The 60,948-nt window shown below is 41.9% G+C and overlaps 3 protein-coding genes across 15 annotated transcripts; 2 read left to right on the plus strand and 1 right to left on the minus strand.

Moving 5' to 3' along the window:
- Positions 1-6,378: 6,378 nt before the first annotated feature.
- On the plus strand, positions 6,379-37,006 carry NFE2L3 (NFE2 like bZIP transcription factor 3). The gene is made up of 4 exons (XM_059171391.1): positions 6,379-7,290; positions 26,318-26,497; positions 30,331-30,414; positions 31,024-37,006. The coding sequence occupies exons 1-4, from the start codon at positions 6,706-6,708 to the stop codon at positions 32,230-32,232; spliced, it is 2,058 nt and encodes a 685-aa protein (XP_059027374.1). The 5' UTR covers positions 6,379-6,705; the 3' UTR covers positions 32,233-37,006.
- On the minus strand, positions 36,537-47,141 carry HNRNPA2B1 (heterogeneous nuclear ribonucleoprotein A2/B1). 8 transcript variants are annotated; one of them, XR_009352895.1, is made up of 14 exons: positions 46,910-47,141; positions 43,900-43,935; positions 43,692-43,802; positions 43,364-43,510; positions 42,854-43,064; positions 42,611-42,712; positions 42,449-42,529; positions 41,661-41,723; positions 40,243-40,362; positions 39,861-39,983; positions 39,159-39,241; positions 38,079-38,308; positions 37,642-37,779; positions 36,537-37,094 (listed from the first exon to the last, which is right to left on the minus strand). XR_009352895.1 is itself a non-coding variant. In XM_059171394.1 (12 exons), exons 1-11 carry the CDS (start codon positions 46,913-46,915, stop codon positions 39,180-39,182), a joined length of 1,062 nt encoding a protein of 353 aa, XP_059027377.1. In that variant the 5' UTR covers positions 46,916-47,141; the 3' UTR covers positions 36,537-37,094; positions 39,159-39,179. The 8 variants fall into 8 exon arrangements, 5 of the variants coding, with proteins under 5 accessions (XP_059027377.1, XP_059027376.1, XP_059027375.1 ...); XR_009352894.1 differs by lacking the exon at positions 38,079-38,308; XR_009352893.1 differs by having other exon boundaries at positions 37,642-38,308.
- A 670-nt stretch (positions 47,142-47,811) lies between these two features.
- CBX3 (chromobox 3) lies at positions 47,812-59,365 on the plus strand. 6 transcript variants are annotated; one of them, XM_059171399.1, is made up of 6 exons: positions 47,813-47,950; positions 49,412-49,463; positions 52,332-52,474; positions 55,367-55,529; positions 57,612-57,706; positions 58,070-59,365. In XM_059171399.1, the coding sequence occupies exons 2-6, from the start codon at positions 49,440-49,442 to the stop codon at positions 58,194-58,196; spliced, it is 552 nt and encodes a 183-aa protein (XP_059027382.1). In that variant the 5' UTR covers positions 47,813-47,950; positions 49,412-49,439; the 3' UTR covers positions 58,197-59,365. The 6 variants fall into 6 exon arrangements, with proteins under 6 accessions (XP_059027385.1, XP_059027382.1, XP_059027380.1 ...); XM_059171397.1 differs by lacking the exon at positions 47,813-47,950 and adding an exon at positions 48,094-48,241; XM_059171398.1 differs by lacking the exon at positions 47,813-47,950 and adding an exon at positions 48,101-48,385.
- Positions 59,366-60,948: the final 1,583 nt, after the last annotated feature.

A 60,948-nucleotide genomic window follows, 5' to 3' on the forward strand; every position in this document is an offset into this window, starting at 1 on the left:
TCCTCATTCACGGCCAAGACTTTCAGATACATTGAAGGCCAGATGGGAACTTAGAAACCTGTCCAGTTCAAGTTCTCTCTGTGCAGGTAAGAGGTCCGAGGTCTAGATACATAGGCACCCCTTCCAAGATGACTTGCTTGGGCTAAACTAGGATTAGAACCAGGAATCCCAAGCACTGTTCATGATATGCTTTGAACATTCTCACCAGGCAGCCTTCCTTAAACACCTAGACTGTCAGAGTAAAGTGCTACTCTGCTTTGAATAAGTCACTCTGGGTTTGCATAAGTGTATCGAGTCACTGTGAGGGGCTAAAATAGTATCTTCAATCAAAAAGAGCTAGATACCAAGTAAGTGCTGAATGAGTGGTTTCTAAATGAAAAGAATTCAGAATAAGACCAAGGGACAGAGGCTGCCCAAGACTAGTATCCATGGTTTCCTCTTGGTCTTGGTCTTGGGAATACCACGAGGCCCACCCTCCAGCTTTCTGGCTTTTAAGCATGGTCATGAGGCTGAGTTCTGGCCAATGGAATGTGAGTGGAGTCACGGGGGTCACTTCCTGGCCTGGCCCACAGGTTCCTCCCATGCTTGGTCTTCACTCTCTTTCTCCATCACCAGCTGAACGAAGAAGATGCTGAGGACCTGGAAGAAGATGGAGCCACTGTAAGGATAGGGCCTGTGTCCTCAAATGACCTGGAAAAGTACAGGTACTCCTTATCCCAAACACTTTTTTGATCAGCAAAATAAGAAAGAAGTAAGCTTGCACTGGGCCAAGCCACTGAGATTTGGGGGTTATTTATTATAGTGATTAGCCGCTCCGATCAGGTTTGTGTGGGCAGTTAACCAGAACCAGGGCCCAGAATAGTTTAGGAGCTAGACACTTTGGTTGTGATGGACAGGACCAAGATTGGCAATGCAAACTCCCTTTGCTCCCAACTGTGTTTGCTGCAAACCTGCAGATTTCTCCTTCCCTGCTGATCAGCCTCACTCTGTCCCCTCGACCTCCCTTCCTGATTCCCTTTACATGCTCTGCAGGCCCCTTACACACGTGCCCGTGTGCGTGCCTGCACACACACATGTGCACACAGCAACTTCAAACTCTTAAAGCTTAACCGGAATGTAAAAATTCTAATTCGCACTATAGAGGTGAGATGGGAGGCATCAAAGCTCCTTCGCTTGGGAGTTCCCTGACATAGGCCTGGCCTCAAACAAATTGATTCACACAGGAGGAGTCTTAGGTTCCCAGATCCGTGGTGTGCACTTCATCCTGTGAGCACGGAACTCAAAACTGTGCCCTAAATCCAGGAGTGGTTATTTTTTTGCAGGAGATCAAAAAGGAAGAGCATCCTAGGAGGGACAAACCAATACGTTATTTTCCCTGAAACGTTGCCAAGAAGATTTTAGCAGGTTTGACACTTTCACAAGCCATGGGAAGCATGTATTGACTGAAGAATGACATTTCCTCTTGCTGGAGGAGGAGGGTGAGTGATGAAGAAACCAGCCAAACAGCCCAGAGGAGGTGTGGATTGCAGTGAAAAGTGGAGAGATTGTGGGTTTGCATTCTGAGTATGGTATCGCACATGGGAAGGTCTTAGTACACAGTGGGGATCAGCACCTTGCAGCTTCTACTATGAATGCTGTGTGCGAGTGCATCGAGGTCTATCATCATCATCACAACATTCAAAACAGCTTCATAGTCAACCTTTCAGAAAATTCTGGACTAACGAGAGAAAGAAGACAAACTCTTCCTCTTGATTAGGCATCAGCTGATTCATCATCACGAAGGTGGGTACTAGACAGCAAATGAGGCCATTTATAAATCTATTTCACAGAAGCCTGTGGCAAAATGTCTTAACAACTGCAGAGTCATTTAAATTCTAGTGATTATGCCTAGTTGGAAACTAGCTATGCTGAATTCTTCCTTCTAGATAAAATGACTTCTATCTCAATTCATATCTTGGACTTTGAATAGGCTCTTTTGCTCAATCCTGGAATTCCTACTACAGATTCAAAATTTCCTGTGGCTAACATTAGCAGAAACTTTCAAAAGAAGGATGCCAAAGTTCTAACCTGTTTTCTTCTTTGCTGGTTTTGGATCGATACTTATAAGAAATTGATGCAGAAGGTGGCACTGGTGCTCAATTCACAGCAGCTGTTGATGGCTGTGTTTTGTGGTAACTATCTTTCACGCCAAGCTACAATCTTACATTTTAAATTGGGGTAAACTAGATTATTGTGTCTCAGGACCAACATGTACTACTGCAATGTTACTTCGTAGTTATTAATTATTCATTAACTATCTCCTTAACCCACAGGATGTGTTAGTTATGGAGGCTGTGTAACAAGTTACCCCAAGACTTAGTGGCTTGAAAGAATATTTATTTTCGTTAAAGATTTTACGTATTTATTTGAGAGAGAGAGAAAGCAAGAGAGATTACAGAGGGAGAGGGAGAAGCAGACTCATTGCTGCGTGGAGAGCCTGATGCAGGGCTTGATCCTAGGATCCTGAGATCATGACCGGAGCTGAAGGCAGACACTTAACCACCTGAGCCACCCAGATGCCTCTTGAAAGAACATTATATTCAAGTTCTTTTTGGGTCAGGTATCCATGTGCCATTTAATTTTGTCCTGTGGTTTGAGGGTCTGTCACAAGGTACGATGGAGTCGCCAGAGAGGGCTACAGTCATCTCAGATCTTAAGCAGGGAAAAATCTGCTTCAGAGCTGACTTGAGTGGCATTGGAAGGCCTCAGGTTCTCACTTGGCTGAAGATGCTAGTGTCTCACCACCTGAGCTTCTACTCAAGATTACGTACAACATGTTCTTCTCCAAGAAGAACAGAGTAAGAGATGGAGAGAGGAGGAAAGAACTGTGGTTGGATTTTTTGTGTGCCCCCAAAATTCATGTGTTGAAATCGAACCTCCAAGATGATATTATTAGTTAGGGCCTCTCCGGGAGGTGGTTGGGTCATGAGGGTGGAACTATCATGAATGAAATTAGTGCCCTTATAAAAGCCACTGGGCAAGCTCCCTTGTCCCTTCCACCATGTGGGGATACAACAAGAAGTGAGCAGCCTGCAACCTGGAAGAGGGTTCTCTCCAAAACCTGCCCAGGCTGGCACCTTGATCTTGAATTTCCAGCCTCCAAAACAACAGATTCCTGCTGTTTATGAGCCACACAGTCCTATGGCATTTTGTTATAGCCACCAGAACAGACCAAGCAAGCAAGAAGCCACTGAGTCATTTTGTAACCGAACCTTGAGGATGGCATCCCATCACTTTTGCCATATTCTATTTGTTGGAAGTAAATCACTAGGTTTGGCCCACACTCAGGGGTTGGGAAGCACTGGGAGTCATCTTAGAACCTGACTATCTCACAGGAATGCTACTGAAGGCAATGCTAATTGCCGGTGAAGGACCAGCTTTCTTTTTTCTCCCAGTCTGTCGTAGGTCAGTGCTTTTGTAAAATAAAAATTCATTTCTAAAGACAAGGGCATAAAAAGGGAAACCCACTGATCATGTGTTGGATGTCACACAATGTCAAATTGCTGTAAAAATCTCTAAACTCTCCCAAGTCTATTACCAACCTCATCTGAGCCAGAAAGTCTGTGGACCAGCACCAGTCTTGGACCATCCCTTGACTAACACTGATTTAAGGACTTTAACAAACATAGGTGACTTTTCAAGGCTTTTACAAGATAATGGTTTGCACTTTTCATTTGGCTATTCCTGGATGGAGGGATTTTAGAAATTTTAAAAAACTGAAGTAGAAGTCATTCCTCTAATCACACTACTCTCTGCAAATCTAAAATTGGGACCTCTTGTGATTAAAGTCAAGAGTGTGTGGGATTGATTCTGAGTCTCCTGTTTAAGATTTTACTGCAGGGTCCTTTATGTGTTCCCCTTTTCACCAGTCTGTAAGCTAGAATTAAGACACTTTTGAATTAAGCATTCTGATAAATATGATTATCTAAGCACATTTTTAAAGATGAGAGGAGAGGGGTGCCTGGGTGGCTCAGTGGGTTAAAGTCTCTGCCTTTGGCTCAGATCATGATGCCATGGACCTGGGATCGAGCCCCGCATCAGGCTCTCTGCTCAGCAGGGAGCCTGCCCCCCCCCACCGCCGCCTGCCTCTCTGCCTACTTGTGATCTGTCTGTCAAATAAATAAATCTTAAAAAAAAAACAAAAACAAAAACAAAAAAAGATGAGGGGGTCAGCCCCCTTCCCAATGAACGTTACACAGGAAGTTTGAATGCCTTTCCCGATGCTACGCTATTATTCAGATCCCTCAAAACACTTCTCCAATCTAAATTCCTCAATTCAACTGAAAAAATATATATTTTGAGCACCAAATCTGTGTGTAAGATTCTGGAAGCTCTGACCCTGAAGAAAACACCATCCCTGTTCTCACCTTGTTTATAGCACTTCCTTTATTGTCATGTACATGTCAATATTTTGGCACATAAGTACATTCTTTCTCTAGTTTCTGATTGTTTCAAACACCTCTATCTAATCTCCATAATGAAATCATAAACCTGCTAAGAATTTCATGTTCTTCAGTCTTCAGCACAGCGGCCGGTGGTGTAGTAGACATTCAGTTAAAAACCTGAGTTCAGTGGACATGAGCTGAATCCAGAACATGAATCCCATGTCCAGAGACCAAGTGCCGTGAACAAGGCTTCATTCCCAAACCTCACTAGCCTAGCAAGCATCTCTCCTCTAGCCTTTTTGCCACCCCCTAACCCATCCTTCAGGGCTTAAAGAGAAGCAGCTTTAAGAAGTCTGCTTCTGTCCCCCTAGCTCCCAGTGGGAAAAATGAAATCTAGTGTGAACTTTTCATACTTAGACCCAGAAGAGAGAGCCAGGTAGAGAAAGGGACCTTTAAAAACAAGTCTTTATTGGGGCACCTGGGTGGCTCAGTGGGTTAAGCCTCCGCCTTCAGCTCAGGTCATGATCTCAGGGTCCTGGAATCGAGCCCCACATCGGGCTCTCTGCTTCCCCGTGCCCCACCCCACTGCTACTTGTGATCTCTTTCTCTGTCAAATAAATAAATAAAATTTCTAAAAAATATATTAAACAAACAAACAAGTCTTTCTTGCTCAACTCCTTACACAACTGCTAACCCTCAGTTGCTCATCTCCTCTTTCTCCCTCCCCCATCTGAGGAAGGGAGTGAGGGTTAGTAAAAGCTACATTTGCAAGGCCAAGGGCTGAGTACCGTGTGGGCAAAGAAGTGAGCCGACAGGTTTGTTTTTGTTTTTGCTTTTTGTCCTCAAGAATTTACAATGGGCAAATGAAACCAATATTCAGCTATAACACAAAGTGCAATGTGCCAAGTGTTGTAATGTTGGCGTATGGAGAAAACACTGTGGGAGAACATATGGGGGAAGAGATTAATTCCAAATGGTGTAAACTCAGAGGATGTATCTTTGGGGCTAAGCCTTGGAGGATGGGTAACATAAATAATGAGCAATACTCAAAAAGGACTTCCTATACCAAGTGCTGTGGTTGGTGGTTTAGATGCATCTCATTTAGGGTTCATTAGGCCTGCTGGGGAATGTGTATTATAAGTCCCTCTTTATAGTGAGGAAACTGAGGCAAAAAGTAATTTATCCAAGGTCCGGGCTAGTAAGAGGGGGAGTGGAGGATTTGAACTCATACGGGCTAACTCTATGGTGCTCTTAGCCCTTAACAGGCAAAGAAGACCAGAAGGGAAGATCTAGCCGTGTGCAGGGAGGGCTCAGGGGACAGTGAGGGGTTGTGACGCTGGGGCACAGGACTTGGAGAGGTGAGGTGGGAGGTGTGGGGGTGTGGGTGAGAACTAGGGTTTAGGTGGAGTGCTGTTTGATCTCAAAGGCAGCTGTGGAATCTGTATGTCAAACTCTGGGCTTTACATAGAATATTTCATCTAACTTAACCTCATCCCTACTGGACAGGTACTATTATCCCCATTTTAAAGATAAGAGAACGGAGGTACAGAGAAGTTAAGTAACCTACTCAAGGTCACACGATTGGCTGATCGGGGCTGGGATATGAAACCAAGGGTTGGGCTCCTGAGCGTACTGCGCCAGCCCGTGTTCTCACGTGAGTGGTAGCCCTTTACATGCCACCCAGTGTCTCTACTTTTCCCCCAGTCTACACATTCTGTCCCTTCCCAACCACCTTTGCTCCTGACCCCCTATTCCACCCGGCACATTCAGCGACAGCCGCCCGGCCCGCAAGCACTAAATTTGCACCATCTCGGGGCCGAACACTCACTTCTACCAGAAAGCTTTGTGTTTTCCCGAATAAAGAGCTCTTTAGCTGGGAAGCTCCGCCCCCTGCGGGCCCCTCCTACAGGCGCCAGCCCGGGGCGGCTGTGGGCGTGTCCCCGGCGGCTGCGCCCGCGGCTCGGGGCGGGGCCTAGCTGGGAGGCGGAGCTTGGTCGCGTCGCTCGGCGGCCGGGCGGCCGGGGAGGCAGAGTGTTATTGCAGGTGTTTTCTCTCCCGCCTCTCGTGACCCCCCCCACCCCCACAGCGCCGTGCGGGCTGCCGAGGGAGCGCCTTTGTGCCCGGCCCCGAGAGCCCGCGACGGCTGCTACGCACTCGGGTCCATTGTTTCGCTTCTCTCTCTTCCGGGCAGGTGCCCGCAGCGCGCGCACGTGCCAAAGCGGCGGCAGGAGAGCAGGGACCCGCGGGCGCCGGCGGGGGCGTCCCGGGCGCGCGGCGGGAGATGAAGTACCTGAAGCCTTGGTGGTCGGACGGCGGCGGCCTCCTGCACCTCACCATCCTGCTGAGCTTGGCGGGGCTCCGCCTGGACCTGGACTTGGACCTGGACCTCTACCTGCTGCTCCCGCCGCCCACCCTGCTCTGGGATGAGCTGCTGCTGGCCGGAGGCCGGACGAGCTCCGCCTACGCGCTCAGCCCCTTCCCAGCCTGGGGAGGGTGGGGGCGCGCGGAGCAGCTGCACCCCAAAGGCCGGGAGCCGGACCCAGCGGCGGATCCCGAGGGCCGGCTGCTTCGGGAGGTGCGCGCGCTGGGGGTCCCTTTCATCCCCCGCACCCGAGTGGATGCGTGGCTAGTGCACAGCGTAGTGGCGGGGGACGCCGACGGGGCCCACGGGCTGCTCGGCGCCCCCGCCGCCGCGTCTTCCGCGGGAGGAGTCGGCTCCAGCTTGGAAGACAGCAGCCAGGCTGCACCCGGGGATGGCGGGGACCCCCGAGCGGCTGCAAGTAGCCCCTCGGCCGCCGGGGAAGAGGAGAAGGCGCCAGCAGAATCGACGGCTCAGGTGCTGGAGGCCGGCGGCCGCGCGAACCAGGTAACCGGAGAAGGGGACGCGAGCGCGGTGCTGGGGTAGCTGGCCAGGAGCCCTGCAGGCTTGTGACGGACCCACGGAGTGACCACAGCCTCTCTGCTTCCACCGTCCTCCCCTGGGTGGTTGCAGTTTGGAGACCACCCTTTCCTCCCCTTTTTGTGAATCCAAACGAAAGCTGTTAGTGCGGTCGCTACGGCTTTTAGGTGTTTGAGAAAAAGTAGGCGAGACCATCCGTTTGGTTGTAGAGGACACCTTTCCTGTGTTCGGTGGCCGTCAGGAGTAGTTCGGGGCTGCGGAGGGGAGAAGGCATGCTGGTCATTTTCTTGCCTACGGTCTTCGTTCAGTACCTCGTGTACACGGAGATGTCTTTTTCTGGAACCAGCGGATCCAAAAGGGGCCTTTGCCACCGGAAGGACGCGTTTCTCTTAAAAATCCATGCTCCCGGTCTAACGTGATGGCCCCTGCCCAGATTTTAACCCAGTTGCATTTCCTTTTCGCTATTTACCCTTGATTAAGGAACCGTGGCCAGCTGGCAGACAGTGCTGCTGTGACCTAACCATCCCCGGCGCCTAACGATCCTCCTCTCTTCTGGACCATGTGTAACTTTTTTTTTTTTTTTTTTTTTGAGAGAAAGAGAGAGAGAGAGAGCACGAGCAGGAAGGAGGGGGCAGAGGGATAGGGAGAGAGACAAGCACTGCTGAGAACAGAGCCCGACCCTGGCAGGGTCCCAGGTCCCCAACACCATGACCTGAGCCGAAGTCAGTCATTTAACCAACTGAACCATTCAGGCACCCCACGTGTAACTTCTTAGGAGCATGAAGAAAGCAGGTACCCTGACGGTCACCTAGTGGCTTAACAAGTGCCCTTTGGTTTTTGGTTTCAAATCCTTCTGTTTAACATCCTTCTGAAACAAAGTTCACTACGATGGACTGATGGGAGTGTCTGTGATGCTCCCATGGGCTCTTGGAGTCTAAAGACACTTATTACCAATTACCCAGGGTGCCTTCAACGGGGCCTTTTTTTTTTAAAAAAAAAATTTTATTTATTTATTTATTTGACAGACAGAGATCGCAAGCAGGCCGAGAGGCAGTGAGAGAGAGATGGGGAAGCAGGCTCCCTGGCGAGCAGAGAGCCCTATGCGGGGCTCGATCCCAGGCCCGGAGATCATGACCCAAGCCGAACAGAGGCTTTAACCCACTGAACACCGAGGCGCCCCCAATAGGGCCTTTTTAATTATCTCATGGCCCAAACCTTAGTGTTAGCAGTCGGTATCGATCAACAGGTGTTCCTTGGATGTTGTTTTCGCGGAGTGCGATCTTACTCAAAGTGGGAACTAGAGCTAGACAGGTTTGTTTGCCACTCTTCAGAATTGCCCTGTTAGTGTAGGCGGTTGCCAGACGAGCTTCTCCACCCTCTCCCGGAGGGGTCATTGTGCTGAAGTGCCTGTGATTCACTGTTATGCAGATCCGATTCCTTCCTCTTCCTGAGGCAGGAACTAATGGGGTGGGGGCTGGGGTGGGGACTGAGTCTTGGTGGGCTTCTGTCCAAAACAAAAAGTAGAAGGTTCTTCTTGCTCTCTCACCGGGTGTCGACCTTCACCTGAATCCTCTGCGTCCTAAGGAGTGGTGCATGCTGCACTCCAGACGTTCGTGATTTTGTAACTGGTGTGTGTGTGTGCGTGAGAAACCCAGTGCCCTGTGCTGTGGCAGATGCCACCCACTTTGCAAAGCATACCAGGGCCTGCAGGGAGGTGAAGCTGTTCACTCTGGGAGGACTTCCTTCCCCTTATCAGCATTACTACCTATTTGGGCTGGCAAATCTGCTTAGGGGGAAGCTCTGGGGCCAAGGACTGGCCACATCTCCATGGAGGGTTGGGCCCCACTGAAATTTATACAGGCCAATCTCCTGGCATTGCCTTCCACAGCCGGCATGCGTGGACCTGCCGGATCGTGGTAGCTGCTGGGGTGCCCTGGTTAGGTTCGTCCTGGCCATGATCCGCTGTGGAACATCTTATAGTTTTTACCTTTATTGGTTATGCTTTTTAAAAACAGAAGCAAAAAAAAAAAAAAAAAAACAACAACCCAAGGCGCTTCTATCTGGTAGTAGGTCTGTATAGATTGGTAACAGAACCTGAGCTTCCTGACTCCCGTGTTAGCACATTAATTAAGCACCTGTGCTGTACCCAGGGTCTGCAAAACAACATGCAGCTGTGTGGGGTGATCCCCCCTCTCCCCGCCCCGGGCCTCAGCACCACTGCTCTCTGATGCTGGACTGACTTTTACAAGCCAATTGCACCATCCATCAGTTCCGAGTTTACAATCTGAAACCTTGATTGGGGGGACAACGACACCAGGGTTTGCAGTTAGCAGACCGGGGTTTAGGGCTATCACTTACTACTGTCAGGTGATGCTTATTTTAAGGTTCGTGCGAATTAAATGAGAAAAGCATACATGAAGTGCCAGCCCAGTGCCTGGAATGTGATTGTTTCGCCTCCGATCTCCCGCTGCCCTCCTTAACCTGCCCCCACTCACTCTGCGTGCCTTTGTCTTGTTGATGAGTCTGCCCAGGTTTTTTGCTGGCTCAGCGGGTGTGGTGTGTTGCAGCCTGGTTTTGAATTTCAGCTCTACTCCTTACTGCTGTGTGACCTTGGGCCAGTTGCCTCACCTGTCTGCTTCAGTTTCCTGACCGGCGCAGTGAGAATCATGAAGGTACTCGCAGCGAGGTACCTCCCCCACCCAGGACATCGTGAGCCTTCATTCATTCCACATCAGAGGCTCAGACATTTGCAGGGTCCCATCTTAAGCACTTGATAAAAGTTAGCTACTGGTATCTTTGAAAAGAGGGAGAGCTTTGTCCTGTGGGAAAATCAGGGGTTTATGGTGTTTGTTTTTAAACAGATAATTCCAGTGGCTTATATTTGAGTTGTACGAGATTCTGGTTGTATAGGATAATTTTCCATAATTTTTGTCCATTTGCAAAAATGTGTTGGATTGGGGGGTTTTCCAGGTATCAAAAGAGGTGCCACTTTGGTTTCACTTTTTAGTGGGGGCGATCATTATCTGAAAACAGTATCCGGAATTCCCCGGGGCCGACCTGCTTCCCTTCAAAACTATTCTCTCAACCTTCTCTCAACAACCGATGTAGCACATGTTTTCAAAGTAGTGCCTGGGTTAAACTGGGACTTGAATGGTTCTTGCAGATTTGAATGTGTGAGCATATTTGAAGACAAGTGACTGCCTGGAGCCAGCCCCAGTATTTGAGAGAGCTTGTCTCCATGTTGAAAAGGAGAAGCTTGTAGTCCTCTTTTTTTTTTTTTTTTTTTTTTTTTTTAAGATTTTATTTATTTGACAAAGGGAGAGCAGCAGGGAGAGGGAGAAGCAGGCTCGCTGAGCAGGGAGCCAGGTGTGGGTCTCAATCCCTGGACTCTGGAATCATGACCTGAGTCCAAGGCAGACTCTTAACCCACTGAGCCACTCAGGCATCCCACTTGCAGTCCTTTTGATAATGGTTTAAGCCTCAGAACCAGGACCGTGCACTGGGTGAGACCCCGGCAGGACCTTGTGGCCTGGACGGGGTATCTTCAGGTCACTGGAAGAATCTGATACAACAATCAGTACTCCCTTCTAAGAGTAAAGAAGATGAGGAAGCTCCTTGATTGTTAGAATAAAATTTGTTCTTAATTTCAAAAGCAGAGTTAATTCCTGGTGTCTGGGCAATTGGAGATAGACGAAGTTTCAAACACTTGTTTTTAACTCATAACTGTGATACAGATAGAGTCTTAGACCTTCGTACAACCCAGTATAACAAAATTTCAGAGAAGGCTCTTTGCTGAAAGACTTGGTTCGGTAAAAATTCACCTGTGGTCTTAAGGGGAAGGTTGGCATAGGTCACATATGAGTGTCCCGGGGCTGCAGTAACTGGGTGGCTTGAACAGCAGAACCTTACTGTCTCCCGTTCTGGAGGTGAAAAGTTGGAAATCAAGGTGTGGTTCCTTCTGAGGCAGTCCAGGCCTCTCTCCTAACTTCTGGTAGTTTGCTGGCAATCTTTGGCAACCCTTGGTCCCTCCTTCATTCCCTCCCCTATTTTAGTTTTAAGTAATCCCTACACCTGTGGGCCTTGAACTCACAGCCCCAAGATCAAGAGGCGACCCTTGGTTTCCACTGTGTCACCCCAGTCTCTGCCTTTTTCACAAGACATTCTCCCTATGTGCTCATCTGTATCCAGGATTAGGGCCCGCCCTACTCATCTTAATTACATCTGCAGTGACCCAATTTCCAAATAAAATCACATTCAATCAGTTCTACTGAGGGTTATGGCTTCAACATGTGAATTTTGAGGGACACATGTTAATCCATTACACACTCATGCCCCTTTTCCTGGCAACTCTTGGGGTGTTCAGCTCACTTAGCAAGTAGGCTGCAACTGTTTCTGGAAGCAGTTGATCTTAGTGGAGGATCATTGGCCGCAGGATTTGGTGTATGCTCTTGAGCGAACCTGAGTTGGTTGGTTTGTTTTGCTGACTTCATTTGCAGCTAACCCCAAGGAACCTTACTTCAAACTTTTTCCAGTCAATCCTTCACCTCAGTTTGTGGTTTACAGAACTGTCTGCTCTTCGGTATCCCTTGTATCCTTTGGCTACTCTCCATTCTCCCTGCTTCTCAGCTCAGAAATCCAAGTATAGGGCCCAGGGCAGGCTAGGCTGGTGGGCAAATGTGCTGGGCTCTGGGGTCAGACCAGCTGCTGCAGATCTCTGCCCCACGGCTGCCTGGCCATGTGATCTGGGGTGCACTCCTGAACCTCTCTGTGCCTTCATTCCCTTCTCTGTGAAGTGGGATGGTAAGAGTACCTTAGGGAGTCATGGTGAGCATTAAATGAGATCATACACGTTAACGGTGTTGGTACATAGCACGCCCTCAGTAATGTCAACAACTGCTGTTCGTTCAGCTGGGGCTGTCATGCCCCTTCTCCGATTTATTCCCATTCGTTCTCTTGCCAGGTACAGGTTTCCAGAGCTCACCTTTTCTCTTCACTGTCATCTGGGGAGCCTCCATCAGCTCACTACCTACCTGCTGATTTGATATTTTGTCATTCGAGGCTCGGCGTTTGGCTCGTGTGACCGAACTCCCAGCTCCCCTGGCCGAGCTCACCTCCCACTACCCGTGGCCTACTTTCCACCTCACACTTTCTCCCTTCCTTTTCCCCAGACAGCCCCGCAGCACCTCACTCTGTTACCTTTGCCCGAATGCATCCTTTCATTCCTTCCAAGTCTTCTATTGTTAAGATCTCAGACTCATCTCAACTATCGTCACCTCATCGACAGGCATTTCCTGTTCTTCCTCCGAGCCCTGTCGCACTGTGTACCATTTCGTCTACGGGCCTTGGTGTGCTCTACTTGGAACTGCTGTGTCTTGAGCCTGGAAACTGGGTCTTCATTTAACCTGGAGGTAGCAGCAGAGACAGGGTGAAGAACAGACACCTGCCCTGCCAGCCTCTCCCGAGAACTGCTCATCTATCCCCCTCACGGGCCTTCTAGAACTTCAGGGTCCCGTGAGTTTGAATGTGTCTTGGGTCATTCAAGGCTAGAAAGTAGGTCAGATCTGAAGTCCTGATAGGCCGTCTGACCATTTAATGCCAGTTTGAGTGGATGGGGGCCGTGGAAAGCTGACTCTCAAGCATTGTAATTAATCAGGTGGTGAAACTTAGGATTGCCTAAAGTTCTATAGCAGGTTAGTGACCTTACCCAGAAGAGAACAAGTCAGCCTTCTTACGCACTGAGTTACCCGCCTCCCACCCACGACAAAACTCCAGGCTTGTGAAGGCACACTTCCCCCTTTGTGGCAGCCTTTTGATACGAAGAAGTTATTCTTGGCATCTCGTTGTTAAGGATCTGTGTGAATATTCACATATACTTTTGGGCAGCTGAAGCCAGCCAGGGCTCCCGCGCACCCCCAGGTCGGTTCCGGTTCTGATAGTTTTGGCAGAGTGTGGACGGGGGCATGGAAGCAAGGCACAGCCTTCGAAGGTTGGAGAGAACTGGGTTCCCATCAGCATCAGGGTTCTTCGGAGAACAGTACCAGTATAATATAATCAGTATACGTGTATGTTTCAGAGATTAATTTCAGTTGGCTGGTGCCATCATGGAGGCTGGCAGGTCCAAACTCTAGGGACCTGGAAACCCTCTGTGGAGACTTGCTTCTGCCGCAGGCGTGAGGCAGAATACCGTCCTCAGTGAAACCTCTGTTTTGCTCTTAAGATTCTTCCACTTGTTGGATGGGGCTCACTCAGATTCCTAAGATTGTCTCTTCCTGAAAGTCACTTGGTTGATGTAGCTGTTAACCACATGTCCTGAATAATAGGCTATCAGCAATGCATTGGTTAGCATTGATTGCATAACCGAGGGCAGTACTCGAGCCACTCTGACGCATGGAACCAGCCCTCACACCACCCCAGCTCCATCTCTGCTGGGCAGCCTCGGTGAGCCATGGTTTCCAAATTGCAGAAGGGGAATATTAACCTGTTTGCGGGAGAGTTCGTAGGAGGATTAATCACGCCGTATGTCACAGGGCCTGTATAGGTCCCGGCATGTGATTTAGATGTGTCACAAAATTTGCTGATTGCCCCGAGCTGGGGGTCGAATCTCCAGGAAACTGCTATCCTCTGGAGGACCATACCAGACTGCTGGGTCATGCTGGGGCCTGCTTTGTTGTGACAAGAGGAATCCTTCTCTCCATGAGGGGGAAATCATGCTGGAAGTAGCTGAGTGGATTGGGGATGTTGCATGCTGAGATCGGACTGAGGGAGGAACACCACCAGCAACTCAAATATTTGGAGAGCTGTTATGTAAGGAAGGCCTTGGAATTGTTGAGGAGGGAGACCCTGAACCTGAAGGCTCATCTAAAGGGAAAACTTGTTTTGAAGGTAGGCTCTATGCCTAGTGTGGGGCTTGAACTCCTAACCCTGAGATTAAGAATTGCATGCTCTAAGTACCGAGCCAGCCAGATGTCCTTTTTTAGCCTTTCTTTCTTTTCTTTTCTTTTCTTTTTTTTTGAGATTTTATTTATTTATTTGACAGAGACCCAGTGAGAGAGGGAACACGAGAGGGGTAGTGGGAGAGGGAGAAGCAGGCTTCCCGCTGAGCAGGAATCCTGATGTGGGACTCGATCCCAGGACCCTGGGATCATGACCTGAGCTAAAGGCAGATGCTCAGTGACTGAGCCACCCAGGTGCCCCTTTCTTAGCCTTTCTTAATTGCTGAGTTTTCTTGGGGCGCCTGGGTGGCTCAGCCAGCTAAGCATCTGCCTTTAGCTCAGGTCATGATCCCAGGGTCCTGGGATCGAGTCCCACATCAGGATTCCTGCTCAGCGGGAGTTGGCTTCTCCCTCTGCCTGCCACTCCCCCCTGCTTGTGTTCCCTCACTAGCTCTTTCTCAAATAAATAGTCTTCAAAATATAAAAGAGCTGAATCTCTCCGAGGGTGATCAGTTACTAAGTTGCTTGTTAAAATGCAGATATGGGGGCCCACCCTAGACAGGCTGAACTAGAGCCTCTCAGGTGGGGGACCTGGGAGTCTGCAGTTTCCCCAACTCCCAGTGATCCATCAGCCCAAGCTTGCCCTCAACTGTAGTGCTCTTCTCCCGTGGCCCCCCAGTATCCCACAATCCCTGCCTGAAAGGGGGGCCTGCCTGGTGAAAGCCTGCCCTTCCCCAAATTTAAGCCCCAGAACAGCAAAAGGCCTGGGCCACAGGGTTGGGGCTAGTAGTCAGGTTTACCAGGTGCTTTCAAGCTGAAGCCACATCTCTCTAGATCCCTGCTGGAGGATGGGGAACTCACTGCCCAAGAAGGTAATAATAATGAATGCAGAATGTCAACAATCCTGACCCCACACATAGTTGAAGATCCATAGAGAATATCTGACTCCCCCCAAACTTAATTACTATTAGCATAGTGGTAACCAGAAGAGTGGATGACAGGTACTCTGTGGGCTACGTGCATTGCATTCTGTGTCCTTGCCGTAAAGAAAGCTGGAGGAAATACAGTACGGGACTGTAGGAAATCCACGTATAAGCGGCCTCCATGCAGTTCAAACCTGTGTTCTGGCATCAACAGGAGCTTGCACAGAAGGGCAGTTTGAAGCTCTTGATTAAGTTCTAACACAGGCAAAGCCAAGATAGAAACATCAGAACAGGAGAGAACTTTCTGGGCAGGTAGAAATGTTCCACGACAAGTGGAGATGTGAGCCAAGTGGGCGCCTCTGTTGATCAGAATGGTACAGCTGAGGCGTATGCATTCCTGCCTGTGTGAATCTGGCCTAAAACCCCAGATGGACTAGTTCTGCGGGGAGCCCGGGGACTGGTATTGATGACAGAAGCATGGTGGCACGCGACAGTGGCAGACACTGGGTGATGGCTCCAGGGAGCTTTTATGTGTTTGAAATGTTCGATAATAAACATACAAAAACAGTGTGTGTTTTGAGGCTCCCTTGGCCTGCCTTGCCTCCCTGGGTTAGCCGGCACAAAATTAAAGACTCATAAATGAAATTCTCCTGCTTCCCTCCCTGCTCCCCCAGCCCCTCAGCCCGTGTGAAGGGGACACGTGGCAGGAGAAACAGCACCTGTTAAAACCAGAGCCTGTGAGCTGGTGCCTGTGCCCTTGTGGCCTAGGTGTGGGGGCTTGTGCTTAGAAACACGGCTTCTTTTTACACTTGCCTTCCAGTGGCCCATCACATTGAATGTGTTCGTTGTAGCCACGGGGAGCATTCCTGCCAGGTGTCCCGCTGCCCCCTAGGCACCTCCAGTAGATTCAGACATGAGTTTAGCCTAGAACACGCGTTGTTAGGAAAATTCTCAAGGGTCTGTTCCAAGAGAACAGGGACTCGAGAGATGGGGCCTCCGGGCACTGTCATCTCGCAGTTCATGGCCAGTCTTGTTTTGTCCATAACAGCCCTCCCCCTACCCCCTTATTCTGAAACAAAGCCCAGACATCATCTCTTGTGATTTTTGCGCCAGTTCTTGGCAGGGGCCTAGCAAAGAGAAAAGAAAAGCCCAGCTACGTCCCGTCTTGCTCTCTCCACGACCTTTACTGACTCTGACAAACTTCTGTAAAGATTTCTGTATATGGAAGAACTCTAAACATAACCAGAGGACAACCATGAACACCCCTAAGAAAGAATCAACTCTTAATTCCTTAATATCCCTACATTGCCAGTCGATATTCAGGTTTCCCCTTAACACTCCATGACTCCTCTCTCCACGGTGGTGTGTTGGACCCACAATGGGAACAGGATCCACACCTGCCCCACAGACCAGTGTGTATGTGGAAAAGTGATGCTCACACTGCCAGGGGGCGTCATTTCTGGCCCCCTCCCACCCACTCCCCCCCCCTCCGGGGTGGGGGTGGGTGCAGCCCTTCCCTGCACTGATCTCTCCTGCTCAGGGTGGGGTGGCCCAGTGGCCGTGTGGGTGGAGGCCTGGCAGGAAGCAGAATGTTCCCTCGCTGGCCCATGTGAAGGGACTTCATGAATGACTTGGTACAGGAGCAGCGAGGGGTGGGGTTGTTGTGCCCGAGTTTTCCTGTCTGAGAAACCACCAAGGAGCCAAGCAATGATGCAATCACATGAGGGTTTATTTGACAGGCTTAAGCTTGGGCCCAAGTATACCCGATGCAGTGGGGTAGGGACTTGGACCCCGAGCTTAGTTAAGGCAGGACTATTTATCAGCCATTTTTGGATCTGAGCCCTCCTGTTACTGAAGCAGGGTGGGGCTTCCTAAAATAGGGTGGGGGTCCTTAGAACTAAAGTAGGGTGGGGTTTCCTAAAGTAGGGTGGGGGTCCTTAGAACTAAAGTAAAATGGGGGAAAGTTCAGCCCTTGGGCACAGAGGGGTCTGAGATGGCTGTACTTATGCTAAGGCTAAACTTGAGGTGGGATGGCTTTGATTTTTCTCGGCCTCCACAGGGTGGGGGGCGAGGGGTGTCTGAGCGCCCAGAGACCAACCACGGCATGGGGGGCGGTGAGGGAGGAGAGGCGTGAAAGTGTTACCAGAGCGTGGTGAGGAGGGTGCAGTCACCAGTCCCTGAAGATCAAGGGGGAGAAATGCCTTGACCTCGGCCTTGTTCACCCTTCAGTCTCCTGCCTCTGCCTCCCACTGGTGAGCCCAGCTGGAAGGCAACCTGCTCCGGAGTCCCCGAGCTTTACCAGGGACAGCTTCTGCAGGCATACCAAGATTGGCAGGGACAAGCAAGAACTAGTACAGTGGCTGAGAGACAGCTAGGAAGTCTGCAGAGGTCTGCAGCCAAATCCTGGTTCTGTCACTTAAAAGCTGTGTGACTTAGGGCAAGTTGCTTAACCTCTCTGGGTCTCTGCTTCCTGCTCTGCCCCAGGAGGTAACAAGTCCCTATCTTACAGGGATGCTGAGCAGCATAAATGAGATCATGTATGGGGTGCCGGGCCCATAGCGAGTGCTCAATAAATGTGAGCTATAATTATTATAAACGGCTATTAAAAACCACCCAGGCCAAATAGGACACAGCCTCTCTTTATCTGGCTCCTTGTTTCTCTCTAGACCTGATGACTCCAGCTTGCCTCCAGCCTAGAGACAGGCCACACAATTCTTTGGCCTTTACCCCTCTCTCTCTGATGTCATGCTTCTCTGTAGGCACCACATTGTTCTTTGTCTTTGAAGGTTCATCCAGCCCTAAAGGTCAAAGCAGGTCTCGGTTGATCCTCCCCCAGAAGCATAAATGAAAGGCCCAGTTAAGCCAGCTGGAACTGTTCACAAAGACTTTTTTTAGGGTCAAACTCTGCATCACAGTATTGAGGTCCCAATACATTATAATAAGTACAGGCTTGGAAATCATGTTGCCAGTTACCAGGAACGTCAGAGAGTCCGCAGAAAGAGAAGCCCAGCGTTGCTCCTCTTGTCCCCTTCCCACCATCTCCACCGACTCAGAAAACCTGAGTGCGGGGTTCTGCCCCTTAACGTTGGGGGCAGAGGTGAACAACAGCTGAAGGACAGCTTTCGTTAGTTTCCAGCCCCTCAGGAAAGAAAAGATCCACATAATTGTCATTTTAGATGGAGTAGGATAAGTGTCGTAAGGGAAAATCCGGAAGCCATTGTATTTGAGAGGAGGGCTGAGTTTTAGCCCAGGCATCTAAAATGGCACGTTCTGGACCCATGCAGAGGAAGAGATGAGTCACCTCCCAGCCAAGAGGGCTGTGGTGGAGAGGACCTTTCTGGCCGGTGCCAGTTCAGCCCAAGTCACTGGATTTTTTAGCTCTGGTTATTAGGCGCCACAGCTCCCAAGTTTACAACGGCTTCCTATGGCAAGCATGGAAACTTCCTTTTTTTTTTTTTTTCTGAGTCTCAACCCCACAAAAGTAAAAATCACCTACACACAAATAAAAAGTAACTTAATGATAGGTTTGAGTGACCTGTTCTTCAAGAGCATGGCCCATAAATCTCCAGTCTATACAACCATGCTTCTAAAGCACATATACTCTGTATGTATCCCAGGTCCATGTCACCGAGTGGAGAAACAGGAAGAGAGCAAAGATAAGAATTACTGGTGCCAGGGCCTTTACTCCCTTCTCTTGACCTCCTGATGGAGTGGCCAGCAGTTAATTTGTTTAATTGCAACTCTTCAGAATCACAGAGTAGAAAGGAGTAGTAATTAGTATAACATCTTAAATGTATAAAGTACATTTTCTCCTCTAATTCCTTAAAATGTTAGGAAATATCCTTTCACTTCAATGGACACGGAAACAGAGAGTCAGAGTGGCCCAAGGTCATACAGCTGATAGGAGTAGGATAGGCCTTTTTACTCAGCCATTTTTGGATCTGAGCCCTCCAAATGGCTTTTTTTTTTCTTTTAAGATTTTTTTTTTTATTTTGAGTGAGCACAAGGGGAGGAAGGGGAAGAGGCAGAGGGAGGAAAAGAATCTCAAACTGACTCTATGCTGAATACCAAGCCCCACCTGACCTGATCCTGACCTGAGCCAAAATCAAGACTCAGACTCTTAATCACTGAGCCACCCAGGCACCCCTCATAGGGCTTTTGAGGCCCTTTGTACTTAGACTACAAATGCAATAAGCCTTTTTGTACTTTCTAAATAGAAATGTTATAATATTGAATCTTCTACCCCTCCCTGCCTTGAAATCTGGTCTCCTTTCTTCCTGCCAAGATAAAATTTTTAACTGTGATGTCACAGAGGGGGACTCTGAGATCAAGTGCCATGGGCACTACAACTAGAGAAGGGAAGATAAAAAGAAAGCAGGATTGGACAGAAGCAGAAGTTAAGCTTGGTGCAGGCTAAAGGAACCAGGAGCTTGGAGGCTAACGTGGTTCATTACAGTTGTCCCACACTGGGCCAAGATGGCCAGGTCGTTGTTATACTCTCCCCGCCCAGGGGAAGGGTATGACATTAGGGGAAGTGGCTGTCAGCAGTTGAGGTGTTCTTAAAGGCACAGCTAGAGGCTCTCTGCCCACTTGTCCTTCCTTGAGGGCAATCTGGGCTACACAGCTCCATGGGTGGCACACTAACCCAAGGAAAATTCTTCTCATCTCTGTGATGAGATCTCTGTTAGCTTTATGGCAGCTGTCAGTAAATGATAGTTGACTGAATGTGTGAAGAACCAGCTAAGAAAATACTGAATACCTAAGGCTGTGCATGTTAAAGCATCTCTCTTCCCCACATCTGTGGAATTCCACCTGCCATCCAGATCCCCCCCCCCTTTTTTTAAGATTTTATGTATTTATTTGACTGAGACAGAGAGCACAAACGGGGGAGCAGCAGAGGCAGAGAGAGAAGCAGGCTCCCCAGTAAGCAAGGAGCCCAGTGCGGGGCTTGCTCCCAGAACCCTGGGATCATGAGCTGAGCTTAAGGCAGACACTTAGCCAACTGCAGACCCTTAACCAACAGAGGCACCCTAACCACCAACAGCTTTCATATTGCCAGTTCCCGTGAAGATGTTTCTGTCCCTACCTTGTGCAGCCTTCAGGTAGCATTCAACACCATCAGCCACTCCATCCTTCTTGAAACACTTTCAGATTCTGAGACATTACTGTCCTCTGCCTTCCCCTGTACCTCACTTCCTACCTTCCTCAGTCTTGGCTGTTGCCTCTGCATGACTGCAGAATGTTGTGGTTCCTTGGGACCGGGCGCCAAGCCTCCTTTTCCTTGCTTTGTACTCTTCCTAGAACCCTGTGGGGTTTTGTTGTTGCTGTTGATGGCATTCCCAGTTTATACCTCCAGTTCAGACATTCACTCTCAATTCCAGATTCCCATCTCAGCAGTGTAGTGGAACATTTCTACTTGACTTTTCACATGTCAGATTTAACATATCCAAAATGGAAGAACTCACTGTGTTTTTTTCTCGTTCTCTCCATAACTGTCTGCCAAGTTATTCAAGCCAGAAATCTAGGAGTCATCCTTCATTCTTCTCTTCACTCTATCTCCTACTTCCTGTCTGTCAGCAACCCTGTGTGTTCTTTCTCCGCAGTGCATTGGTTCTTCCACTTCTCTTTCCATTGCCACCGCCCTCTTCCAGATTCTTAACTTATGGCAGCAGCCCACTCACTGGTCTCCCCACTTCTACTCTTGAATTTGTACAGACAGAATGGGAGGAGGGGAGTAGAATTCTGTGCTATTAACAATCAATAAGAAAAGGACTGACAGCCCAATAAAAAAATGGGCAAAGGCTACAAATAGTCACAGGAAGGAAGTAGATGCTTTAAAGCTTGTGAAAAATGTTCAGCCTCACTCAATAGAAAGTAAAACTACAATGAGATATCAATTTTCATCTATCAAATTGGCACTTTTATCGACTGGGGATACGAATTTAAATTACCACAAACATTTTGAAGGGCTATTGGGTAAAATCCATCGAATAAAAAAAATGCATTCATCTTTTGACTCAACATAAATTTTGGAAATTTATTCTACTTGCACGTGTATGCAAAGGATAGATGAGACGTTTTAATATTGTTAGAAGGAAATATTGGAAACTAAGGAAGTAAGTCATGGTAACAGGCGCACCAGTTCACTGGAGGTTATCTGCGCCTTCAGTGCCTCCCTGTCTTCACACAGCTCTCTTCTGTTTCTTCAGATCTCAGCCCAAATACCACCTCTCCTCTGAGCCCTTCCCTGGCCCCATTCTAAAGAAGGTCTCCTCTTTCTTTGACTTGCCATCACTTGAGTTCATTTGCATTTCTGGCTTCCTCCCTTTAAAAGAAAACTTGGAAGTGCCAAACAATGTAGGTTTTCACTGTTGTAACCCCAGCATCTCGTGTAGTGTTTGGCATTCGGTATGTACGAATTGAATGAGTGACTAAAAAAATTGTTGAATCTCAAATAAAAGTCCATATATTGTCCTTACTGGTGAACCATTAAAAGCATTCCCACTGAAGTCAGATGCGGAGTGAGCATGTCGGGTACGATTTTCTGATTTAATGATGTATTTGGTCTTCACCCCCCTTTCTGGCCCAGAGCTCCCAAAACTGTGGGTTTCCTAAAAGTTAAGAGCAATAGGAGCATCTTTTGCTATGTACTATCTGGTCTTTTTTCTTCCATTCTTAAAGTATCTCCAGAGCCATAAAGGTGAAAGGAGTGTCTTTTTTTTTTTTTAAGATTTTAAAAATTTATTTGACAGACAGAGATCTCAAGTAGGTGGAGAGGCAGGCAGAGAGAGGAGAAAGCAGGCTCCCTGCCGAGCGGAGAGCCCAACGCAGGGCTGGATCCCAGGATCCTGAGCCCAAGGCAGAGGCTCCAACCCACTGAGCCACCCAGGTGCCCCGAGTGTCTTGTTTTTTGTAACAAGCCTGCTGTAAGCATTCTTGATCTATGTTAATAAGGTGACTTTTGGAAAGTCCCTAAAATGGGGCGTGCCAGGGCAATCAGCCAGATGATTAGAGGGTTGGAACTTTTGGCCCCTACCTCTCAGACCTCTGGGGAGGCAAGAGCAACTGGGGACTGAGTTTATGATTTATTCAGTTATGCCTACATAAAGAAGCTTCTGTAAAAACCCTGAGGGATAGGGTTCAGGGGCCTTCCAAGCTGGTGAACACGTGGAGGTGCCGCCCTACACCTGGAACCTCTGTGAACTAGGTCTTGTGTATCTCATTGTTCCTGAGTTACAATCTTCTATAATAAAACAGTCACCTAGTAAGTAAAATTTTCTCTTAAGATCTGTGAGCTACTCTAGCATATTAAATAAACCCAAGGGAGGGGGTTATGGGAACCTCCAATTTCTAGCCAGTGATTCTGAAGCACAGGTGACAACCTGAACTTGCACTTGGCATCTGAAGGGAGGTGAGTGGGCAGTCTTGTGAGACTAAGCCCTTAACCTGTGGGATCTAATGCAATCTTCAGGTAGGTAGTGGCAGAATTAAGTTAGCTTACAGGATGCCCAGCTGGGTTGCAGAAATTGTGTGGTGTGTGGAAACGCACATATCTAGTGTTGAATGAAGTAGTGTTGTAGTAAGAGTATTGAGAGTAGACACACCAATAGTGTTTTCCTCGTATCAGGTATCATCACTATTATTTAAATGTTGGAAGAGGTGAAAATGATAAAGCAACTGTTAAGATTACTGTATACACTTTGGGGAGAAAATGCAGGTTAACAAGATTTAATGCAAGAATATTTGAGGCAACCTTTCCAAAGTGATTTTGCCATGTGTGGATTTTTAGGGCAACTCATTCGTGAGATGTAATTTCAAACTTTTAAAAAGTTTTTTTTATAAAAAGTATATATCCTTTACTCAGATTTACCTGTTTGCATTTTGCCCCATTTGACTTTTCTATTTTGTAATTATAGTTAGCTATCTATCTATACATAATTCTTTTTGTTGGGAAACATGTAAGAGTGAATTGAAACCATTTTGTCCCTCAATACCCAAATACTTAAATGTATATTTATCAAAATTATCAAAATCAGGAAACTAAGGCATATCTAAGACTGTTATCAAATGTGTCCATAGTCTTTTGTACCAGATATGTCCTGTATAATATATTTTTCCTCTTGGGTCAGCATCTAACCCAGGATCACACTTTATGTGCCAAGTCTCTTAGTTACTTATAATCTGGAAAAGTTCCTCAGCCCTGGGTTTCTTGACCTCTGGATTTTGGAAGAGCATCAGTCAGTTTTATAAAATGGCCCCAATTTTTATTTATTTTTGATGTTACCTCATGATTGAGATTATGAATTCTGGGCAGGAGTAATGGAAGTATGGTATCTCTGTGTCAAGAGACACATAATATTGGTTTATTTCCATTCCATGATGATGGATTTTACCACTTGGCTGAGGTGGTACTTGCCAGGTTTCTCCTGTATTGTCACTATTTAAATGTTTCTCATCAAACCTTACTCCCTAGTTTGAGCATCCATTGATGATTTTCTAACCCTACCATTCTCTGTCTGTATTTATTAGTTGCATTCTACTGTAAGAGATTTTCCCCCCTCATTATGTGTATTTTATTTATAAAATATATTTTTATATTTTTGTATATTTAATATATACATTTATATTCAAATGGACTACTTGATTATTCCTTTTAGTTCCATTTAATGGTTATTCATTATTATAAGATAGGATTTTTAACCAATTTCTGCTTCTTGTAAAGTGAGTAGTGTTCATACATAATTTCTCTACATCCAGTTTGTCTCTTCTAGAGTTTTTAGGCAGGCCATTATCACTGATAAGTTTTCCCTATCCCCCTAAAAAAATCCTTCCCAGACTGGTTTACTTGGTTTTCTTATGGGCTTTATCCAGGCCTGTATTAGCTACCTGTTCCCTTTGTTTCACTTGTATAACGTTAGAACATCGTCTCGTGTTTGCAAGTTCATGTGTTGTAACTCACATACTACACACTACACATTAACTAGAGACCTTGCTTCACAGCTCTAAAATAGGTCTTGCAATTTAGAGTTCAGAAGCTCTTGTGCCCACTGATAGCAAATTTATAAACAAAGTTAGCTGCCTCAGGATTCCAGAATTTTGGATTTGATTAAGCAGCTTGCCTTGGCAAAAGATAGACATTGAAAGACTGATGACCAGTCAGTTACTTTTTCCTTCCTTCCCCAAATTTAAGTAGGAATCAGAATTGTAATTGCAGGAAGGAGCAAGATAATGGCAGCTCACCCATTGGAAGAGGATCCCTATCAAAGTCTGTGGATGTTATTATGTCTGGGAGTTCATCTGTTCATCAAATACCTAGTAAGGGTCTACCATGTGGCAGGTTTTTGGATAGGCAGTGGGCATACAGAAACTAAACAGCCTCTACCCTCAAGAAACTAGCTTTCTAGAAGGATAAATGACAAATAGATTCAGCTGGTGCTCAATGCTATGAAAAAAAAGTAAGGGATATAGTGATGGGAGAGATGCCTTTTTTCTTTTTTTTTTTTTTTTTAAATAAAAGATGGTAATATTTGAATAGAGATCTAAAGCTTCAAAGCCATGGGGCTTGGGATGGGAGAGTGAGCAGAGGGAGAGCCCCGTAAGCAGAAGGAGCAATGAACAGGAGCTGAAAGGTGGGAGAGTGCCTGGTATGTCTGAGGCTGAGCTGAAGAATCAGCCAAAGAGTAGTTGGTGAGGTAGGATAATAGGAAAGGCCCTTGGATGCCAGGTAAAAAACCTGTTTCCAGGAGGAGGGAGTAAGGAAGGGAAATGCTGCCGATGGGTCTGGTAAGGTGAAGGTGGAGAATGTCAGCTTGGAGAGTGCCTGGTGAAATGTTTCAGAATGCCCACTGGAGTGGGTTCAGGAGAGAATGCAGAGAGTCCAGATGATTCTTTGGAGGATTATGCTCTAAAAGGGACCAGAAAAATGGGATTGGACCTAGAGTGTTATATGGGACACCAAGGGAGGGATTTTTAAAGAAGAGAGCTTAGCTGTTGGTTAGTGGTGAGAGTATCCAGATAAGAAACACTGGATGCAGAAGAGGCTAGAGGAGCAGCAACAATGTCAAGAGCACATGAGCAGGACCGTGTACAGAGACTAACTGAGGCAGGAACAAGACCAACACCGCATCAGGAGGGAGGCGGAGTGTGTCAGTTAAGGGCAGTGAATAGAGAAGCACATAAAATCAAGTGCCCTCTAGCGTGTCAGCTTCCTTTTTCTGCTCATTTTATCTCCGCTTCTGGCATCTGTAGATTTTACATTTCTTTGACCTGTGTGTGTGTGTGTGTGTATAATTAGCATTTCTTTGCTTTTTAGTGTGGGGGTGGTGCTGCTGTCCTTGAGTTTAGCCCTGTGTGCTATGCTGCTGAAAAATAGAAAAATTAAACATTGATCTTCTGAAAAGAGTTTGAGAGGCCTTGATGTTAGAGGGGGGAAAATAGTGTGCTTTTCCTATAATTAAAAGTATCAGTATATACAGTGTATGTTAATGGTTAACTTTTAAATCCCCAGTTAAATTAAAAAGTAGGACTCATCTGGGTAAGTAAGCATAGTCGAAAATATCTATGGAGATGCTTGTTAGTCGAAGCTTTGTTGTTAACTTTTTTTTTTAAATAAAAACACAGTTTTCCTGACTTTAAAAGAAACATGTTGTAAAATATTCAAACAATAATGTATAGTGTAGGCAGTTCTTTTCACCCACACTTCTCCAACCTTATTCCACCTTTCAGAGAGAACAATACCTTGTAATAATACTTTTCCAGACTCTTCTATATATATTTGATCACTGTTTCCAGCTTAGCTGTTTGATCTATTTTCAACAGAAAATGAAGTAAAAACTGCCTATTGGCCACACTAATTTCTAAATCTAATCAAATTTTTAACTATTTTAAACTTCAGGCTTTATAAATGCATATAATTTAAATTATGCAGATTCAACAGCTTGTGTCTCAGTGAGTTTCTTGGGCTTTGTTTCAGAATTAAAATATTTCTTAAATACTGAAATAATGCAATGCAGATCTTAGCTTTTGACTTACAGTTTCTATGATCACTGAGCAGTAAGTATAATGCAGTTTTAAAGGTTGTTTTGGCTTCTTTGGGGAAGTATGAACTTCTGTGTAGCACATTTTTGGGTACTTTTATAGGAGAATGAAGTACTGAGAGAGAGGCATGAAGCTATGTGTCACAACTCCCAGAATGAGGAAAATGAGCAAAGAGTATCATCAGCCCAAGAAAAATCACTACAGCAGAAGAATGAGGATGAAAGTAAAATAGCAGATAAACCTGACTGGGAGGCAGAAAAGACCACGCAATCTAGAAATGAGGTAAGCATATCCGAGTAGCGCAGCCTTACCATTTTGGCTATAAGGTATTTTTTTTTTCCTTTTTAAGATTTTATTAGAGACAATGAGTGCACAGGAGTGGTGGGAAGGGCCACATGGAGAGAACAAGCAGACTCCCCCAGTCAGCAGGCAGTTCGATGATGATGACCTTATGGGTCCAGATCCCAGGATCCTGACCTGAGCCCAAGGCAGATGCTTAACCAACTGAGCCACCCAGGTGCCCTAGTAAGATAGATTTTATGGCTTTGACAATATGTGTTGGTAATGAATTTTCCATGTAAGTGCCCTACTGTAAGCAAATCAGATATATGAAAATATGTATTTTTTAATAGTTGTGGTAGTAATTTGATTTACAAAATAATCAGCCCATAGAATTAGTTATCTTTGGTTAAACTCAAGATTGTGTTTAGAGGGAGTGTATTTATATACACACACCCCACACCCCAGGAAGCTGCTTCCTGATTTTGCTATTTGCCATGGCAAGGGATAAAGAGGTAACTGCCATGCTAAACCCAGGAATCCTCAACCAGCCCTCTGTAGAAGCACCAAGCTGTCTAGGTCTGGGATAGTGAGGCAAAACAACTTGAAGGCAAAACACCCCTTAAAACCAGCTGGGTCTTGGGCTCAAATTCCTTACAGAAGTCTCCATGCTGAATTCAGGAGCCCATTTTCTACCTCTGGCCAGGCCCGGTGGACAGGCTCCTTGGCTATTCTAACCATACCCTTTGACTAGGAAATGATGTATTATAGATGAATTCCAGAGGCCAGGCTGAGAGATGGAGTCTTTCTGCAGCCTGTGCTTCCTTTCCTTCTACTCTGGTTTCTCCTCAGCCCTGCTGATACCCTAGTCCACAACCCTGGCAAATATACACTCCGGAGATAGGCCTGGAGGTTCGAGAGACCCTTAACCCATGTGGCACTTCACTTGGAAGGTGTACCCTTACAGGTCTTGCCCTGATGACTGTCAGTCAGTAACTTGCCCCAGATGGGGAACCATGTTTTTATATTTAACGTGACGTTTTAGTTAGAATAGTGAGAGACACTGACCAGGGTCACCTGGGTGTGGGCCTCTGCCTTCAGCTTGGGTTGTGATCTCGGGGTCCTGGGATTGAGCCCCGTGTTGGGCTCTCTGCTTGGCGGGGAAGCCTGCTTCCTCCTCTCTCTCTGCCTGCTTCTCTGCCTACTTGTGATCTCTGTGTCAAATTAAAAAAAAAAAAAATTTTTCTTGGCAATCCAGATTACACTTAACAGGCTGCCTGGGTGGCTCAGTTGGTTGAGTGTCTGCCTTCAGCTCAGGTTGGGATCGAGCCCCATGGGACTCTATTCAGCGGGGAGCCCGCTTTTGCCTCTGCCTGCCATTCCCCAGCTTATGCTCTGTGCCTAATAAAGTCTTAAAAAAAAAAAAAATCACGTCTCCGTTAACTGAATGAACAGAATGTCTTAGTTGTCCATTTTTGTGTAAGATCTAGTGTCTCAAAATTCTTAAATTATGTAGTAGACAGAAGAACTCTGTTGCATGGATTTCAAACAGATGTAAAGGCCCTTAACTAGAAAGCATGTAACACATCTGATATTTTAAGGAGTTTTTGTTATTGAAGAAGTGAGGGCATGTTTAAGGGAAACATCATGAATAAGGAAACTCTCAAGGACCAGTAAAATTATGAAGCTGTTAGCCCCATCAGGACAGAAGGGAATCTGGGAAGAGCAAGCCCTCAATTGTCTCTAAGGCACATCAGTCCCTCTTTCCATCTCAGATCTGTGTCTTGGATAGACCCAGACCAGGGCCTGGCTCAGTAGGAATTAGCCTCTCAGTTTGCCATCTCCATGGGCACTGAAGGGAACACATAAAGATTTAATGAAACATACCTGATTGGCCTGAAGGATCAGTCCATAATTCACTTAAAGCAGAATGGGCTTCATACCGTAGCTATGTTCTAAATATTAAGGCTTTCTTTTCTGCACATAGTTTTATTTACCTACAATTTTAAGATTTTCACAGGAATCCAGATTTGTGCTGATACTCTTGCTCAGACACTTCGGACCATCTGCAAATTTTGGTCAGTGGTTGGGCCAGGACTAATGACTCAAGTTTGGGATCATTAACAGAAATAGAACTCTTCTGAAATATCTTAAGAAATTAAAAACCATTTTGAATTAACAGTCAAGTTAGCAAATAAGTCTCCAGCCCACTAAGAATGTATGATTTGCTAGTAAATGAAGAAATCATATCTACCAGTTGAGCTTAGATGGTCCTGTGCCTTGAAAACATGGCCCCATAGAACCCAAGGTATTTAGTGGAAAGGGAAACCAGATATTTGTATACACTTAAAATAATTAAGTCTAACACTGGTCTGAACCCTAAAAAAAGGGGGGGGACCCTCAAGTACAAAGCTAGGGGAGGGGAGTTGAGGAATGTGAACTTACTAAAAAGTAAGGATAAACCCCTATGATAGACCAGAACCAGAAATCTTGAATAAAAGTATTTTATAAGTGCATAGCAGAACACAAAAGACAGAAAGGGAACTCTGTAAATACAACAAAAAGGCGACTCAAATCCATAATTTAAAAGCTAATCAGACAAAACTGAAGCAGCTCCAGTGAAAAAATGGATACAGATGTCACAACTGAGCCTGGGGTTAAATGAGAAATGAAGTCTCAAGCCCATACCTGGGGATACCAAAATTCCCCACTTAAAGCTCAGAATTTGAAGAGTCTTCTGTTAGGAGACGGGACTAGGACGATCCCAGAGACATGAGCAAGGAAGTAGTCTATCCATCCTAGAAATCAGAACCTCAAATGAGCCTGGTGTTTGAAGTCTGAATCCACACTACCATTACTATCAGGAAACCTGATCCAAAAAAGCAAGGACTACAAAATGATATCAAAACTGGTCCTTGCAGAGAAAAAAAGATTTTTATAGTTGGTGGGTAACCCTCAGTATGTGGGATTCCTACAGAAAAAGTTACCAACAAAGATGAGCTCACCCTTAAATATAAATGAGAAAATTCTGGGATGAAGATGAAGCAGTCTTCAGAGTGTTTGTGGCAAAATATCTTGAAAATTAAAGTGATTTTAGGACTCAGATTAAAGGAGTACAGAGTCCCAACAAAGTGAGTAAAATCATGAAGTCTCCAAAACATCAAACTGAAGTAAAACAGACTACAGGAGAACAAAACTTTTAAAATTACTGGAGGAAAAAAGAGATTGGCTATAAAATGAGACTGACATCAGTAGCAGGACATGCCTTAGTGCAAGACATTAAATTTGATCATCTTACCACATAAATCACTGTTTAAGCATGAAAGCAAAAATAAATCCAGGTTACAAAAACTGAGTTTACCACTGGTGGAGCCTCTCTAAAAGAGCTGTCAAGAGGAGTTATTTCAGTAAGAAACAAACCTGAAGACTGGGATAAAGCAACAATGAGCCAAGTTGCCAGAAACATTGTGGTAAACCTAAATATTTGACTTGTAAAAATTGCACAATCTTATAACCAATTTGGAGGGTTAGCCATGGTAAAAACAAGGCAGGATGAAGAATACCAACCAAAAGTTATATGGAAGATGAACACAGAAACAGGAATGTAAAAATTCCAAAATAGGCATTAAAAATCCAGGAGAAAACCTGGTTATCCTTTCAAGATTAAGCCTACTGCTTTTGGCTCAGGTCATGATCCCAGAATTTCAGGATCATGTCCTGCATCGCATCTGGCCCCCAGCTCCACAGGGAGTCTGCTTCTCTTTCAATTGAGCCTAAAGCCTCAATTAACCTCTTCTGTCTTTTAACTTACTGGTGAACCTTATGTTTCTTTATAGAGATCTCTGAATGTGACAGAAACGGCTTTCTCTCTGGACGACTTCTCTCAGATGCTTTTGTCACAGCCTGAAAATTCACTGGAGGTAATTAGAACCTTGGCTTTCATTCTTGTAGGAAATCACTGATTCATGAATGTCTAACCTCTTTAAATGGGAGGACATAGTTTATATACTATTAACAGTACTACATTATGATAAGTGCACAGACTGAGGATTACTTTTTCTAGAACTACTTTTGGAGAATTAACCAAGTATGTATACTGTTCCTCCTAAATGATCACAAGGATAGAATAAAATTTGGGATTCACTGAATCAAAAACAACAGTAAATACTTGACAAACTAAGGCAAGGTTATTTTTCCGGTAGCATTTATGTCCTACTCGACTATACTGCTCTGATTTACTTTAAAAAAAAAAAAAAAAAAAGATGTTGCCCAGACTACTTCAGTGTGGATTTATTGCCAACGTTTAGGTTGACTCACGACCAACTTTTATATTAACTGAATCAAACTTATTTCCAGGATGTACCAAAAAAACCCGTTCCCTACATACAGCTTCATTTGGATTTGGGGTCACAGTGCATACTGTATTTGCCTAGATTTAGTAAACTGAGAAAAGAGGAGTGCTATTACTAGTTACTGTACTGCTGCTGCTGAAATAAAATTGTGTTTAAAGTGCCTTTTTTCCTTTTCAGGGCATCTCACTTGGAGATATTTTTCCAGGTAGTATCAATGATGGCATGAATTCTTCAACATGTAACATAAACTTTAGCCAAGCTATAAGTCACGATGTGAATCTCCATGACGCCATGTTGCTGTGTCCTGACAATACATTTAGAAGAGAACCAACAGCAAGGACTTCACAACCAGAAGAACCATTTCTGCAGTCAAATTCTCATATTACCAATCCTGAACAGACCCTTCCTGGAACTCATCTGACAGGATTTCTTCCCCTTGTTGGCAATCAGACAAGGAATCTAAGTCAAGACCTTCTACATGACCTTGATATAAGCATATTTGATGAAACAAATTTAATGTCCTTGGCCACGGAAGGTTTTGATTCAATGGAAGTGTCTCAGCTTTTTGAAGAACTGGATTCGGATTCTGGGCTTTCCTTAAATTCAAGCAACAGTACCTCTGTCACCAAGTATAATTCCTCTTGCTCAATGTGTGAAGGCGGCGCTACAGGTTATAGTGACCTGGAAGGAGCTGTAGGAGGCTACTACCCAGATCCCAGTAAGCTTTGTCACGTGGGTCGGAGGAATGATTCTGCCTTTCATGGGGACCTTGCTTTTCAACACATACAACATAACCACACTTACCATGTAGAGCCAGGTGCTCTAGATTCTACCCCTACATCTTTTTCACAGCATGGGAAGTCACAGAAAATAAGCAAGCACCTGAATGACACAGACAGAAACTTAAGTCGAGATGAACGACATGCTAAGGCTCTCCATATCCCGTTTTCTGTAGATGAAATTGTCCGCATGCCTGTTGAATCTTTCAACAACATGCTAAGCAGGCACTACTTGACAGATTTACAAGTGTCACTCATGCGTGGTATTAGAAGAAGAGGGAAAAATAAAGTTGCTGCTCAGAACTGTCGTAAACGTAAACTGGATATAATTCTGAATCTCGAAGATGATTTATGTAACTTGCAAGCCAAGAAGGAAATCCTTAAGAGAGAACGAGCCCAGTATAACAAAGCTATTACCACAATGAAACAAAAACTGCATCACCTGTATCACAGTATTTTTAGTAGGTTAAGAGATGATGATGGTAGGCCTGTCAATCCAAACCACTATGTTCTTGAGTGCAGCCAAGATGGAAGTGTTTTGATTGTACCTAAGGAACTAGTTACCTCAGGCCACAAAAAGGAAAACCGTAAAGGGAAAAGAAAGTGAAGAGAAGAAACTGAAGGTGGATTCCATTATGTAGAAGTTAAACTGATACATGGCCACACTGAAACTGCTTCAAAGTATTATCTTTTACTACTGCTACTTGAATCACTCAGGACATTTTGGAACTCTTATGGATTAAGTTTGTGGGAAATTTTGGGGAAGCCACAACTTGATTGAAAAATCAAGTCAACTATATTTATGCAGAACTCAGATATCTATGTACAAAGAACAGGGTGAAAACATGAAAAGCAGACAATCCAGTCATTTGGTTGTCATTGTTTTTTCAGTAACACAGTTACTTCAAAGAGCAAACACTGGATGTAAATTATTTTTAAACATTCTGGTTTTTTGTGACTTGAAATGCAATGTAATTTAGCTTCAAGTTTTAATTTTTTAGCATTGTAGTTACCACTGAATATACGGAGCCTTAAAAGCTATTTTATCTTTGTATGAACACTTAAATTGCTTTCTGTGGAAATAAATTTGAATTTATAAAAATTTCTTATACAGAAATTCTAACCATTATTTACCTTGGATATTCTCCATAAAACCCACATTCAGAAATACAGGGGAGTATGTAGCCAATAAGGCAGCATAGTGTGGGTTTGAGTATTTGCACAAAAACTGATCAGACTCAGGCCAAACTAAAGTCATCCCTTTGACTTGGGTGCCAAGAAAAAACTGGACATTCACAGAAAGTTTATGCCTCTTCTAAATAGACAAAACAGACCTACCCAGCAAGTTAAACCAGCCTGTTGAAATTCCTACACATCTAGGACATGGACCTCTCCCCCAGAAGGCCTCACTTAACAATGTGAGAACGTTACAAGCCACACAAGAACACAAACCAACAGTAAGGGAAGTCAGTAGAGCATGGACTTCACAACCAAAAATGTGAACATCTGGTTAAGAACAGGACAAATGAAATACTAGAAACGGCATTTGAAATGAAAGCTCAACGAGCTTATGGCAACAGCAAGATGGAGATTAATTTCAGAAAATGCCCAAGGTTTGCCAACATTTAACATGCATACATACTGCTATGTTCCAAAATTAAGAGTCAGTGTTGTCAAATATTATTTCTGCCATAATGGTCTGCCAGAGTTATCACTGAAGTACCACCTAGGCTTAGAGAAATGCAGTGCTTTCAGTAGATTTTTATAAAAAGCGTTTTTAAACTGAGCCTAAGGAAAGTTTTTTTTTTTTTTAAGATTTTATTTTTTATTTGACAGAGAGGGAGGAAGGGAAGCAGGCTGACTGCCAAGCAGAGAGCCTGATGCAGGGCTCGATCCCAGGACTCTGAGATCATGACCTGAGCCAAAGGCAGAGGCTTTCACCCACTGAGCCACCCAGATGCCCCAGGAAGGCATTTCTTAAGTCTAGATTTTGCCAACAAGATGCTTCTAAGGTTGTTACAGTCAGTTTTGCAGGGTCTATTCAGATTAAACTCTTTTTAAGGGAATACACCTCAGATTGTAATTTGGTAATTTCAGCTGCAAGGCAGGCACATTTCTACAGAAAGTCCTTCACATCTACAATTTAATGTTCCATGGTACAAACTTACCTATGAGTAGCCTCATCTACCCAACTGTGTACTTAAGACTGGGCATTATCCTCAAATCCCTGAAAACATAAGTACCACAGTGAACTATACACCAAAGGTCCAATCTGAAACCCAAACCAATGGTTTGAAATCTGCAAGGTGTATGGTGCACTGTGACCAAAGGTAAATACACCAAACTTCCAAAGAAAAATCTGGTTTCCAAGGATGTAAACTAGAGCTGCTTACTCTACTCTCACAATACACGTTTCAGCAGTGGAAATCCCAGGCCAATATTTTTAGTCTAAATTCCCTTGCAGATGTGGGATACCTGAAGGACTAAATTATTCCAGCTACTGTTCCTAAAGTGTAATTATCCTGGAGCTCAGGAAGATGTGTGAATGGTTGAAAAGGAGAAATCGGATTTGGTTTCTGACCATGTTAAAAATCTCAAAGAAGTTCTCACTAAAGCTATATGTACTTTACCTGCCACTCCTTAAACTGCTATATCCCTCCTGTTACCCTAAGATGACGAACACAGTCAAGACTGGTCAACCGAGAAACAATTTTATCAAAATAAGGTTCTGATGGTGGGAGAGGTAGGTGACCTCCTACCTCTAGTGTTTCAGGTTATCTGGTATAGGGTTTACAATTGCAAATTTCAAGGGGATCTGTAAGACAGTGATCAGTAATGCTTATTACACTTAAGCAACTAGTTAATTAACCCTTAACTTTTGAAGACCTTTTCTGGTGGTTAGTACCCCTTTCCCCTCCTGCATCTGCAGTGGATAGGCCCAAACTTACAACTCAGTCTGAATTGGTCCCAAAAGTTAAAGTCTTACCTTCTTCACCTATGGGAAACAACTGTTAATGCAGAAGTCACTCCTACAATTATAAAGTTAAAAGGGAAGAAATCTCAGCTTCTCATTTGTCCGTATCCAAAGAAAGCCTTCATATTCCAAAAGTAGCCATCAACAGACATCCATGCTGAACCATCTTACAGGTGAAATTATATTTTCAAGTGTATATTAATTTCGATGCAACATGTACTAAAAAATGTCTGAATAACTTGGATTCCTCTCAAGGCTGGCCTCAGTTCAACCAGGACCTTTAGAACATTCAGAAAATCCAATCTGCACACATTCAAGCCCCAAGAACACTCAGACTACACCGTGCACATACGAAGACTTACACACTTCTTATAGGTCTAGATCATCCTTAACATCCCCTTTCTTGGGTAGTCTACTCACTTCACTAGTTACATGTATCACCCAAAAATGTTACATCTAAATGATCGGCGCAGTACTAAACAGTGTCATTAAAACTGAAAGGGGTGTATCAACCACCTAGAGGCAGTCATTCCAAAGGAGATCAAATTCACATCAAATGTTGCCAAGAATGTGTATGTTTTTAGTATATTGTTAGTGTTGTCTACCTTTTTGGAAAGGCACCCACACTTGTGAACTAGTAATTGTCATTACTAAGGAACAGAGATAGGATTCAAGTTTCCTTAAAATTAACTCAGTACTCTCAACACTTAGTGCAAATAGTTATATAATCCCTTTTAGACCATCTTGGCTTATATTCATACACCAGTTACTGAAAACCTTACATGCAAGAGTAAGTTTCAAAACTTCCAGTTAAGACGAACACTCCTAATGTGGAAGCCAGCCCTCAATATGGCTCCCAATGATGCTAGTTTCCCAGTAGTCCAAGGAGTTAACGCCCTCCATTCACATGATATGACCATTAGGATACAAGGTACTGCCAAACATTTTGTTGAGTGTTTTTTGACTGCTCCAATAGCTAAGTATAGGGAAAGGAAATAGCCAGCCCCAACTTGCCAGCCTTGTCAGTATGCCCTAGTGAAGGCAACCTTGAACTTCAGCAAAATTCACACAGCTAAGCAGTTTGTTTTCAAGTTATTGACCTGAAAATACTGTAGAAAGTAACAAATTCAGTGTTGCTCCAAACTGCCTAATATTGAACTTCAGGATTAAGTCTTGTATAGAATTTATGCAGCAACATACGCAAAAAAATGTTCTCGTGTGGAATACTTATCAACTACCTTAAATCTTTAGTTTTAACGGAAATTAGCAGCCCAATATACTTACACAAGGGAGTGACCATGTGGATCATTCAACATTACCTGCTTAACTGCAATAAGCCAGTTCTTTTCAGGCTATTTTGTGCTGTATTTTCAAAAAAGTTTGTCCTGATTAAGGGTTCAGTACTTCAGGTTGTGCTGTTATACCAACTTAATTTACCTCCTTCAAAAACCTTCAAATTATGTACCTGATTATGAAGTTTAGTTGATGGACACATCTACTGTACTTTAAACAAGTAGCAATGTAGCTTATCTTCTGTTAGTCATCAGTCTGACTTACCTGTGAAATACACCTCATCAAAACCAAAACCTCCCCCCCCAAAAAAACAAAAAGCCCAAAAAAGCCAAACCTGTTTTATCAACCTATGTATCTTTCCTGTTATCTTTCATTGTTTTAGGTAATATATACAAGAAAGCTACTGCTTGTTAAATTCTGTACACCATGTTTAAACCTTTAAAAATTTAGACCACTGAAACTCAGTTAAAATGCATATAAGTCATCAACATTTGAGTAGGTACTACCACAGACTGTCTCAGCGCTTTGCAGTCACTTAACTGGGACAACTCTAGCGATTTAAAAATATTTTTAACAACGCCACCAGCAATGTTTTACATACAAGGTAAAGCCAGAAAACTAGAGCAGTATTCAAACGCTGAATGTACAGTATGTAAAGAATGGCATTTTATTAGGGACAGCCAATAATGTCCACAAATCCTTTTCTCATTGGACTATCAATACTGAGATAAAAATGGCAATATGCATAGTTTTTTCAAACTGCTTTGAAAAATCTAGGGGATGGCAATCTTTTAGACAACTGAATGTTTATAGAACAAGATTCACACATTTTATGTGTAAACATTACACCGAGTATTTTAATACAAAAGTGTTTATTTTATAAACTTTATATTTAAAATAGAATTTTTATCTGTCTACTCACAAAACCTAGTTTAAAACATGATACATTTCTCTCTTGCTTATCTGATGTTACTCTTTTACAAACAACACTCATTTTGTAATTGTTTTATATTAAGAACCTGTACTAAATGAAGTTTGTATTTTATCAGAAAACATTTCCCTTTAAACTTAAAGTGCTTTTTTTTTTTTTTTTAAATGAAGGCACCAACAAGAACTACTTTCAGATGGTACAGAATTTCTTATTTCTTGAAGACTCTGTGGTTGACCACTTCTTCATTAGTTACCTGCAGCAAGACACCTTCCTGCCAAAGGAAAAAAAAAGTATCTGAAGAAGTTTATCATGTTTGTCCAAAGAACCTAAATAACTTCAGTGGTGGTCTTAGGATCAAAGAAGACTCACTGGTGCATACAGTAGAATATGCCCTGATTATCACATTCCTGAAAAGGCAATAAAGCCAGGCAAATCAAACTCTGATGACATTTAAGAATTTCAGCAGCCAACCTACATCTCTCCTATAAGGTACGGGGTTGGGAAAAAATTATCACATTTAAACCCAAATATTTAGTACTGGATACATACAGGATTTATAATGTAGACACTTTATTTGTTAAGAATAAACTATCATTTGGAAATAGTTTCAACCATTTTACCCTACCTTCTCCTGAACCTGATCCTGATAAGCATGTAAAACTAGAACAACCATATAACAGAAGAACAAAATATCTTTATTTTTAATAAAAACCACTAGAGTTCACTCAAAATGCTTGATCCAAGAAACGTGAATACACAAGGGTGTAATGATGGGTAATTTCATGATTTATTGAACTTGCAGCCTAACTTTTACCTACCATTTTACTACCAACACCACTGAAGGAACCAAGAAAAGCTTTATTAATGATCACTTGGCTTGCGCCTCAGCTGTTGAAATGAAGCACTTTACAGTCTTTGTGGCAGCAGAATATACTTGTCCATGGTTCATATCAATGCTAAAATTCCAGCAGGGAAAAAAATGATATGTTAAGCACCTGAATCTTCATAGAGGGAGAGGGGGTGGGAAAGAAGGAAAAAAAAGGGGGGAAAAAACAACCAAAATAATTTAAGTAAATGACAGATTGGAAAACAGGGTTTATAAGATTATTCTCTTGAGTTTATAAATTGTTAAACTCAAATTTATAGCTATGTTAAACTACATAAGAACCACTATACTGAAAGACCATTGAAGAGTAGTATTAGTTTATCTTTTGGGGAGGAAAATTAAGAAAGAAAAAGTAAATTAAGATCTTACCTAAAGAAGTTTAACTGAAGCTTAGAACTATTTTGCTCTACACCCTCAGCTTTCGTTGTCATCCTTATAAACTACTGTAGTTTAAAGCTTTGCAGAAACAGCACAGTTTTTTAAGACTGGCTGAACTTAGTAGCCGTCAAGAGTTCTCTTGTACTAGACCTGTATCCCTGAAGAGTACCTCGCTGGGGTTATTTCCTTTCCTTGCATTGAAGAAGCAGCATCTAAAAGATCTAAAAAGGTGTTTCTCTTTGCAGAGATATCCCTTAAGTTATCTAGATAATTTAATCCTGATGAATTGCAGACAACACACTTATAACTGACCAGCATTTATCTTACACAAATATAACAACAGCTTTGCAATGGACCTTAATTATACTACCCACTCCTTAACTTATTTAAAATAAAAAGTCTATAATTACACAATTTCCTTTAGAATTATTTTATTAAATCATAAATGTACAACAGCTTCTTAACTCTACACACGCACTTAAATTTTTTTAAAGGAAAAACGTTATGTCTTATTACACCATGATCCTGGCTAATAGCTTTTCAAAACTTTGAGAAAAATCTTAAAAAAGGTTTCACATGTCACCTGAAACTTACAAATTTAACATTATCAAAGAAGGAATGCTTCTACACTCTTACAAAGACCACTAGAAAGAAACAACAATTAAAAAGCTAAGAAACTGTCTCAAAGGCATTTTTTTTTTTTTTTACAATCCTTCCTCCACAGTAAGGTAATGTTATTAAATAATCCAATCCATTCACAAAATGGCTCTCTGCATCTGCTCTGGTGTCTTCTGCCATATCACTGCATATTTATGCATGACTGAGATAAGAGTTTCCTTAACATTGTTATTTCGATAACCTGAAGCTGTTCTGTTACCTCTGGGCTCTCATCCTCTCCTATTTATACAGTGAAGCCTGTTTCAACAGAAGTAAAGAGTAAAAAAAAAATAGGTTATGAAATTATCCATCTAACCAGATTTTAAGGAAAGATAACATGATCCTAAAAAGCTTTTACTCCTGGCAGCTAGATCTCCCAAGACAATAATAATGTAAAACTCAAAAGCTACTTACCCATGGCAAATAGGAAGAAGCTCAGTATCGGCTTCTTCCTCCATAACCCCCACTTCCTCCACTGCCTCCAGGACCATAGTTTCCTAGAATTATTGAAACAGCAAGAGAAAGCAAACTTATTTCCAATTTCCATAATAAGCCTGATGCTATCTATAGCTAGACATAACCCTCCTTGAAACACAGCTCATAACTTATTATTTGCTTATGGTTAACCTACAACCTGGGCGATGAATTACCCCAGACTCACAAAGTTTAATTTTGCCCTTTACACTTGAACATCTTACCGCTATTCCTTTATAGAGCTGTCAGTATAGGGTTAAAAAAAGGTATTCTAAACGTAAGAGGCATAAAAACATTGGTTTAGTACTACAACTGTCACCAAACCTTAAATAAGACTTTTAATAAGTAATCTCAAATTTTTATTCAATTAATTTTCAAAGAGATAATGCCTAGAACTTTACAGAACTTGTAATGTTCTCAATCTTCTTTGGCTTTTTCATAGGAAATAATTAGCCAAAAAAAAAAAATTCCCCACCTGATATGCCCAAACCACTTTCCCAAGTCCAAAATATTTATACCACTAATATCCCACCATTTTATACTGAATTACAATGTAGTATTACTCTAACAATCAGATGTCTTCATTTGTAAAGTCATCAAAGTATCCTGTAATCACAAAATGTAAACAATCTAACAAATTACCTCCACCATATGGTCCCCCCATGTTCCTGCTACCACCAAAGTTTCCACTCTTCATTGGACCATAGTTAGAGGGTTGCTGGTTATAATTTCCAAAATCATTGTAATTTCCACTTCCATAATTTCCTGTGAAAAAATTTGAATATGTTTTGCACAATGACCTTCAAAATAACATATTCAAGCATTAAACCAGTGAAACATGGTAAGCATATTAAGAACAAATCTCCCAGAAAAACAATCATCAGAATAAATGCAAGACCCCTATCTACAACTCTACAGTTTTTTAAGACAACTAGTGACAACATTGTAATGCAAAATCTCATGTGTTAAAAGTCATTAATTCCAATCCAAATTCCCACATAAAGGTTGCAGGTGAATTTATTACCTCCTCCATAGTTGTCATAACCACCTCCGTAGCCCCCACCCTGGTTGCCATATCCAGGTCCTCCACCACCATATCCTCCTCTTCCTCCTCCATAACCAGGGCTACCTCCAAAATTGCCACCTATTATAAAATAAGCCTTTAAGTAATTACTTAATATTTTCAATGGCATTTGAACTGTCTTATCACACCCATTTCCAGCTTTCCAAAACACATTCTTATAAACAAAGTACTTATTTTATGAAATCTCTGAACAGCCCCAAGGGCAGAACAGAGTACCTATCCCTGGTAAACATTTAGGGGCAGGGAGCACTTGTTCACAAACTGGGTAAAACCTATACAGAGACAAATTCTTGCAATGCCACAGCTCTCCCCTGACAGCAAAAACATTAAGATTCTCTATGAAGATATCCTGAAACACTTGTGTTTTGCCTAAGGACTGTGGGAGCAGACAAGAGGCACAGGGTAGCAGGACCAAAAAAAACCCCACATACCCCTAACTGGTCCAAAAGATTAAGTTCCAAGAAGTTGTTTCCCCATAAATTCCCATGTCTCTTAAATAATATGCCCACTACACCCGTTTTCTGAGTAGAAATGGGGGGAGGACCAGAAATTAGCAAACTTGTATGTAATTCAGAACTTAAAATGGCAGTCTCCAATTACTGAAATATAAGAACTCATCTTTCTCATAATACCAAATTAGTATTTGGATTTCAAAGCAAAACTGATGTAGTTAGGATATAGGATTAACTTAACCATACTCAAGGAGTGGCAAAACCAGCAATCAGGTCTATTACTAGCTCACCATTTTTAATATCCCATTCTTAATAGGACATTTATCAGTAAGCACGTAAACTTTCCTGTACTCCAACAGAACATACATCTAAGACATCACTTGTTATGGAACAGTGGCTCACAACTTGAGCTGGTCCCAAGAACACAACTGTATAATTGTGTATTTTAGGAAGTTTTCAGTTACTTTTGAAAATAAATTCCATGGGGGATTTATCCTGGTAAGGGACTAATTTTAAGATAAACAACTAATCTTACATACCCCTCCCCTTACATGTTGACCATCTAGTGGTCTGTTTTTCAGGAAAACAGCACACAGAATACATCTAGATCTGATTCTTTAAGAAACAATGGGATAGCATGACAGCAAAATCTTAAAAGCTCTATTAAAATCTTCCTAAATGATTTTGCAAATGGTATTCAACACATATAAGCAAATAATACTTTCCATAAGGTATGCAACTAAAATACAAATTATAAAGGAAGAGCCAAATAACTGAACCACTACCACCTAAGCCCTTTACAAAGGTAAAATGCAGAACATTAAAAATGAATGTGTAACATACAACCATACAAATACATATTGCTTAAATTTTTAAATCACAAACTAAAATACAACAGAAACTGACCTCCAGGTCCTCCTCCATACCCATTATAGCCATCCCCAAATCCACGACCACTTCCATATCCATCTGTTAGAGACAGAAAGAAAGTTATACTCTGTTCACCCTCCGTTTTAATTTCTTACCCTTTCCTCTGCATTATTAATACTTCTGAATGAAAATAATTAAGAACACCCTCTTTGTGCCAGAAAGGTACTGTTACTCATTTCTTTAAAGACAAAGACGTACACGGACAAATCTCCCAAGGCAATTGTCTAATTTGTAGGCTTAGACCTGGCAAGACTTAATTTTTAAGAGATTCCATTTATTTATGCATAAGATCACTTCTTGGCTTTTTGGCTAAGATCAAGTTATTTGTAATTTATGCACAAGAATGAGATTCTTGATTATCAGTAATTCAAATATAACTGAAGTTGAAAAGAAAAAAAAATATTAACTGATACAGACCTTTTAAAGCCTACAGATAAACTCTCTACAGGTCTTCACTTCCCACTCAGGAGCACACCCTTTTTTTTAAAGCTAGTTTCAAATCACAAAACCTTTTTTTTTTTTTTTAAAGTGTACTACCCTAAAAAGGATCTCTGCAACTGATTGTCTTGGATTACATTTTTAAGATTACGTTTTTAACTATAACCTCCTACCTGGCAAATTAAAAATATTCCACCAGGATATAATCTACTTAAGTCTTAAAAAAAAAACTTTAAAAAATTATACTGCATTTCCTCTAACTCAAACTGAATGAATTTTTAATTTAGCATATATACTCTTATATAACATTTAGAACTCAAACTTACCAGATCCTCCTCTAAAGTTACTTCCTGGTCCTGGTCCAAAATTTCCACCACCACCACGAGAATCTCCAAAACCAAAATTACCTGTAGTAAGTGGCCAGGTTAGTAACAAGCATTCATTCAAGTAGGTTTTAAAAAGAAAAATAAACACGAGTTAAAAGTTACCTCCTCTTCCACTTCTAGAACTTTGGACTTCCTGCATTTCTTGTCTAGACAGAGCCTTTCTTACTTCTGCATTATGACCATTGATGGTATGATATTTCTGCACTGCAATGAAGAATTCACACTCCATTATATAAAAATTCTTTTATCAGTACACAACCTGTACAATCTACCCTTTAATAAAGTTAACAAACCCAAAACCTTGTATGTAAAGAGCAACACAACCTACTGCTTATAGACACTTACACACAATCTTATCCACAGGATCATGATCATCAAAAGTAACAAATCCAAAGCCTCTTTTCTTTCCAGACTGTCTATCAGTAATTATCTCAATGGTATCAATCTTCCCATATTCCTCAAAATAATCTCTAAGATGATGTTCCTCAGTATCTTCTTTAATCCCACCAACAAACAGCTTCTTCACAGTTACATGAGCCCCCGGTTTTCCAGATTCCTGAAATTATGGGAGAAAAAAAATCTTAACAGAAGAAACCAAAACACATTTTAAAGCACACTATCTGGGAACCAAAGACAGCCTTTATTCTACAATAATACACCAGATAAAGCAACATCTTACAACTAAGAACCCAGGTTTTTTTGGGGGGAGAAAAAAAATGTAAATCTAAGAAAAGCAAAGAGTAGAAAACTAACAGAGCATGTGAAGATCCAAAACTTAATTCTTTCAAAAGTTAGTGTAATCTTCAGTAGGACAGAATATTCTTTGTATTAACGGTACAGTTATATTTTGCTTACCTCTCTTGCAACAGCACGTTTTGGCTCAACCACTCTACCATCAATTGAATGAGGTCTTGCAGCCATGGCAGCATCAACCTCAGCCATGGATGAAAAAGTTACAAAGCCAAATCCTCTTGATCTTTTGCTTGCAGGATCCCTCATAACCTTAAAACCAAAGGGGAAACTTTAGCTCATTTCATTACTTATGTTATGAACTGACAATTTAAAAGACTAGTAGTTTTCACAGTGAACAGAAATCAAAATAATTTTCTCTGCATTTTACTCAACATCTTAAACACCTAACAGTTTAAAGACTAGTATCTGCAGGCGCTTTTCTATAACGTACCACACAGTCTGTAAGTTTCCCCCATTGCTCGTAGTAATTCCTCAAACTTTCTTCTGTGGTTTCAAAGCTCAAGCCACCAATGAAGAGTTTACGGAACTGTTCCTTTTCTCTCTGCAAAGGAGAACACCATTTCAATTTTTATTTACATTTCCTCTTTGTATGCAGGAAATTAAATTCTTAAATATGAGGTGACCTGCTGGCAGAGTACCTTTTTCCTCTCCAAAGGAACAGTTTCTAAAGTTTTCTGGGGGGGAAAAAAAAAACTTACATCAAATTTAAACCATATGTTAAACTGCATATTAGTTGTGTTACACCAAAAAAATTTCCCCAGCTGATCTACACAAGTCTCAAAATCATTAACGCTTGATCTAAATTTAAATGACATTAAATTATTTTGAATAAATTTAACATCCCTTTATCTTAAAACTTTCTGAAAACAGGAATAGACCTATTCTCTGATCATTGAAGGTTTAAAGGACTTTTATCAAAATCTGCATTCAATCCTATTGCCCAAAACAAAGAAACTGGCTTTTAAATATGCATTGTAAATATACCGCTTCTTAATACAAAAACTGTTGTTTACTTATAACCCAGAATTTACCATTTCAGGATTCAGTGTCTAACAGTCACATTTCATTTCTCTTTTCTGCTCCCCCAGGTGGTGATTCTAATGCATTGCAATTAGAGAAAAAAAAACCCACCAAGAAAAATCTTTCCCCATATACCAACTCTCCATGAAGGACTGGGGGGGGGGGGGGGATATGGATGACAAAAACCTTAAAACATTCGATGTTACGTACCCAAAGAGCCTTATAAAATCTGCCCCCCCACCTTTGACCAAGGCACAGATAACATGACCAATGCTGGGTATTCAGAGCTTCAATACTTTTTAACCTACCTGGGGTTTTTGTGGGCATAGTTGTATTTGGTATTGACAGGACACAGAACAATCTGAATTATTACTGAACCATTAGTGCAGTAAACTGCTGTAATCTAACCTTTCAAAAACCATAAAACTTTAAATGATCACTGTTAACTACTCAGTAGTTTTGTACTGCTACGCTTTACACTTCAGGGAAAGGAGGGGACAAAACCAACAACCACCCACAAAAATTCAGGTGTACTGGCCTTACTGGCCATCTGGCAAAATACACAACACAAATGTCTCTAATTTTACAAGTGGTTGGGGGGGGGGGGGGAACAGAGGACATGAGTCAAAAAAATTCCAAGCCCTCTAAGCCACCAAGCAAATATGTTGCATTAACAGCGCTGTATTTTTGCCTGTCAGTGAAGGAAAAAAAAAAAAGTTATACTGTTTTCAGAAAAGTAGGTTAAAAAAATTAAAATATTCAAAAACCAGAATAGGTCATATCCTATTATTAGTGTATAATACAAATCAAAGGTCAAATATAACTTCCCATATAAAAGCTTATTATCAAATAATATTACAGCTCTCTCAGTTCTATGGAGGTATCTCCCTCCACGCATGAATTTCCAAACAGCTCAAAAAAAGTGATAAGCATTTAATAAAGACTTTTTTCCCTGCAGTTCTCAGAATTGTGAAAAAATTTGAAAGGTGACAAAAACTATGAAGCTCCCAAAATACTCAAATAACTCGTTAAGCGATTATCTGACATACTGGTATTTAAATTAAGCTGATTTATCTAATTAGCGTTAAGTCGGTCTTTTACAATCCACATTTACGCAGTTAAAAAAAAAGCATTTACAATAATTCTTACACATCACTAACAAAAGGCAAAAACTCATTACTTACCTCAATTTTTTCCAAACTTACCCGATGTCCACTATCGATTACAAAGTTATTTTATAAGTGTGCTTAAGGTCAAAGAAAATACCCAATCAGGCCCCCTTCGCTTGAGACCTTATTCTTACAATGATCAACCATCATAGCAAACATAGATGAAAAAAGCAAATGACAAAGTTCAAATACATAATAGCCCAGCCGTTAACTCGTAACGAAGGACTGAACCACGTTTTAACCAAAGAACCTAAGATAAAAATTTTCACTTTCCTCTTAATTCCTACCGTATCTCAAGAACCTCTGCTATTACCGAATAAAGACTGTTTCCCAGCAAAAATATTAAAACACGAGTAATTCTACAGTTCAAAAGAAATCTTTCAGGAAAATAATTGTGAAACCGACAGCCCCCCCCACCTTCCCCACTGCCACCCAGTCGGTACTAACTTAATGGCTCCCAATTTTTATTTCTAAAGTTTTCTGCGATTCGACTAGCTTTTTAATCACGGCAAACCCAGATAATACCGATACTCCAAAAAAAAAAAAAAAAAGAAAGAAAGAAAGAAAGAAAGAAAGAAAAAAAAAAAAAGAAAAGTAAAGAAAGAAAAGGAAAAAAGGGGGGAACCCCCCACGACAGTTGAAAAGCAAAATGTTCTTTGTAGTACGGCTCGACTTAAAACTGGGCCCAATACCCTGGGTGGTAGTTTTACCTCCTCGTCTTAAACCGTGTGAACCAGCCCCGGGGAACCGACTCCCCCACCCGCCCGCTCTTCGGTGTGGCTTCTGAACGCAATGGCGCCATTTCATCGAGGGAAAGGGAAAGAGACTCTAACGAGGTGCGCAGGACTTTTAAAGATCCAAGCTCACAAAACACTCGGAATCCACCTCGAAAGGGCATGAAAACAGCCCGAAAAGAAAGAAAAATAGTTAACCACTTCTGTTCTTCGTTAAAGGAATCAAATTAGCAGGATCCAGAGATTGAAAAGAAAAACGCCGCGAGGAAGGAAAGGAATGAAAATGGCGGCCGCCAAATCCGGTTCCCGGGAGAGGGGAGGGGGAGGGGAAGCTCCGCAGCCTCGCTCAGGATCCGAAGCCCGCCGAAAAGCTCAGATGCGGGGACGCCGGGCCCCCCAAATAAGCGTGCTTTGAAAAGGGAGTAAGAATTCCCGCCTCCGCGCCCCACTTTTCGCCGAAGGAGGGCTGCGTCCGCCATGTGGAAATTCCCCATCCCCCACCCCCAGCAAAGGGAAATGGCGCCGGCAGGCTGAGGGTGGGGAAGGTACTGTTCAATCAGGCCTCCACTAACGAACCCTCTTCAAAAATATCCTGAAGCCAATCGCTTTTGAAGCGGCCCTATTTCACCGCGGCTCTCAGACGGAGGCGGGTGGCCGACTTCTACCGAGGCGCCAACGGCCTCGCCATGCCCTTTTCAATAACTCATTGATTTCAAACCCGTTACCTCCATCGCGGACTCAGTCGCTTCAGCCCGATTTCCCGCAGCCGAGCGAGATGAGAGAGATCTCCGCGGACGAACACGAACCGGACTCGTCCTGGCGCTGTAGTGAGAACTGCCGCTGCTCGAGAAACAACACCGCTAAGAGCACCTCCACACGGGACTCGGCGCTGCTGCTACTGCCGCTAGAGCCGCTGCCGCCGCTTTTCTAGAACCTTCCCCCCGACTAACGCGTCTTCCCCTACGTCAGGCCGTTGCGTAAACGCCCTAACCGCCGCCAATGGCGGGAACGCTGTACGCCCTCCTTACGCCAGATACGTACTCCTCCCCACCTTACAGCCAGTCGTAGTGCTTGACGTCACTTGCGTAAATGGTCTCAGTGAATTGCGGAAGGCTCGAGTCCTGCGTATTTCTCTCTCAGGGAATTGGGTCCAGCCCCCGCCTTAGCGCAGGGCAGGTGAAAAACGGTCGCGCAGTTTGAAATTAACGCTGTCGGGAGGAGCTTAAAGCACAGTCCTGAAGTCCAGCCCCCTCAACCCGGGAGGTGGTACCCGTCGCAAAGCCTCTGATAATCCGTGCCTCCCGCGCCCCGCCCCTGATCTCCCGCCAGAATAATCGTAGCAGCCTCGCCCCTGCGATTTCCCTCCCTTAACTCTCCACCCGCGCTGAGGACTGACTCGGCCCCTTCCGGAAACACCCGAAGCGACTCCTAGTCAACACGTTACACTTCCCGCTCCACCAACCTACTTCTGACCGTTTTGGGGAGTCCACCTCTCGGGTTCAAGAGAGGTCTTTGGAAAGAGTGGTCTGCGAGGGGCACTCCTTCTTAGCTCCCAATTCTCCCCAACCAAGTTTCTCTTCACTCCCTCACCCCTGGCGTTTGGAGGCACCCACTTCTAGGGGCGAGAAGTGGGCGGAGCCCGGTTTTGGCGCTAGGCGCTGCTGCTGCGAAGCAGAAACGCCTCCGTCTAGAAGATCAGTTTCTATCCTCGCCTCTACTTCCCTTTCCCTCCCCTCCGGGGACCACCAGGCGCCACGCCGCGAACGGTAAGTGCCGCGCCGCCGCAGCCTTCCACCTGCCCCGGGCTCGGGTTCTCGGCGGGCGCGGCGCTCGGCCCCTCCCCCCGCCGGGCGCGCGCACCCGCCCGCCCCGCCCCTCGCGGCCGCCCGGCGTGGGCGGTGCCACCACCACCACCACCACCACCACCCCCCCCCTTCCAGCGGCTGCCCAGCGCGCAGCTCCCCAGCCCCCTCCCCCTCGGATGTGGCTGGAGCTTGAGGCGCGCAGGGCCGGAGACGCCGCAGACCGGGGATCCGGAGCAGCTCGGAGGCGGTGAAGTCGGTGTCTTTCTTTCTCTCTCTCTCTCTACTCGGTTGTGGTGCCTAAAATACCGCCTGCGCCCCAGGGATCCCCGCCACCCAGCTCCCCGCTTTCCGCCCTTCCCCACCCGACCCTGAGTGGGGAGCTGGCGGGAAGCAGCGGTGAGTCGAGCGGAGACCCCGCGGCGGGCCTGGGGCTTGGCCGGCGCCTGGAGTTAGTGGTGGGGGAGGGGGAGAGGGAGACTATCCTAGAGAGGGTAGAGAGCCGTGGCGACAGCCGCCTTATTTCTAGACAAAGCGCATTTCCTTTTCCCCTCCCCCATCCGCGATCAAGATGAGGGGCCCTCCACCCCCTTACGGCCTGGGTCGGCGACTGGGGCCTCTAATGAGGGCGGTGCGTTCTCCCGCATCAGCGCGGCCCGCTGTTCCGAGGCTGCGGCGGGCGCTCCGTTACGTGGCTATCGCCGGGTGGGGGAGAATGCGGGCCCGGTGGTGCAGTGCCCTTGAGCCCCCGGGCCGCGGCCTTTGTTTCTCCCCGCGGATGGGCTGACCACGAGGCCCGCGCTCCTGGGTGGGGGGCAGGGGCCGGGTGTTTAGGCCTCGCTAAGCAGGGTGGGGCTTATGGGGAGCGGATAGAAGAGGTGGTTTGTTTTTTGAAAGTGGCACGTAATGGGACTGAAGCATCTCGATATGGTGTTTTTCCTTTTTCAGTTTTTAAACTAGTGATTATAAAGGAGCAGGGTTTCTAAGAAACCAAGTTGGGGTTTATAGGCGCCTCTTTGGACTGTTAAAAGGTCTAAAGGGAAAATTCACAATAATTTATCATTGTAATTGGGTGGTCACGTCGAATTTGAACCAAATTATTTGGCCATTTTCTTAAAAAGGCTGGGTATGACATAAATTGGATTTAAATTGGAAAAAAAATTGTGCTCTTTTTTTCCTTTGTAGAACTATCTCAGATATTAGCATACTCACTATAAGGTTTTCTAGACCCACCTGGTTAGAGCACTGATGTACTCAGCAGGCATAGATCCCTAATAACGCAGGATCTCAAACCTGCATCTCTGGATTTGAGTACAAGTTTTACAGTATACGATACATAGGTGGGGGTTGGAATCCAAACAAAACTTGTGTTTAGCTACCTTTTTTCTGTCATGCAAACTTCTTAACTGTCATGCATTTTTCTAGTAATAGCTCTTCAAGTCTGCAATAAAAAATGGCCTCCAATAAAACTACATTGGTAAGTTAATGAAAACCTAAAATATGTAAGGATCTAACTCAAATTTTTTTCCCAAAAATTATAACTTAGCATCTCTGTAGTTGAGATATTTACAGCCACACGTATTTCCCAGTCCCCTCTCCCCCATGTAATGGGGAGAGTTAGAGGCGAAAACGAAATCATTACATTGAGATACTTACTGACTTGGCTTAATAGTGTCTTAATCCAATTAGAGAAACCTAATCTTGGGAGGATAGCACAATGAGTTATTTAAATACTCTTAAAAGTATTTTTATCTTGAAATAAAAATAAACTTTTGCAACATGGAAGGAGCATTAACAGACAATGCTGTAAAGCCCTTGCTGTTGGGCATAACAGTTCCTAACTCACCCTATGATGAATTCTAGAGAAATCAGGTATTTTCAGTATTGCTTAAAGAACAGGAACCTTATACACCTAGATTGGAACAAAGGTCATTCAATTACTTTGCTCATGTTGTCCTGTTTCAGACTTATTCTAAAATACATAAACCCCTTAAATTCAAATCATTGCCATTTTTCTAAAAAAACAAAATCAAATATGTGTCCAGGAAGACTAGATCTGGATCTTTTGAGCGATTAAATTGTTTCTCCACTTTCTTAAACCCTAAGTTTGCATTCTTAATACTTTATGAAAAGTTCTGTGAATATGTAAAGACTTAATGTATGTTCAGGCATATCAAGTTAGATTTTTTGAAAACACTGAAATACATAAAAATTGTGAAATTCAAAATTAATGTTCTCACAGTAATTCTAACACATTTCACCAATAATTGCAATCGTATTAAAGGCCAGTATTAACATCTAAATAAAGCAAAAGATTTGGGTTTGGGTTTGTATATTCTTCCCTTTGGTTTCACATTAAAGACCGATTTGGTTTTCAGTTTTTGCCATCATAATGTTGCACATTTTACTCAAATATCCTGAGAAACATTTACGTAAGAAACAAAGTCTGTGGCACAGATGATTCCCAGCAAAGGCGTCAGTGGAAAATGCACAAAGCATGTTCTGTGCTCCCTCAAGATTGAACTGTACTTCAAATTTCATAAGCAGTAAACCAAAGTAGATGATTGAATTGACTATATGGTTACCTGTGACCTTCAGGTATTGGAAGAAGGAACTAGCTGTCCCTGCGGCTTTGAGGATGAATAGAGATAAAGCAAACATAGATGCTTAGGTTGCTTTGGCAGACAGTTTTGATAGTCTTCAGTGTCTGAGTGACACTTAAATATCTGATCCTTTGTTAAAGGATCATAAATTGACAGCTTTGAAAGTTTTTCTTAATCTACCTTTGAATTTTGAGAGGTGAGGTGTGTTAGTTTAGGTGGGAATGTGGGTGAGTTTTCTTTTGAAAAGAAAAAGGTGAACACTGGTAACTGCTCACTGCTTGTGAGTGCCGTGGTAAATATTTCATATTTTTGTGCTAAGGTTTTTTAATCTTCGTGTTTATTCTTTTCACTTTGTTTATTTTTGTTATTCTCTTTATTAATCTCTTACTTTCATGAACATAGTTAATTTGTTTATCACTTAGAATCAGCATCGAGTAGGCTTTTATCTACAACAGTTTTTCTTTTCTCTTGCTACCATTCTTTGTACTGTACAGAATCAAAGAGCTCTCTGACTGGTTGCAATACCCAAGTGTCTTGACTAATGAAAATTATAAGAAGAAAATTGTAAAGCCTAACTTGGAGATGATATCCAACAAAATCAGATGTTTGCTGCGTTATTTTAAATTCTAGAGAATTTTTACTTTTTATAAGTGTGTACACCTCTCAATAATTACATAATTTTAATGTCCTTTTGCAATATTGAGTCACTGCTGTTGTTACTTTTCTGCTTGTATGATTTTAATGACTAGGCAATTGAGATTTTTTTTTTAATAACGCCATTGAATTTATTTTAAAATTAACAGAGATATCCCCCCCTTAGTCTCGTATCCCTCTTAGTCTCGTCTAATTAACCATTTCACGTTTTTGTTTTATCTGCTTTCAATTCATAACATGAGTTGCTGGGAAATACTGATTTTAGCTTGGTCTTTTGGCTTTTCTCATACTCTTAATACAAAAAAGAAAAAACTAATCTAAAAATTTGTTTATAAAGTGGATTTCCTGGGATACCTTTTAACACCTGAGAAACCAAGAAAGAAGGATTTTACATTAGAGAATTAAAATCCAGTATTGTGGCCTCTTCAAGTGACATTATAATTTTGTTCCATGTGATCTATAATAATATATACAGACATTATAGAACAATGATAGTGTCCTTTTTAACCTATTAGTGGTCTTAGTTTACAATTGATGTCAGGATTCTGCACTTACCTCTTTTTGTATAATTGAGACTTTTGACATTGGTATTGAGTATTGAGAAATTAGTATTGGTATTGAGAAATAGGATTGTTAGTGTTTGGAGGCTATAGTTTTTTAATGGGACTATGGTTCACTTAATAAGGTCTCTTATTAGTATTTATTCTCTTTGTACCATTGTCTAATACTTTCTAGTTGTTTGTTGCTATGTTGTAGTTAAAATGAGTACAAACTCTAATAAATAAATTTGGTCTTGTAGACTAGGTAAGGCATTAGATTTGGAAAAGATAAACAGTATTTTCCACATAGTGTTTTTGATTATTTTTATTATTTCAGCCATGAGGATGGGTGATAGGTTTGAGCTAAAATGGGATTAAGTATTCTTTTTGATTATCTGTTGACTTTTATCTTTTCAGAATGTGTCTGCCTTGGGATATAGAAGTAAAAATATAGATGTCAGATGCAATGATAATGTAAATAATTTAGTCTTTAAAATATACCAAAAAATGAAAAAAGATGTTTCTTAGGTCTTTTTCGTTTTATTTTAGCAAAAAATGGGAAAGAAACAGAATGGAAAGAGTAAAAAAGTAGAAGAGGCAGAGCCTGAAGAATTTGTGGTGGAAAAAGTACTGGACCGACGTGTAGTGAATGGGAAGGTGGAGTATTTCCTGAAGTGGAAGGGTTTTACAGAGTAAGAAACCTGGTGCTTTTATTATATGTTTAACTGCATCAAAGTGACATTTAAAATTTGCTTTTAGTCTGGGTTTTTAAAATCCATTTTCTCATAGATTTCTTTATACGTAAAGACACCTTTGATCCAAGGTACTTTGAGATCTGTTTTAAAAAGTCACATCTTGTACCCCTGGGACAAATAATACATTACATGATAATTCTAAAAATTTTTTAAAATAATGAAAAGTCATGCTTGTAGGGGCGCCTGGGTGGCTCAGTGGGTTAAGCCTCTGCCTTCAGCTCAGGTCATGATCCCAGGGTCCTGGGATCGAGCCCCACATCGGGCTCTCTGCTTGGCAGGGAGCCTGCTTCCTCCTCTCTCTCTGCCTGCCTCTCTGCCTACTTGTGATCTCTCTCCCTCTGTCAAATAAATAAATAAAATCTTTAAAAAAAAAAAAAAGTCATGCTTTTAGCCTACAGTCATAACCAATCAGATTTGAAATTAGTTGATTGCCTTGGAGAATCAAATTTATAGGAGTGCAGTTTATTATATAGTGCATTTTAGTGTAGTTAGATACTGTACTGATTAGAATATCTAATGGACATTGTATTCTTACAAAGGACACTAAAAATATTGAAGCTATATATAAAGTAGACTGGTGGGTGTTGAACAGAAGTGCTTATCATCCATGACTTAGACCACAGGCAGTAGGTTGACTGTATCCTAATCTCCTAAGAAGTGGTGTGGGCATTTTTTAAGCTCCTTAGTTCTTTATGTTCCTTGTTACTAATTGCTCTTACAATTATTATAAGGTTAGCTGTATTGTGAATAACTCACGCAAAAATTCCAGTCTTATACTTAACTAAAAATATTGAAGCTATATATAAAGTAGACTGGTGGGTGTTGAACAGAAGTGCTTATCATCCATGACTTAGACCACAGGCAGTAGGTTGACTGTATCCTAATCTCCTAAGAAGTGGTGTGGGCATTTTTTAAGCTCCTTAGTTCTTTATGTTCCTTGTTACTAATTGCTCTTACAATTATTATAAGGTTAGCTGTATTGTGAATAACTCACGCAAAAATTCCAGTCTTATACTTAACATTTATCGTATGCTAAATCTACTTTGATTTTTCTGCCTTATACCACAAAAACAGCAAGGCTCTGTGGTCAGTGACTTATTGAAAATGGATAAGTAGAGATAGACAACAGTTTTCTGAGCATGGCAGAGATGGGAGAGTGTGCTAGTCAAATATTTAGGCTTTGAATATCTGTTACCTACTACATGCCCCACCATTTACATTTAAAGATGTCTCCATAGCAATTTGGGGATTACAAGTTGAGGGGAAGTTTAAGATTCTTTATTTTATCCTTCTAATATCCTTAGTTGAGCTCTTAAATACAGTGTAAGTTCATAATTTACCACTAGAAAAATTTCCTACAGATAGCAGAACAAAGCAAAGTCCTGAACTATTCTAAAATTAGATTTAGCTAGTATGCCAAAAAATTGATTACCATCATATGATAGGTTTTTTGTTGTTTGTTTTGGAATCTCATGAGACATTAAATGCTATTTGTCTCTGTCTAGCCCATAAAATGTTGAGAAACTTAACTCCTTGTCTCCCTCTTTTTCTCAAACTTAAGGCCATTGGCTTTAAGTATGGCTAAGAACCTACTATCTGCAGTACAATGTATTAGGTAATATAGAAGTCTGTAATGAAAGTAACACTACAAAATGGAGGCTCTGCTTCAGCTCTTTTGTCCTCTATCCTCTGATTCAGGTTTGCCAGTTTTAGCATCTTAGCATATCAGAAGACACAAGCTGTAACCAGAAGTTTAACTACCTTTCTTTTCCATCGTCTCTAAAATGATTAATTTCATTCTATCTTGTTCTGTAAAGGCTTTCTGGATCACAGTACACAGTTAGCAAGCCTACAGGGCACCTGGCTGGCTCAGTTAAGTAAAGCATGTAGTTCTTGATCTTGGGAGTAGTGAGTTCGAACTCCACATTGGTCAATAGAGTCTTTAAGTGAACAAGCATATGACTAGTGTAGGATTATCTGACATTCACGTTTGGTAATTGATACTCATTTTCTTTGCAGTCCCCCTGAAAAACACATGAAAATAGTCATCTCAGCATTATATCAGAGGTTGCCAAACTTTTTCCTTAAAGAATCATGTAGTAAATACTTAATGTTTTGTGGGCTGTAGACCTCTTATAATTACTCATCCTTGCAAATATAGTACAAAAGCAGCAGTAGACAATTCGTTAAACAAATGAGGACAGCTTTTTCTAATGAATGGGCCCTGATTTCCTATAATTGTCATTTTGAAATTTTTTCCCAATTAAAAATGTGGAAAACATTTTTAGTTGCCCAACATACAAAAGCTGCATTTGACTTTTGGGTTGCCAACACCTGCTTTTTATCATTGCCAAATTTGAGTACGCAGCAGAAGTTGAAAATACTGCCTATATAGAATGCCTTAGAATTTTTGTGTTTTCAAACATGGTGTTGAAGTTCCCAACCGGAGGGAGGCATAATCTAACTGATCTGATAAAGTAATTTGGGGTGGGAATAGGGAATCAACATTTTTCAAAAGCCTTTGTAGAGAAATTCTGAAGTGGGTTGTCTATGTAACTTGGGAAAATACTAGTTCCATTTATTCTGCTAGAGCAGGTATAGTCAACTTGGAGGTAATACAGCAGACTGCCCACTTACTAGAGGCTAAGAAAGTAGACCCAGGAAGTATAAGCAGATTTTCTCAAAAGAATGTGGGGATAGGGAGAAAATGGTAAGCATCTGCAGTATAGCAGACTTTTTTTTTTTCCCCAGATATATGTTAAATGAACATGGATAATGGTGATGAATCATATTTAATTGATTTTTTTTTTTTTTTTTAACCAAACCCAGTGCTGACAATACTTGGGAGCCTGAAGAAAATCTAGATTGTCCAGAGTTAATTGAAGCATTTCTTAACTCTCAAAAAGCTGGTAAAGAAAAAGATGGTACAAAAAGAAAATCTTTATCTGACAGTGAATCTGATGATAGCAAATCAAAGAAGAAAAGAGATGCTGTAAGTATAAGATATTGCCTAGCACACTAAGTGAAAGGTTGATGGCTTGATTTTTAGAATGCATTTGATACTTTCTAAATGCTTAATATTTTTAAGACGAAAAGGATAGGCATGATCTAGCCTCCATCATATAAATGTTCAGTAATAAGTGCGTATACCACTTACATTGTTGTGCTAGTGTTATTTTGAGTAGATTCATGGATTTGATCCCTGATAAGCCATTTCCTGTGATCCAGGACTGGCAGTCTTAAATACGATGAACACAGAGATTATATCATTGTAGTCCCTTACAATATAGTAAAAACAATCCACATGGCACATCCTGATAGACCTTATAGACCACGGTGGCATTGACCACCAGAACCTGCCTTCACATGTGACCTTTGTTTTTTCAGAATATTGCCAAACAACATTTTGATTTTGAAGTATTTAAATCTTTAGTACTAGAAATTTTTTAAATGTGTTTTGGTGTGAATTGAGACAGCTGGTTCATTAACTGCATGAGTATTTTGATCCAGTCTTTGCTTCACTAATGTGTGTGTGGTTTTGGGCAAAACACCTAACTACTTGTTTAAACCCTCAATTCCAAAACATTGTATTTCCCATGCCTGCTAGCAATTTGGGAAATGGTCTTGATTCTGAATTAGTATTTAGGCTTGGGAACTAAACATAAAATAAAGATTTATTGATAAGGTGTTTGGGTTTAAAATTGGATCATTTGAATTAGATGCCAAGTAGTTTACAGATAACCTGTTAAATCTTCATGGCAGATCTGCTAAGATTATAGGTATTATCCCCATTTTCCAGATGAGAAGCAGAGGTTCACTACAAATTTGGTTCTGGATGCTTTAGCAGCCAAAGCAAAAAGGTAACAGTGTTAAGAAACCATAAAGGTAAATTGAAAGTCAACCATATATTCAGCAGAAGCACTGTTTAGTAACAGTAGTTATCCTACACTGAGCTCTTACAGTGTGCCCAGCAGTGTTCTACATAACTTAATTTGCATTTTTTATACTACAAAATGTCTGAGACCGATAGTATTGTTCCTGTTTTTTAGGTAATAAACCTGAACCACAGAGAGATTAACTTGCCCAAAGCTACACAGTTAGTACAGTTTAGAGTCATCATTCTAACTAAGTCAGGTAATCTGGCTCCAGAACCTGGGATATTGATAGAAAATTCTGGTAGGGAGAAGGAATTTCTTAATCTAAGCAGTTCTCAAACTTTTTTGGTCTCAGAACACCTTTAATACTCTAGAATTTTGAGAATGCCAGAGAACTTTTATTTGCATGTGTTATGACCATCAATCCTGTTAGAAATTAAAACAAAGTTCTGAAACATTTGTATATTCAGTTAAGAAGGACAGAACCTATTGTATGTTCATAAGTTATCATGAAAAATAACTTTAAATGAGAAGAGTGGCATTTTACAGTTTTGCCCGTCTTTTCAGTGTCTAGCTTAAGACAGTTCTGCATTTGATTTGCTGTCTTAATGTTGTTTAGTGGAGGCATATGAAGGTACTCCAAAGTCAAAGATAAATGAAAGGGGGGGGACCTTGCAGATAACCAGACACCTACTAAAGGTCTCAGGGATCTCTAGGGGTCAAAACCATGTTTTATGCTAGATATTTCTTAATACTATAATGGAGATTGATGACAATACTGATCAGTCTGACTTGAAGTTTTTTACTATTTTGCTATTTGTATTTTGTGTGTGTTTTAAAAATATGTGGATAATTTAAACAAATTCCTAAAAGTGATTTGAAATCCTAACTAGAAAGAATTCATAATTATTGATGAGCTAGCAGAAATAAAGGGATTAAATTTGTGTGCCTACACAGTTTTTTGATATATTATTATAATGAAGGGCATTTGTTTTCTTTCCTCGAGATTCAGAATACTTTTAGATACCTGGATTTGTGTTTTAGTAGTAAATAAGGGTTCTTTCTCTTGTCATTTCTTTTCCACTTTCACTTGATAGCTGTATTTCACGAAAACAAATGGGAAATTAATATTATTAGTTTGTAATATGGAAAGTGGGTGAAGCATTTATGTACATAGTCATTTAACATCTTTTAATTAGGCTGATAAACCAAGAGGCTTTGCCAGAGGTCTTGATCCTGAACGAATAATTGGTGCCACAGACAGCAGTGGAGAGTTAATGTTTCTCATGAAATGGTAAGTGTGTAGGTGGTTGCTATTATATTTTAAAGTGAGAGTAGATTATTTAATTTGTGAAGCCTTATCTAGAAAAGGTTCTATAGTTTTCCTCATTAGATAGTATCTGCTGAAAAGATGATTCTAGGATTTTTGTTTTTTGGAGGGTGGCGGGGGAGTGGTTGGCTTTGTTTGCTAATGGTGTTTTAAAGCAAAGATCGGCCTGTTTTGGAAAGTGTAGTTTTACTGGAACACAGCCACGAATATCACATCCTTCTGAAGCACTTAAATACCTTTTGATTGAATTACGATTTAAGTGAAAGATTCTCAGTTGGCAAAAACAGTTGAGACTTCTGACTGAGCATTTTTTTTCCCTCACGACAGGAAAGATTCAGATGAGGCAGACTTGGTGCTGGCAAAAGAGGCAAACATGAAGTGTCCTCAAATTGTAATTGCTTTTTATGAAGAGAGACTAACTTGGCATTCTTGTCCAGAAGATGAAGCTCAATAATTGTTTGCATTGCTTTTTATATATATTTATATATATATATAAAATCTGGGTCTTTGTTTTTTGATTTATTAGTGTGAAGAAATAACATTCTAATGAAAATCAAGTTTGATATGTTTGTTTTGAAGTAGTATTGGGAGAGTTGTTGGGGTTTTTGCATCTATAGCACTGGTTACTTTAAACAAATAAAAGCTTTCTGTAGTTGCTTCCTTTATCGGAAAAGAATATTTGAGACCATGATATATTATCCCCCTGCATTAGAGAACCTTTTCTAAATGTTGGGGGAAATCTTCATAGTCTTTACTCAGTCAGAATTTGTGTTTAACTCCTATATGCCTAAGGACCATTCTGGGTTTTTTGTTTATTTAGGGGTTTTTTTGTGTGTATACTTAAAATACGTAAGTGGTTTTTGTTTTTAACATTCACCAAAACAAAAACAGCATTTTATAACCATGGATAAGCCCATGTTTCTGGGATGCTATCATTTTCAGCATTTTAAGAAATAAATCACTTAAACTGAAGTTTTTCCTGAGGCCTTAACCTTCAAATTTTGTAATTAACTGGACAATTTAAATATAATGTAAACAATTTAAATTGGACAATTTAAAAGCAGCCATATCAGAATCCATATCCTTCTCTACAGCCATATAAACACAAGTATATTTGCAAGATCCCTGAAAGGAAAATTTTATCACTACCAACAACCTCCCCACCTAAATGACAAAACTAGACAAGTCCTTGTGTGTTTTAGTTAGGTAAGCAATACTTTAGTTAAATGGACATGTAAAGGTTCCTTCTAGTGAACCATTCCTTTTTAAGAAGTTGAAATTCTCTGTGCTGTATTGACTAAAAGGTCACGATTCATGGACTGTCTACAACTTCCTTCATGGAAGCTAATCATAATCAGATGGTTAGAGATGTTGGCAGTTTAGCACCTGCTGGAGTAAATGGGTGGACAGGCTTGTATAATCCAAATTCTTCACCTGCATGTTTTTTCTTTACCCCAGTTCATTCCTGACATGTAGGCTCAGTCTTTTCAGTATTTGAGTTACTGGTTCAGCAGAAACCAGGAAAAACAGTAACTTTGTAGTCAATGTTATCCAACTGTATATTGTTTACTTTATTGTAAATACTGGTAAACAGTGGTCAATAAATAGTTTTATATTCCTTTATGTGATTAGACTTTTTATTAATCTGATTTTCTAATGGGAGTAGAGACATACCTTAGAATCCTGTTCATGTTTATAAATAACACTAAAGCATTAGAGTATATGTCTTAGATCTTTTGAGCTGAGGAGTTTCAAACTTACTAGTATATGTATTTCCACAAAAATGAAAATTGGTTTCTTGGGGTGCCTAAGAGGAATCTGTTTCATTAAAATGAAATTTTGAAAAAAAAAAATGAAATTTTGATACTTAGAATCTAGTTTGTTGAAACCGCTGTTTGAAAAACAGTTATGATAGGATAGATCCTGTTGTGAGAGACCCATTTCTACTAATCTCCAAAATTCATACAGAGAAAAGGAAATCATTTTGCCGTATATCTAAATATTTAATTATGTTGTGTATCTGAAACTGATAGGTTATATGTCAAGTTATACCTCAATTAAAAAAAAATTTTTTAAATCCTATCTATACTAGGCTATTTATTACTTGTCTCTTTATGTACCTAGCACTGCTCTCAACAGTGGGTTCCTAGGTGGTACCAAATTCCCTGTTGATATTCCCCATATTAAACTTCAGTAAGGGAATTTCTGGAGACCGTATTGTCCACATACTACTTTTATTACCCCTTATTATGTTGTATGTTTCTTTTTGGTGCTGTAAAAAATTGCTTCAGGTTTAATGGCTTAAAACAGCATAAATTTACTATCCGCTCTGGAGGTCAGAACTCTGATTTGTCTCATTGACCTGAAAAGTTATACGCAGGGCCACTGGTTCCTTCTCGGGGCTCTAATGGTAAAATCTGTTTCCTTGTCTTATTTTCAGTAGCATAGCCACCTGCTGTATAATAGTTCCCAACTTAACCAACCGCTGTAGGTAGGTTAGGTTGTCATTTTTTTTGTTACCAGTGTAGTGAATGTTCTTACATATATATAATGTGTAGTTAGACTTAAGTAGATAGAGGTTACCATGTATTACTGAAGTCAAGCTTGCAGTGATTTTCTCTCCCCATTGGTCACCATTATCCTATATCCCCACTTGTACTGTAAATTAATAATATTGACCTTACTTTTTTTTAGCCAATCTGATGGTTTTAATTTGGCATGTCTATGGTCTTTTCTGAGCATTCTTTTAATGCTTAACGGCTATTTGCATTTCCTCATCTATAAACTGCCAATTTTATAAAAATTTTTAATTGGCACTTATTTTTGTAGTGAGAATATTAACACTAAATTTTTTGTATTGCAAATATTTTTTCCCAGTGTCTATATTTTGACATTTGTGGTATCTTTTGATTGTACCTTTTTAAAAATTTGTATATGGTCAACTCTTGTCAGTTTTGACATCTTCTGGATTTCCTGTCATGTTGAAAAATGTTACTCCTGTCCTGAAGTTGTATGGATAGTCCTAAATTTTCCTAATTTTCCCTGTCATTTTTATAGTAAAGTCTTTAATCAGATTTTGTTAGATACTGTGATGAAGCCTTCTGATTTTATTTTATTTATTTATTTATTTGCCCCCCAAGATGGATATCAATACCACTGAAGAAGTGAGAGGTGTGGCTAACAAAGTTTGCCTAATCCTTTGGATC

This window comes from Mustela lutreola, chromosome 4 (assembly GCF_030435805.1).
Source record: "Mustela lutreola isolate mMusLut2 chromosome 4, mMusLut2.pri, whole genome shotgun sequence".
Taxonomy (NCBI): Eukaryota; Metazoa; Chordata; class Mammalia; order Carnivora; family Mustelidae; genus Mustela; species Mustela lutreola.

Coding starts and splice junctions, on each gene's coding strand:
- CBX3 (XM_059171399.1), top strand. CDS start 49,440: ATGGCCTCCAATAAAACTACATTG. Junction 49,464..52,331: donor CCTCCAATAAAACTACATTG/GTAAGTTAATGA, acceptor GTTTTATTTTAG/CAAAAAATGGGAAAGAAACA. Junction 57,707..58,069: donor TTAATGTTTCTCATGAAATG/GTAAGTGTGTAG, acceptor CCCTCACGACAG/GAAAGATTCAGATGAGGCAG.
- HNRNPA2B1 (XM_059171394.1), bottom strand. Junction 43,065..43,363: donor AACGTGCTGTTGCAAGAGAG/GTAAGCAAAATA, acceptor CCATAATTTCAG/GAATCTGGAAAACCGGGGGC. Junction 41,724..42,448: donor TAACTTTAGAGGAGGATCTG/GTAAGTTTGAGT, acceptor TGTCTCTAACAG/ATGGATATGGAAGTGGTCGT.
- NFE2L3 (XM_059171391.1), top strand. CDS start 6,706: ATGAAGTACCTGAAGCCTTGGTGGTCGGACGGCGGCGGCCTCCTGCAC. Junction 7,291..26,317: donor CCGGCGGCCGCGCGAACCAG/GTAACCGGAGAA, acceptor GTACTTTTATAG/GAGAATGAAGTACTGAGAGA. Junction 26,498..30,330: donor CCACGCAATCTAGAAATGAG/GTAAGCATATCC, acceptor GTTTCTTTATAG/AGATCTCTGAATGTGACAGA.